Consider the following 72,089-nt stretch of genomic DNA (forward strand, 5'->3'; position numbering starts at 1 on the left):
AATTGTCAATTAAACCACACGTGGGAAAGGGAAAGGGAGCATCTATTCAGTTGTAGACCTGAATGCAGTCAACTGAAATGTGTCTTCCGCACCGAATCAGAGAGGTGCGGGTGGCTGCCTTCATCGACATCCAAGTCATCGGCTCCCGGGGAGCAGTAGTTCTTGGGGGTTAACTGCCTTGCTCAGGGGCAGAACGACAGATTTTTTACATTGTCTGCTCAGGGATTCTCCCTTTCGGTTATTGGCACAACAATCTGTGTCCTGGCCCCATGGAAGATTAGTGGTCACTATGTCAAAGGCATCATTTAATCCATGTTTAATCTAGAGAGTTAGCCCTGAACATCTTAGTACATGTCATTAATTCACATATTCTGAGTCCATCCTCATCTTTGTAAAGCTTTAAAGCAATCCAAAAGATACAGTACAATGATTTTCCTGAATGACAACACTTTGCATTTCAATTGATGCCATTGTCACATCCACCTGCACATTTGTTAGTACAATCCTATCCCTTTATTCAGCTGTGTCCCATGCACCACAATTCAAAGCTATTGAGGCCATGCAAATATCAGAGAGCCAACTATACATTCAGAGCACAAACAGACAACAGAATCAGACAGAATTGCCCAATCACCAGCAGACCAGTGGCAGCATAGGGTGAAGGACTTTGGCCCATGGCCCAATAAACTACCATTTAACAGATGAGGCTGGAGGAGAGAGGAGGGAAGTGATTAATCTAGCCAGTTGTTCCAGCAAAGTTTGGGAAGCAATACTGCCCAGTCATGGCTTGATGTATCATGACCCTGCATTATGAGAGTGGCCAGGCTGCTGTCTATTCCAAGTATGAACAGAGCTGATACAGTATATGACTGTGTACTTGTCTAAGACTTACAGACCATCAGGTGTTATCTGCTACAGCTAGGCTACACCACTCCGCCAAGGACAAACACCTGGCATGTGGCAAAGACAGCAACCTAGAGGCCAATACAACTTCATAGAGTGTCTCTTGCCACTGGCACATCCAAAGGGAGAATGGGCTGTACAGTGCCTTGCAAAAGTATTCATCTCCTTTGGCGTTTTTCCTATTTTGTTGCATTACAATCTGTAATTTAAATAAATATTTATTTGGATTTCATGTAATGGACATACACAAAATAGTCTAAATTGGTGAAGTGAAATAAAATATTGTTTTAAAAAATGATAATAAATAAAATATGGAAAAGTGGTGCGTGCATACAGTGGGGAGAACAAGTATTTGATACACTGCCGATTTTGCAGGTTTTCCTACTTACAAAGCATGTAGAGGTCTGTAATTTTTTATCATAGGTACACTTCAACTGTGAGAGACGGAATCTAAAACAAAAGTCCAGAAAATCACATTGTATGATTTTTAAGTAATTCATTTGCACAGGGGGAGTGTGGCAGAGTGAGGTTGGAGACCTGAGCCCACTCCTCGTGCTTAACGCAAGAAGCGCAGTACTGGTCAGGCACCGTGTTATGCGGTCAAGCGCACGGTGTCGCCAGTACGCGCTCATAGCCCGGTGGGCTATAAGGCCAGCCCTCCGCAAGTGCCATGTGAGAGTGGGCATCCAGCCAAGGCGTGTTGTGCCAGCCCAGCGTGTTTGGTCTCCGGTACGCCGTTTCGGCCCAGGGTACCCTGCGCCGGCGCTGCGTGCTGTGTCTCCAGGGTGCTGGGAGGGTGCAGTGCGTCCTATGCCTGCGGGGGGCTGGCCACCGCGGACAGACGCCCACCCAGACCCTCCCCTACAGGTTCAGGTTTTGCGGCCAGGTTTTGCGACCTTTGGGGGGGGGGGGGGGGGGGGGGGTACTGTCACGTTCTGACCTTAGTTCCTTTGTTATGTCTTTGTTTTAGTATGGTCAGGGCGTGAGTTGGGGTGGGTAGTGTTCTTTTTTCTATGTTGTGTTTATGTGTTTTGCCTGGTATGGTTCTCAATCAGAGGCAGGTCTTGTTCGTTGTCTCTGATTGAGAATCATACTTAGGTAGCCTTTTCCCACCTGTGTTTTGTGGGTGATTATTTTCTGACTAGTGTTTTCTGCACCGATCAGGACTGTTTCGGTTTTCATTTATTTCACGTTGTAATTTTGTATTTTCAGTGTTCAGTCAATAAACATCATGAACACATACCACGCTGCGCATTGGTCTCATTAGTGGAGGACGAAGAATATCGTTACAATATGTATTCACCCCTTTTGCTATGAAGCCCCTAAATAAGATCTGGTGCAACCAATTACCTCCAGAAGTCACATAATTAGTTAAATAAAGTCAACCTGTGTGCAATCTAAGTGTCACATTATATGTCACATGATCTCAATATACCTGTTCTGAAAGGCCCCAGATACTGCAACATCACTAAGCAAGGGGCACCACCAAGCAAGTGAAACCATGAAGACCAAGGAGTTCTCCAAACAGGTCAGGGACAAAATTGTGGAGAAGTACAGTTCAGGGTTGGGTTACAAAAAAATATCTGGAACTTTCAACATCCCTTGGAGCACCATTAAATCCATTATTAAAAAATGGAAAGAATATGGCGCCACAACAAACCTGCCAAGAGAGGGCCGCCCACCAAAACTCACAAACCAGGCAAGGAGGCCATTAATCAGAGAGGCAACAATAACCCTGAAGGAGCTGCAAAGCTTCACAGTGGAGATTGGAGTATCTGTCCATAGGACCACTTTAAGCCGTACACTCCACAGAGCTGGACTTTACAGATTCAGAAAACGTTCATGTCCTCAAAGAGACAATTCATTTTGCAGCGATCACAATAAAGAAAATAACATATTAAAAATAACATGTTAAAAAACAACATCAAAATAGCAAAGGATATTTACAAGCAAGTATGCTGGATGTTTAAAGAATATTTATGGACTTTAACAGTCAAGACACTTTTTATAAAACATCATACTTATTATTGCAGTATAGCTGGGTTGTGGTATTTAGTTATTTGTTATGGCAAGGAGGTGCGGGCATTGTACTGTACATAAATAGAACATAAGCCCAAAGTCTAAAACCTAAGCACTCAACATTAACAAGCTAATGTAAACACTAAACAGCCTCCCACTGTACATGCCCATGTCATGTGATTATATACACTGCTCAAAAAAATAAAGGGAACACTAAAATAACACATCCTAGATCTGAATGAATTAAATATTCTTATTAATTACTTTTTTCTTTACATAGTTGAATGTGCTGACAACAAAATCACACAAAAATGATCAATGGAAATCAAATTTAGGTCTGGATTTGGAGTGACACTCAAAATTAAAGTGGAAAACCATACTACAGGCTGATCCAACTTTGATGTAATGTCCTTAAACCAAGTCAAAATGAGGCTCAGTAGTGTGTGTGGCCTCCACGTGCGTGTATGACCTCCCTACAACGCCTGGGCATGCTCCTGGTGAGGTGGCGGATGGTCTCCTGAGGGATCTCCTCCCAGACCTGGACTAAAGCATCCGCCAACTCCTGGACAGTCTGTGCTGCAACGTGGCGTTGGTGGATGGAGCGAGACATGATGTCCCAGATGTGCTCAATTGGATTCAGGTCTGGGGAACGGGCGGGCCAGTCCATAGCATCAATGCCTTCCTCTTGCAGGAACTGCTGACACATTCCAGCCACATGAGGTCTAGCATCGTCTTGCATTAGGAGGAACCCAGGGCCAACCGCACAAGCATATGGTCTCACAAGGGGTCTGAGGATCTCATCTCGGTACCTAATGGCAGTCAGGCTACCTCTGGCGAGCACATGGAGGCCCCCCAAAGAAATGCCACCCCACACCATGACTGACCCACCGCCAAACCAGGCAGCAGAACGTTCTCCACGGCGTCTCCAGACTCTGTCACGTCTGTCACGTGCTCAGTGTGAACCTGCTTTCATCTGTGAAGAGCACAGGGCGCCAGTGGCAAATTTGCCAATCTTGGTGTTCTCTGGCAAATGCCAAACATCCTGCACGGTGTTGGGCTATAAGCACAACCCCCACCTGTGGACGTCGGGCCCTCATACCACCCTCATGGAGTCTGTTTCTGACCGTTTGAGCAGACACATGCACATTTGTGGCCTGCTGGAAGTCATTTTGCAGGGCTCTGGCAGTGCTCCTCCTGCTCCTCCTTGCACAAAGGCGGAGGTAGCGGTCCTGCTGCTGGGTTGTTGCCCTCCTACGGCCTCCTCCATGTCTCCTGATGTACTGGCCTGTCTCCTGGTAGCGCCTCCATGCTCTGGACACTACGCTGACAGACACAGCAAACCTTCTTGCCACAGCTCGCATTGATGTGCCATCCTGGGATGAGCTGCACTACCTGAGCCACTTGTGTGGGTTGTAGAATCCGTCTCATGCTATCACTAGAGTGAAAGCACCGCCAGCATTCAAAAGTGACCAAAACATCAGCCAGGAAGCATAGGAACTGAGAAGTGGTCTGTGGTTGCCACCTGCAGAACCACTCCTTTATTGGGGGTGTCTGGCTAATTGCCTATAATTTCCACCTGTTGTCTATTCCATTTGCACAACAGCATGTGAAATTTATTGTCAATCAGTGTTGCTTCCTAAGTGGACAGTTTGATTTCACAGAAGTGTGATTGACTTGGAGTTACATTGTGTTGTTTAAGTGTTCCCTTTATTTGAGCAGTGTATGATTAGATTAATCTATTTTACTAATTTCAATTAACTTTATGAGCAATTTCAAGTGTACGGAAGGAAATATGATCAAGCATCAGCCTCTGGGCATCTAAAGGTCAATTCTTGGTGGATTATTAATAAGCAGGTGGCTCAGTGGCGTATGCCTTAGAGATTGTTTTGGAGGGTTGGCACGCAAACCTTAGCTGCATTTGAGATGTTTTGACAACGTCTTTCAGGGGAGGACAAGGCCGGGTGGCTTAGAGCATTACGAGAAAATAAAATTGGAGTATATTCTTTTTCCATTAGAGACAGAAAAGGAGGGAGTATAATAGAGAGAAAGGGATTAGTAGAGAGAAATTAAGGACTAAAAGGTTGGGCATCCGAGAGTGGTTGTAGAGGTTGACAGTTAGACAGGGTCATAAAATATTCAGTAGTTGGCACTGAAGGTTCCTTGAATGGTTTTTCTAATTGGACCAAGGTCTTGCCCTGACATGTATACTATGGATTATGTTGTAACTTCTCATAATGTAGTGCTGTTTTCTCTTATCTGAATATCAATCAGCTTTTTTATCTCTTTCAGAAGGAATACACCTCAAAAGATGAAAGCAAAAACAGGAAGGCAAGGCTGTGTGTGTGTGTGTGTGTGTGTGTGTGTGTGTGTGTGTGTGTGTGTGTGTGTGTGTGTGTGTGTGTGTGTGTGTGTGTGTGTGTGTGTGAACCAGATTGGCAGCTTAAAGAAGACATTCATATTTTGATGAAAAGATAACGAGATAAGAAAACTTGCAGCAATCATTATCTCATGCTGCTCATTTGATTAACCTTTCTAGGCAGGGATCATTTAATATTATTTTCCATCTACGCGCACTCTCTGCATTATAATTAATTTAATGCTATCAATTAAGGCCTCTACCATAGCATGGCTTGCTTTGCATACTAATTTATCTGGTAGCTGTTTTGTGCTATGGTATGGCTTGCCCCTAAATGTCTATGCAACTGAAATATTAGTCCTATCTCTTCGTGACATTTAAACAATGTTACTGTATCTAATTATAACAGTACTACAGCATACAGTTGCAAATCTTGTTTTAGAGAGAGCAATGTTTGCTATTATCGTGATCAAACCACGTCATTGGGATTTAGTATTAGGTCATACAAACAGCTCTTTGGGTTTTGTATGCAGAGCATACTTTTGCAGGAAAGCTGTTTATTATGGAAAACACACAGGTTGGAAGCAGGGATAGGTTTTGTTCATTAGTCAAATTAAATAAGCTTTACTTCAGGCCAAATGTCGTTCATTTTTGGAGACGAAACATGCCAAACATTGAGAAGTCTGTTGGCAAAGAAACCACTGCAAATATGAAATATAAAAAAAGTCATATTTTTGTTGTTGTGAAGTTTAGCTTGAAAGTTAGATTAGAAAAGGAATGTTCTCACAAAATGCTCTGTAATAAATAATTCCGGGAATTAGCATAAAATAGAATTACATCAAAGTCGAAGCTTTAGAATAGATAGATATTCATAAATTCGTGGACTCCTACCTGACAACCCTGCAATAGTCAGATACACATTCACGTGTCAGTTTAAGATTAATGACAATCCATCACAGCCAGTCACCTATGACCCCAACATTTTAATTATACTTCAGATGACTTGCTCAGCAAACACACCCAGGAGATTATTTAGCCTAAAGGAATGCCCCCTCCTGAGAGAATGCAGCAGGTCAGAAATTGAAATATGTTTGGTGATAATAGATGAAACTTGTCCACATGGTGAAAAACAAAGGGAACAATAGCATTTTTTACCTCTTCCTCTATAATAACATCACCATTTTGCAAGAGTGCCATTGAATTGATACCAAAACAGTTTGGGGATTCAATTGACAGTTTGACTATTTTTGAAAATACACTGACTGTACAAAACATTCAAATATTGAGTTGCATCCCTTTTGCCCTCAGAACAGCCTCAATTATTTGGTGCATGTACTACAAGATGTCTAAAGCATTCCACGGGGATGCTGGCCCATGTTGACACCAAGTTGGCTGGATGCCCTTTGGGTAGTGGACCATTCTTGTTACTCGTGGGAAACTGTTGAGCATGAAAAACCCAGCAACATTACAGTTCTTGCTTGGCACAATTAAACCGGTGGGCCTGGCACCTACTACCATGCAACGTTCAAAGGCACTTAACCATTGTGTTGTCTTAAGGGTGAAAAATGACCCGCCACTATGTTGAACAGCAGAGAAAACCCCCTAAATTAATTTTTTTCAACTTGAAATTTGATTACTTTTCCTAGAGTGACCACAACATTAGAAAAAGTAAAACATCGCCTTTGTTCATATTTCCATGAAAGCTGTACACCACCAGGGTACAAAGATTGTCTCAGGGTCATTTTTGACACGGCAGTTATAAAATCATTTACACACCACAAAAACCACAAAGACACACACACATACACACACACAATGAGAAATTGAGATTATGTGTGCTACTGATTGAACTCAGCCAGCAGCTCCCGAAGAGGAAGATCACCATGGTTAGCACAGTTAGAATGAACAAGCCTGAGCTCCCCGTTGCACTCCTTGCAACAAGTGGGATAAATGCCATCTCATCAAAGTTTTCCTTCACCCCCACCACCACTCTAGTTTCTTACCTCCCAAAGAGGAACAAGAATGTGGTCCTCCTGAGCACACTGCACAAAACGGCTGAGATCAGTGATCGTGAAGACTGGAAGCCAGCCATCATCCTGGAATACAACCACAACAAAGGAGGCGTGGACAACCTGGACAAGGGGATTGGAACTCACAGCTGCAGGAGGATGACTGCCCGCTGGCCCCTCATCATCTTCCATAACATCATTGATGTGTCCTCATACAATGCCTTTGTGATATGTAACAAGATCAACCCTACCTGGATGTCTGGGAAGTGGAACAAGAGGAGGGTGTTCCTGGAACAGCTGGGGAAGGCACTTATAACCCCACACATTCAAAGAAGGGATATTCCATATTGTGTTTCATATCTCTTTAGGTATTCCTTGACCAAAACAAAAGCACACAATTTTGGTGGATGCATTTCCCCAAGTCCTTCTATTTGCAATTTGTCCATAAGATGGCAGTGAAAGCCCATTCTAATAACACTTGTGAGTACCTGCAGAATCACACCTATGTGATTATGAGAACACTCCATTGATCAAGTCACATTTGTTTTGTGAGCGGTGTCCATTGCTATTATTTAGGTGGTGTGGTATATTAATATATTAACTATAACTATTCTCTTACTGAATCATGCTTAAATGTCCAATCACAGTGAGGTTTTAGAACGGGATATTTTTATTGGCCATTTGCACATTGATTGTTATTTTTTGCTGTAACCCAACACACCACCCACGGCAGACTGGAAAGAACAAGTACCTTGCTCCAGGGCACAATAGCAGTAACCTGACATATTGACAACAGCAACCATTTGATTGATGTCAACCCAGAGATTTATCACATCAGCCTTGGGATTCGATGCCCCAAATCAACCCTTCAATCTGTATCGATAACTTATTAGACTGAGGTCATCTTGAACTATATTAAATGTATTGTGCTAAGGGTGTCCAGTTATAATTAAGTCTCTTTCCATCTGTACTCCTGTACCTCCTGAACTCTGCCTGTGAGGACGGCTATACTTCTGTCACATTGTGATGATATTCTGCTACATAATATATTTATCACGCTACTGATACGGAATGGGTCGATAGAGTCATGACAATAATAGAGTAATAACACACAGGAGCAGATGGGTCTCAGCGGACAAGACCGTTAACTAATTGATGCATTATCAGCATTCACTTTTTCAGCCATTCAGCCATTGCAATTTGTGTGATATGTTATAAATGCAATTTGTGGAACATGCTACACATTTATTGTGCTTAAAACCCCCTAGAGTCGATTGATGAACCGGTACGTCAATCTCACTAACATAAAATCCCCATCAAAATCTGCCAATTTAGACTAGCAACATCATTTTTTGCATTGGATGCCTTTCAATCCACCGCATCTGCCTACAGTTAAAGTCAGATGTTAACATTCACCTTAGCCAAATACATTTAAACTCAGTTTTTCACAATTCCTGACATTTAATCCTAATAAAAATGCCCTGTTTTAGGTCAGTCAGGATCACCACTTTATTTTAAGAATGTGAAATGTCAGAATAATAGTAGAGAGAAGGATTTGTATCAGCTTTTATTTCTTTCATCACATTCCCAGTGGGTCAGAAGTTTACATTTACTCAATTAGTATTTGGTAGAATTGCCTTGGAATTGTTTAACTTGGGTCAAACGTTTCAGGTAGTCTTCCATGAGCTTCCCACAATACGTTGGGTGAATTTTGGTCCATTCCTCCTGACAGAGCTGGTGGAACTGAGTCAGGTTTGTAGGCCCACTAGCATGCACATGTTTTATCAGTTCTGCCCACAAATTGTCTATAGGATTGAGGTCAGGGCTTTTTGATGGCCACTCCAATACATTGACTTTGTTGTCCTTAAGACATTTTGCCACAACTTTGGAAGTATGCTTGGGGTCATTGTCCATTTGGAAGACCCATTTGCGACCAAGCTTTAACTTCCTGACTGATGTCTTGATGTTGCTTCAATATATCCACATAATTTTCCAAATCATGATGCCATCTATTTTGTGAAGTGGACCAATCCCTCCTGCAGCAAAGCACCCCTACAACATGATGCCTCCACCCCCGTGCTTCACGGTTAGGGTGGCGTTCTTCGGCTTGCAAGCCTCCCCCTTTTTCCTCCAAACATAACAATGGTCATTATGGCCAAATATATATATTTTTCATCAGACCAGAGGACATTTCTCCAAAAAGTCCGGTCTTTGTCCCCATGTGAAGTTGCAAACTGTAGTCTGGCTTTGTTATGGCGGTTTTGGAGCAGTGGCTTCTTCCTTGCTGAGCGGCTTTTCAGGTTATGTCGATATAGGACTGGTTTTACTGTGGATATAGATGCTTTTGTACCTGTTTCCTCCAGCATTTTCACAGGGTCCTTTGCTGTTGTTCTGGGATTGATTATGCACTTTTTTGCACCAAAGTACGTGCATCTCTAGGAGACAGAACGCGTCTCCTTCCTGAGCGGTATGACTGCTGCGTGGTCCCATGGTGTTTATACTTGCGTACTATTGTTTGTACAGATGAACTTGGTACCTTCAGGCATTTGGAATTTGCTCCCAATGATGAACCAGACTTGTGGAGATCTACAATTTTTATTTTGAAGTCTTGGCTGATTTCTTTATGTTCTCCAATGATGTCAAGCAAAGAGGTACTGAGTTTGAAGGTAGGCCTTGAAATACATCCACAGGTACACCTCTAATTGACTTAAATTATGTCAATTAGCCTGTCAAAAGCTTATAAAGCCATGACATAATTTTCTGGAACTTTCCAAGCTGTTTAAAGGCACACTAAACGAAAGACCCACTGGAATTGTGATACAGTGAATTATATGTGAAATAATCTGTCTGTAAACAATTGTTAGAAAAATGACTTACTTGTGTCTTGCACAAAGTAGATGTCCTAACCGACTTGCCATAACTATAGTTTGTTAACAAGAAATTTGTGGAGTGGTTGAAAAACGAGTTTTAATGACTCCAACCTATGTGTATGTAAACTTCCAACTTCAACTGTATGTCGCACTTCCACATCTGTGGTGAAAGGTGGCAGAGCTAGAGCGGTGTTTGTCAGACCATGATACAAAAACATCTGTTGCGTCTGAACAGTTTGACTTACAAACTATTATGACCACTCTATGGAAAGGGGAGACTCACAAACACAATGGTGGTAACCGGTACCGGTTTCAAGAAATTTATGGAAGTATTAAGGAAGTTTTGTACCTACCCAAAAAAGGGGTTCAATCATATGAAATAACCTCCAAAAAGAGTGTGCAAAGTTGTCATCAAGGCAAAGGGTGGCTACTTGAAGAATCTCAAATATAAAATATATTTTGATTTGTTTACCACTTTTTTGGTTACAACATGATGCCATATGTGTTCTTTCATAGTTCTGATGTCTTCGCTATTATTCTACAATGTAGAAAATAGTAAAAAATAAAGAAAAACCCTGGAATGATTAGATGTGTCCAAACTATTGACTGGTATTGTACATTTTAGTCATTTAGACACTCTGATTCAAAACTACACTTTGGTTCGTTCAACCTATTCAATTCAATTTGTCTGAAATCAAATACCGAATTTGACAGATCAATGTGATTTTTTAAATTGAGTTGATGCTTCTCAATTGCTTACAACACTTAATGCGCATCGCATTGCATAGCGATGGGTGCAATGTAGCGGTGGTAAAATATCATAAGAGTTGGAGGCGTGGCCTAATGGGGGCATGGCCTTCGCTTAGTAACTTCTGTTGATGAAATTGCCGCTATTTGGTTACTGTATTCTAATCAGTTATGGTGAAAGTCTGATGTAAAGAAAGTGATTGGAGTCATTTAATCATGCAATGGAACCAACTTAATATCTTGATTAAAAAGGAAATTGATTTAATTGCTTGTAACCCAATTTAAAATGTGGACAGGTTATTCCAAAGTGAAATATCTACTTGATAAAACATGAAACAATGGGTTTTATATACACTACCGTTCAAAGGTTTGGGGTCACTTAGAAATGTACTTGTTTTTTAAAGAAAAGCACATTTTTTTGTCCATTAAAATAACATCAAAGGGCCAGCGTCCTGGAGTCGCCTCTTCACTGTTGACGTTGAGACGGGTGTTTTGCACGTACTATTTAATGAAGCTGCCAGTTGAGGACTTGTGAGGCGTCTGTTTCTCAAGCTAGACACTCTAATGTATGTGTCCTCTTGCTCAGTAGTGCTCCGGGGCCTCCCACTCTTCTTTCTATTCTGGTTAGAAACCGTTTGCGCTGTTCTGTGACGGGAGTAGCACACAGTGTTGTACGAGATCTTCAGTTTCTTGGCAATTTCTCAATTTCTGACGAGTTTCAGAAGAAAGGTCTTTGTTTCTGGCCATTTTGAGCCTGTAATCGAACCCACAAATGCTGATGCTCCAGATACTCAACTAGTCTAAAGAAGACCAGCTTTATTGCTTCTTTAATCAGCACAACAGTTTTCAGCTGTGCTAACATAATTGCAAAAGGGTTTTCTAATGATCAATTAGCCTTTTAAAATGATAAACTTTGATTAGCTAACACAACGTGCCATTGGAACACAGGAGTGATGGTTGCTGATAATGGGCCTCTGCACGCCTATGTAGATATTCCATTAAAAAATCAGCCATTTCCAGCTACAGTACTCTTTTTTCAACGTTAACAATGTCTACACTGTATTTCTGATCAATTTGATGTGATTTTAATTAGTTTGTTCTTTTTTAGGTTTAACCAGAGGGCAAAAGTATGTTCAGTGCTGGCTGGCTTGCCTCTGAACCTAATCAGGGTTGGTCCTGGATGGGAGACCATCTGCTGCTGGAAGTGGTGATGGAGGGCCAGTAGGCGAAACTCTTTCCTCTGGTCTAAAATAAATTCCCAATGCCCCAGGGCAGTGTTTGGGGACATTGCCCTGTGTATGGTGCTGTCTTTCGGATGGGACATTAAACGGGTGTCCTGACTCTATGTGGTCACTAATGATCCCATGGTACTTATTGTAAGACTAGGGGTGTTAACCCCAGTGTCCTGGCTAAATTCACAATCTGGCCTTCATACCATCATAGCTACCTAATCACCCCCAGCTTCCAATTGGCTCATTCATCTCCCCTGTAACTAATCCCCAAGTCTTGGCTGTACACGAGAATGTTTTCTCAGTCAACCTACCTGGTAAAATAAGGGTTAAATAAAAAAAACATTCCTAGAATGTTCTGTTGAACCCAACTTTAAATAGAACCAAGAGGAAACCTGCGGGAAACATTTATGTTGAAGCACTGAAATTCCCACCGAAGAACGTTGTTTCTGAACTATTTGAGAACATTGCCAATATCAAACCAGTTGGACAAATTTCCTAGAACATTTCCAAAATGTTTATTAAATGTAACCATGTTTTACAAGTAATAAAATATCAATATACATGTTTTTGGGTCAAGTTCCTTAAACGTGCTGATAATGTTCCTAAGCCAAGCAACTATCCTGCACCGTTCCTAGAAAGTTGAGGGAAGGTTTTTCGCAAAATAACCATAGGACAACCACTCTCTCCCCAAGCCCTATGAAACATATAGTTCTCAGAATGTTAGGTGCTAGCTGGGAGGTCACTGCAAGTAAGAGAAAGACACTGAACATGTGTGATGCCATGATGTCCAAGCAAGACATTTAGATAGCCAATACACCTGAAAAGTCAAATTTGAGTAGGATTTTACAGATTTGTAACTTGAAATATAGGTTTAGTAATAATCAAATATAACAGTTGGCATTGAATCATATATTTGGTTTATATATTTGGTTTCACACAAACGTAGTTTTCTAAAATTGAGAAACCCTAACTCATTTATTGTTTTAGGCTTTTCCAAAGAGTACCTTTTTTTTTTTACAGTGTACATGTTTTAAGTCCATTGTTACAATTGAACTCCCTGCTCTATCATGCATGCCTACACGGCTTTTCTGTTGGCTACAACCACACTATCAGAACAGCTGGTAGAGAGTAAAGTCACAGTCAAAACGCTCTTTGGAGCTCTGTGCGTAATGACAAGGTTGTCTTCTCAGACTGGAGTTGCGCATGCCATGTCACACCTCTTTACTTTACCTCTTTGCTTTTACTGGCAGTTTGCCTAACTTCGTGCATAAATCCAAACCTGGTCTTCGTATTCATCGAATATGTTTTGCTCGCTCGATTTTATATGATATATATCTCTCTTTCATAACCTCATGGAATTAGTTTGTTTTTATGTTGGATAAGTAATACAAAATACTTTATTGAATAATGACTTGGTTTTTGGAACTAATAGATTTTTAAAGGGAGCTCTCTTGAGGCTATTTTAAATGTAAAGCCTGTGTCTGAAATGAATTACTCCTCCAACTGAACTGGACAGAACTAAACCATGGAGAATGTTACTTCAATTCCAGATAACCAGACGCTTGGTCCATGGACTGATTATAGCATGGAATACAAAGTGGTCAGCATATTTTTTGTGATTCTCATCTGTGGGATAGGAATAGTTGGAAACGTTATGGTGATTCTAGTTGTTCTTACAACCAAACACATGCGGACACCCACCAACTGTTACCTGGTGAGTTTGGCGGTGGCCGACCTGATGGTTCTGACGGCGGCGGGACTGCCGAATATTACACAGAGTTTGTATGGAGGAGGCTGGGTGTACGGATACGTCGGGTGCCTTAGCATAACTTATTTCCAGTACTTGGGCATCAACGCGTCTTCATGCTCTATCACCGCTTTCACTATTGAGCGGTACATAGCCATCTGCCACCCAATAAAAGCGCAGTTTATGTGCACTCTGTCAAGAGCAAAGAAAATCATAGTGGTCGTTTGGGCTTTTACCTCGCTCTACTGCGCCATGTGGTTTTATCTGTCTGACATGAACGAGTTGATTTACGACAATATTACCGTGGTCTCATGCGAATACAAAGTGTCAAGAAATCTTTACCTGCCATTTATCTACTTCACGGACTTTGCCATGTTCTACGTGGTGCCCCTCATGCTAGCCACGGTTCTGTATGGATTTATCGCTAGAATTCTTTTCCTCAACCCATTGCCGGCTGACCCCAAGGAAAACACAAAGTGGAAAAAAGAATCATGCCAAGGAAATAGAATGATGAGCACCAACAATTCATCCTGTAGCACAACCATCCGCTCTCGCAGGCAGGTAAGTTGCAACTCTACTGTTTTAAAGTTTGTTATCTTATAACGGTGTATCTACAGCGTAATAACTACAGTGTGTGTGTGTGTGTGCCTCGTGAATAAAGTGAGGGGAATCAAATTAATGTTCAATCCCAGCATATACTGTACACTCCTAGAAAAATAGCTTCCAAAAGGGTTCTTCTGCTGTCCCCATAGGAGAACCCAGGTTGAACCCTTTTGGGTTCCATGTAGAACCCTGTGTGGAAAGGGTTCTACCTCCAACCAAAAAGGGTCCTTTAAAGGGTTATTTTATGGGGACAGCCGAAAAACCCTTTAAGGTTATAGATAAGACGTTTTTTTCTAAGAGTGTACGGTAACATCCTAGAGAAGGGAACATTTGCCCACTGGGCACAGACGTCAATTCAACGTCTATTCCACGTCTATTCCACGTTAGTTCAACGTAATTTAATTGAAACGATGTGGAAACAATTTTGATTCAACCAGTGGATTGTAAGTAGGTTACAGTGTGCAGCACGAGCGAGTCAACATGCAACGGACCACGTTAATATAGACTCATAAAGCCTCACCTCTATGCTGACAGCACACGCCACTGTATAATGTCGTTTTTAACACATATAGAGCATACACAGCACCTGAGACTGAGCTTGCGAATGGGAGTGGTGTGAGTTTATCTGAAGAAAGGGAGAGCTCCACCATAAGGAGTGGTATTTCAAGTATTGTGGTGCCAGCATCATGTTATAGGAATGCTTGTCACCATTAGGGACTGGAGGTGGAGTACCGGCAAAATAAATACTGGGGTATGTGTACACCATACCGGTTGAACATGAGCCAACACAATATTTAAAACGAAGATGCCAAGAAACCTGTAGGCTGTAGGCTCATTATTTATCATTAACACATGTCACCCTCATTGAAATTAGTGAATGGACTAGAAAACTGGTAGAATACGCTCCAAAATGTGATGTGGTTCGACGAAAACAGTGACATTTTGTGAAGCCAGAGATGAGTGGCAGAGAACGAGATGCTGAGTGGACAATGAACTCATCAATTCAGGTTACAAGTGTAGGCCTAATGAATGACAATCACAGAATGTTTGTAACAGATGTCTCTTTCCATTCATCAAATGGACGCTGCACAGTGCACTGTATGGATGTGGGAATTATTTCAGAGTGGACCAACATGCTGACCACACTGCTCGCGTTGCGTGTACGAGCGTTGCAAAATAAATGTACACATACAGTACATGTTATTCAATCATTGCACCCACACTGCTCGCATGCGATAGCGAGCGTCTGCGTGGCCAGGCACTGAAATAGAAGTTAGTTCTATTTGTGACGCTCAACGCTTTGCAAGTCCCACCTCGCAAATCTCCTCATTGGTTTTTAGGAGCATATACCCACGTGGGTGATTGAAAGATGAACTGACGTCCACACTCCAAGCGGTTGTAGTAATGCACCTTAAAGTTGGTTGCCAACCGCCATATAAAGTCGAAAGAAGAAAAAGACACGTAAGAAGGAGATATGACGAGAAACAAATTGGGTTTACCGTTTTATCTGTGAATTAATTGTCGGAGTAGAGGACCTTGTGCATTTCAGGTAAAATAACGACCCAATGTTTATTTCCCAGGACAAATTAGCTAGCAACAGCAAGCTAGCTAGCTAAATTGCCATAAATGTTTAATGCTTTTCGACCTGTCCCCAAATTAATGTACTTGGTTTAGAGTATGTTTTGATATTTCAACCTGTGTGTCCTGATCACTTCTGGTGTGGGGGGACAAAATCAGCGTGCGCACGATGGCACACACGGACGCACGCACGCGCCCGGGTTTGATCAGCATGTAACACGCATAGGTAGCCAGGTTTACAAGAGCCCTTTGAAGTTATTTAAGTAATAAAATAATCCCCCCCCCAATGTCTTAGACTTGTAGAGGTTAATGTGGCATTAGCATAACCAGTCATGATGTTTTCATCTGACTGTCAAACAATTGTTGGGACGCTACAGACGTTTCGTGAGAAGACCAATTTTTCGTGATGTCTCATGCTCTGACAAACGCCGCTTTATCTCGGGCACCTTCCACGCAGATGTAGAATGCCGACATTGGGGGGTGCGGTGGATTGAGATATCTCTAGTTTAAACTGACAGATTTTGATGGGATAATTTTTTTTTAATGTTACTTAGATTGATGCACACGGGTGCGTCAATAGACTCTTCATTAAAAGGTAATACATTTGAAAAGTTAATACGACACATTTTTACTATTAGGTCCACAGAGATCCTATTAAATTAATAGGGATTCTGTATGTAATTCTACCTGTAAGAAAGTACATCTATAGTACTTTCACCCCTGTTAAAAATGAAAGTAGCAAAGCCCAGGTAAGAAGTTAGAGGAAAACCACCTCAGTCTTCTATTTTTCAGTGGGACAATTACACACATTTGAATGCCAAAGACACACCAGAATGACTTTCCAAGAATTGTTAAGTGTTCCTGAGTGGTCAAGTCTCAGTACTGAATGAAATTTGCTTGAAAATCTGAAACCAGCTTTCAATATTGCTGTCAATCAATGACTCCCAACCAAATATACTGAGCTTAAACAATTTTGACAAAAACATCAGATATACATGTATGTTGCCTGAAGAGTTATGCAAATTTGGTAGAATATTATACAAAATCATTCACAGCTGTAATAGCTGCAAAATGTCCTTCCACCAAGCATTAACTCTGGGATGTGAAGACCTACACAACCAAGACATCTTCGTATTTTAAAATGTGTAATTAATTAGGTTACCTTGGTTGCACGCCCTCAGCTTTGTCTGAAACATTGACCAAGCCAGCCTTGGGCTCTTTTTGTCTCAGTGGAATAGACAAAAAAGACAGATGATGGATCTGTGCTCACTGCTAGGTCATTTAGCAAAACAAGTCAGGATAAGGCTCTGACATAACACACACATCTCTAACTGGCCTAGCGATGAATGGAAACCAATGCAATCCATACCACTTACCAGGGCTTGATTGAATTAACTCAAAAGGTCAAAATTTAATAAGGATAGTGATCAGGAATCTTCCCTTAGCAATGATGATAGTTGCTCCCTGGCCCTATCCAATAAGAGACACATCATTGGCGTGAAACCTCACAACATAAATAAGGATGATAGAGTTTAATATAAACATAATCACATCATAATAATATTTGCAATTAAACTGCTCTCTAGGCTCTGTTGGTTTAGTTTTACAGATGCTGTTTTGTCAGTCTCTTCAGTCTGTGGTTGATATTAATTGTCAGAGGGTGCTCTCTGACCCATTTCAACCACTTTTATTTGCATAGCAGGAACATACATTTTCACACATTTTTTTAACTGGAGTCAAGCTGAATTCTATTCTTTCCCATGTCCTTTGATGAAAATGGATCTTGATTTTCTTCCATGTGTTGTTGTCAGGTGACTAAGATGTTAGCTGTGGTGGTGGTGCTCTTTGCCCTCCTCTGGATGCCCTACCGGACGCTGGTGGTGGTAAACTCCTTCCTGGACAAGCCTTACCTGGACCTCTGGTTCCTACTCTTCTGCCGCATCTGCATCTACCTGAACAGCGCCGTCAACCCTGTCATCTACAACGCCATGTCTCAGAAGTTTCGCACCTCCTTCAAGAAGTTGTGTCACTGCGGTCCGCAGCGATTGGAGAAGCCGGCGTCTTACAGCTTGGCCCTGACCTACAGCGCCATCAAGGACACAACCAATGGAGAGAGCCCTGACCACTTCACTACCGAGATGGATGAGCTGGCCACACCCACACCCAGTGACCAGTTCCTGCCCAGCACCAAGAGGATATCATTCGAGGACACCTCTCTGTCAGGCAGGGTTGCCCTTTGCACTGCCTGACGGAAAAAATAACTCCATTCAGGCAACAATGATTACCTGCAAGGATCTTCTTATCCTTAAGCTCTAGTTTGTGAATTCAAAATGGTCTCCAGCAGCATACTTCCAATTCTATTCTATAACTCATTTTCTGTCGAGGAATTGATTTAATATTTGAGCAGTGCAACGGCAAACATTAAATGCCAAAAAATGTGTTGTTAACAGAGGAAGTACTACTTCATTTCTTTATCTAGCATGGTGAAAATATATTCTCCCCTCTCTCTGTAGCCATCTTAGCACAAAGCACCCAATTATAGGCATTGTTTAAATCCGTCCTAAACATTGTGTGACACACGCATTTCATTTGCAAGGTAATAATCATACTGCTTTCACATACTGAGCAACAGTTGCCATCTCTGTAAAGTGTTTTCCTACAAGGGAAATATAACAAGGGAAAGATGTTATCCCTCTTTTTATCTGGAGAGGTGTAGGCCAGGAACTCAGTGTGTGTGTGTGTGTGTTCGTGTGTGTGTTTTAAAGATAAGCTCACTCTACAGGAAGAATCAAACTGTCTGGGCTGTTGTTAAAACCACCCTGCTACCTTCCATGTTTTAAAACAACACAGAGAGAATGTGATCACTGACCACATTTCAAAGGCAGAATTAAAAGGAGGCAGAGTATCAAAACCATCTCTGCTCAAGGGGTGTAAATATCACACATTGCTTTAAATTGAAACCTGCCTGTCAGAGAAATAGAGATGAGGTGGGATGAAGTTTATTTAAAGGTTACAGATGATGAAAAGGACTGATAACAAAGCAATGACACGCCGGATCTGTCATCCGTATGATTCCTCAATACCATTTGACTTTATAGTAACCTTATTGGCTAAAAGGTTCACCCGATATGAAACGTTCCGCAGGGGCTAGTGTCAAAAATGCAGCATGGTTAAACATCCTGCTGTACCTGTAATGGACTACTGTGGTGTGGATTCAATCAACAAGTGTTGGAGGGTCCAGAGTCCATAGTGAGAAAGATCTTTGATGACTCAGACACCTGGGTGGTTGATGGTTGTCTCTAGGTCAGGGGCCTGACATGACCAGACCAAACATTATGTTGACATCCTCAACAGCAGAGACTGATGGTAGCATTTCCCCATAATGGATCCCCCCCAAGCACAACCCGGCGAGATTAGAGGATTCATCAATGCCAAAGTGTTCTACTTTGTAGATTTAAGGGAGGCTGGTGAGTCATGGTACAGCCATAAAGCACGGGCACAGTGTCAAAAAAACAGAAAGAAAAAGCATAAAAGGAATGAGCATTGATTTAATTTAGAATTCAAATAAGGAAAAAATAGAACGTTTGTTGTTGTTTATTTTATACTGATGAAACGCCCTCTCTGTCCCTTTTAGGATACTGTAAAAATGCTTGCAAATGATTGTGCGTTGCCGTGTGAAATTGATGTACGATGTACATTTTCGATGTACGTTTCAGACCTGTTTTCAATTCATACCTTTGTACCATTTACATTGTGTCTGCCAGTAGAGCTATTTTGTAATAACGTAGTTTGTTTTGTTCAGTTTTATTGTTTGTTCCCATCAATATACAGTATTTTACTATGGAGCGATCAATGTGGAGCTACGCTCTTCTTCTTTGGCAACACTACAACTACAGTAGGTTTCAAAGAAGGTATGTGAAATAATGATCTGTCCCTCTTGCACTTTCATCTACTATCTCCGTTGCACAGTTTCCACCATTAGAGGGAGTGGTGCCTGGTAGCGAGTTTGCAGCATGGACACTGTAAAACAAATGATGTTGTGGTGTGATTTCAAAAAGAAAGACATCTATGTGCTGTATACAGTTATTCTTCAGTCAGCAATGTTGTGTATCCTGGTCTTTCTTTGCTGGCAGTTCTCTGCATTGTAAAAACTACCCTTGTTGTTGTTTGGATGTTTTGTGTTTTGTATTTTGTATTGTCATTTGTCTATAATAAAATGGTCATTGATCATGTACTCTGTCAAATATTGATAATTACTCTCAGAATCCCGAACTTCACGTGTCATGATTTGTTATTAATCTCAGTATATTTGGACACATCTTCACTGTATTTTCATCTAGTCCATTAGGATGCAATCAAAACACATGGTTACTTTTTTTCATCAAAACACTATTAACATCCTCACATAGTGATTTTATAAAGATGACTGCACAAATAAATATCATGAATTTGAACACATACTGTATGGCAGCCAAAATATATGGCAGTTTCCATCTGTTCTTATCACAGCACATTCATTTGTAATAATACATGGGATAATAGTGTGGAAAGCAGCATTGAAAGCATCAGTTTATTTGAAAAGTGCACCCATGTTTTATGCAGTGCTCAAATGTGTTCTCCACACACATGATATTAAATCATGGAGAACTGTGACGACAACTACATAGCAAATCATCAAAATTTTCTTCATAAATCGTACATTGAGATATTATTGAGACATTAAATGGGATGATTATATTGACCACATCAATCTTTTAACGTTGAGCACTATTCGGAGGACCTGGAATAATCTGGCCCCTTGTGAGCAAAGCACTCCATTTTTAGATAGTCCCACTAGACCTGTCAATGTAGTTGTGTTTTAAAGTAAATAGCCTAGCTCAAGTAGATATGAGGTTTACCAGACACACATTTATTTTTTTATTACCGTAAAAAGGATTGTTATGGTAGCAAATTTGCATAAAAATTCTGGCAAATGCTTTGTCTACTAACTTAAAACTGCTTTGTTCTTTATATAAGTTATAAAAGCAGCCTGCTCAGTAGTAACTAGATGAGAAAGACAAGAATGAATGGTTTTGGTTTTGATCCTTGAACGGAAGGCAAAACAGAATACAGATAAATATAATAGCCACCGCAATATCGTTCAATCACTCTATTTCTTTTCGTCTCTCTCACTCTTTATTTTTCTCTCTCTCAAACGCACGCACTCATACACTCGCGCGCACACGCACACACACACACACACACACACACACACACACACACACACACACACACACACACACACTTCTCTAAAATTGGGGTAGGTTGTAAGGGTAGGTTGTAAGGTTGTAAGGATTAACACAGTCAGACGTGTCTCAAAGTTGTTAGGGAATGAATGTGTGCATGGTCCGTTAACAACATAAACTGGTCCGTAGGACATTCCCATTGGTAAGGAGTTTGGGCATCCAGAGGTTTCCCCATTATATTCTCCTCTGACTCCAAGGTCACTCACATACACACCTGTCACCCTCTGATCAACAGCTCTGTAAATAAACAGCAAAATACCTGAATTACAATTTTCTCAAATAAATGATATTATTTCTACAGATTTGCACAACAATGCCTTTTGTAAACAGGTGGTATAAGGGCACAAGGCAAGACTCAAATGCAGACACAGGAGGCAGATGGTTGATATGTATTATACCAAAAGGGGTAGGCAAAAGGCAGGTTGGGGACAGGCGAGAGTTCATAAACCAGGTCAGAGTCCAAACAGTACAAGGGGATAGGCAGGCTTGAGGTCAGAACAGGCAGGGGTTCAGTGAACAAGTCCAAGTCCAAACAGTACAAGGGGATAGGCAGGCTTGAGGTCAGAACCGGCAGAGTGGTCAGGCAGGTGGATTCGGCGTCAGGACAGACAAGGATCAAAACCAGGAGGGCTAGGGGAAAACAGAGACTGGGAATAATAGGAGTTAGGAGAAACGCTGGTTGACTTGGCAAAACAAGACGAACTGGAAAAGAGAGAAAGGAAACACAGGGATAAATACACCGGGGACTAATGGGGAAAACAGGAGACACCTGGAGGTGGGTGGAGACAATCACAAAGACAGGTGAAACATATCAGGGTGTGACAGTTGGCTATTGTAGGATTTATGATGAGAAGGCCTAAGATAAAATTAATACAACTTTTTGACTAAATAAACAAATTAACACAATCTTCCAAATTGTATTTTATTTTCCAAATTGCTTGTTAATCAACAATATAATGTTGCTCATACTAATTTAAACTGCATTGTTCTTTATCGAAGCTATAAAAGCAGCCTGCTCAGTAGTAACTAGATGAGAAAGACAAGAATGAATGGTTTTGGTTTTGATCCTTGAACGGAAGGCAAACAGAATACAGATAAATATAATAGCCACCGCAATATCGTTCAATCACTCTATTTATTTTTGTCTCTCTCACTCTTTATTTTTATCTCTCTCAAACGCACGCACTCATACACACGCACGCGAGCACACACACACATACTTACACGCACGCACACACACACACAGAGACTTCTCCAAAACTGGGGTAGGTTGTAAGGATTAACACAGTCAGACGTGCCTCAAAGCTGTTTGGGAATGAATGTGTGTATAGCCTGTTAACAACATTTATTTTTTATTTTTTAGTTTACCTTTATTTAACTAGGCAAGTCAGTTAAGAACAAATTCTTATTTTCAATGACGGCCTAGGAACAGTGGGTTAACTGCCTGTTCAGGGGCAGAACGACAGATTTGTACCTTGTCAGCTCGGGGATTTCAACTTCCGGTTACTAGTCCAATGCTCTAACCACTAGGCTACCCTGCCGCACCATAAACTGGTCCCAAGGACATTCCCATTGGTAAGGAGTTTGGGTATCCAAATAAAGCAATATACAGTACTACAGGACACACCTACTCCTTCAAGGGTTTTTCTTTATTTGTACTATTTTCTACATTGTAGAATAATAGTAAAGACATCAAAATGATGAAATAACACATATGGAATCATTTACATGTAGTAACCAAAAAACGAATCAAAATTAATTTAGCTTTTCCTTTCCTTCACTCCGCGGTCCAACTCATCCCAAACCATCTGAATTGGGTTGAGGTCGGGTGATTGTGGAGGTCAGGTCATCTGATGCAACACTCCATCACTCTCCTTCTTGGTCAAATAGCCCTTATACAGCCTGGAGAGATGTTGGGTCATTGTTTTGTTGAAAAACAAATTATAGTCCCACTAAGCGCAAACCAGATGGGATGGCGTATCGCTGCAGGATGCTGTGGTAGCCATGCTGGTTAAGTGTGCCTTGAATTACAATTAAATCACAGACAGTGTCACCAGCAAAGCACCCTCACACATCACACCTCCTCCTCCATGCTTCACGGTGGGAACCACACATGCGGAGATCATCCGTTCACCTACTCTGCATCTCACAAAGACACGGCGGTTGGAACAAAAAATTAGACCAAAGGACAGATTTCCAATGTCCATTGCTCGTGTCTATTGGCCCAAGCAAGTCTCTTCTTATTATTGGTGTTCTTTAGTAGTGGTTTCTTTTCAGAAATTCCACCATGAAGGCCTGATTCACGCAGTCTCCTCTGAACAATTTATGTTGAGATGTGTCTGTTACTTGAACTCTGAAGCATTTATTGGGCTGCAATTTCTGAGGCTGGTAACGCTAATGAACTTATGCAGCAGAGGTAACTCTGGGTCTTCCTTTCCTGTGGCTGTCCTCATGAGAGCCAGTTTCATCATAGCGCTTGACGGTTTTTGCGACTGCACCTTAAGAATCTTTCAAAGTTCTTGAGTGTGCAAAGGTGCCATCAAGGCAAAGGGTGGCTACTTTGAAGAATCTCAAATATAAAACATATATTTGTTAAACACTTTTTTGGTTACTACATGATTCCATATGTGTTTTAAAAAAAATTATTTCTGATGTTGCCTCCCGGGTGGCGCAGTGGTTAAGGGCGCTGTACTGCAGCGCCAGCTGTGCCATCAGAGCCCTGGGTTCGCGCCCAGGCTCTGTCGTAACCGGCCGCGACCGGGAGGTCCGTGGGGCGACGCACAATTGGCCTAGCGTCGCCCGGGTTAGGGAGGGCTTGGTCGGTAGGGGTGGATGTGCGCTGTGTTAAAGAAGCAGCGGCTTGGTTGGTTGTGTATCGGAGGACGCATGACTTTCAACCTTCGTCTCTCCCGAGCCCGTACGGGAGTTGTAACGATGAGACAAGATAGTAGCTACTACAACAATTGGATACTACGAAATTGGGGGGTAAAATAAAAAAATAAAAAATAAAAAAAAATAAAATAAATAGTTCTGATGTCTTCACTATTATTCTACAACGTAGGAAGGAAGGTGTGTCCAAACTTTTGACTGGTACTGTATATGAAAAAAAAGAAAAACAAACAAGCATATAGCCAACCAACAGTCTGTGTCCCTTCACCCCTATCTCACCCTCTCTCTCCCTTTTGCACAGGGAGGGTTGGACAAATGGAGCCAGTGAAGCTGTGGTGCGTAACACATTGACACTAGCCTCAGCTAACATTTTATGTCCGGGAAGAGACACATTGATCTGGGCTAAAGCTCCGGGCCTCTGTGGGTTGAAAATGAGATGTTGAGCTGGACCGAAGTAGCTCAGAAGAGGAGGAAGAGAGGAGAGAGGCTGAAGGAAGGAAGGAATAGTTGCAGCACTAGGCTGATAGGCAGTCTGGTTAATGGAATTGCCATGACCCTTTTTAGCCTCACTTATAATTGGATCTGTCTTCTGGCTGTGGGGATGGAAATGCTGTGCACTTAAGATTATTTTAGGATGAGTAACTTCAGAGAGGGACGGGTCTCTGTCTAGTCACAATTTGATCAGCATTCACACACACACACACACACACACACACAAACACAATAAGACAAGCACAGGTCGCTGCTTAAATGGACACATTCAAATACTGTATTAATATTTGGAAAATATTCAGACACCTTTCCTTTTTCCACATTTTGTTACATATCAGCCTTATTCTAAAATGTATAAAATATTTTTTCCCTCATCAAATGACAGACAATACCCCATAATGATGAAAACAGTTTTAGAAATTTTTGCAAATGTATTCAAAATAAAAAATAAACAGAAGAATCACATTCAGACCCATTGAAAAGAAATTGAGCTCAGGTGCATCCTATTTCCATCGATCATCCATGAGATGTTTCTACAACTTGATTGGAGTCCACCTGTGGTATATTCAATTGATTGGACATGATTTGGAAAGACACACACCTGTCTATATAAGGTCCCACTGATGACAGTGCATGTAAGAGCAAAAATCAAGCCATGTGGTCGAAGGAATTGTCTGTAGAGCTCCGAGACAGGACTGTGTCGAGGCACAGATATGGGGAAGGATACCAAAACATTTCTGCTGCATTGAAGGTCCCCAAGAACAGTGGCCTCCATCATTCTTAAATGGAAGAAGTTTGAAACCACCAAAACTCTTTCTAAAGCTGACCGCCCTGCCAAACGGAGGAATCGGGGGAGAAGGGCTTTGGTTAGGGAGTTGACCAAGAACCCGATGGTCACTCTGACAGAGCTCCAGAGTTCCTCGGTGGAGATGTGTGGAAACTTCCAAAAGGACAACCATTTCTGCAGCACTCCACCAGTCAGGCCGTTATGTTAGAGAAGGAAGCCACTCCTCAATAAAAAGCACATGACATCCTGCTTAGAGTTTGGCACCAAAAGGACTCTCAGACCATGTGAAAGAAGATTCTCTTGTCTGATGAAACCAAGACTCCGGGATGCTGGGATGCTGGCCTTCTAGGCAGAGTTCCTCTGTCCAGTGTCTGTGTTCTTTTTCCCATCTTAATCGTTTCTTTTTATTGGCCAGTCTGAGATATGGCTTTTTCTTTACAATCTGCCTTGAAAGCCAGCATCACGGAGTCGCCTCTTCACTGTTGGTGTTGAGACTGGTGTTTTGCTTGTACTATTTAATGAAGCTGCCAGTTGAAGACTTGCGAGGTGTCTGTTTCTCAAACTAGACACTCTAATGTACGTGTCCTCTTGCTCAGTTGTGCACCGGGGCCTCCCACTCTTCTTTCTATTCTGGTTAGAACCAGTTTGCACTGTTCTGTGAAGTGAGTAGTAAACAGCATTGTACAAGATCTTCAGTTTCTTGGCAATTTCTCGCATGGAATAGCCTTCATTTTTCAGAACAAGAATAGACTGACAAGATTCAGAAGAAAGTACTTTGTTTCTGGCCATTTTGAGCCTGTAATCGAACCCACAAATGCTGATGCTCCAGATACTCAACTAGTCTAAATAAAGCCAGTTTTATTGCTTCTTTCATTAGCACAACAGTTTTCAGCTGTGCTAACATAATTGCAAAAGGGGTTTCTGATGATCAATTAGCCTTTTAAAATTATAAACTTGGATTAGCTAACACAACGTGCCATTGGAACACAGGAGTGATGGTTGCTGATAATGGGCCTCTGTACGCCTATGTAGAAATTCCATAAAAAAATCTGCCATTTCCAGCTACAATAGTAATTTACAACATTAACAATGTCGACACTGACACTGTATTTCTGATCAATTTTATGTTATTTTAAAGGACAACAAATGTGCTTTTCTTTCAAAAACAAGGACATTTATAAGTGACCCCAAACTTTTGAACGGTAGTTGAAGTCAGAAGTTTTCATTCACTTAAGTTGGAGTCATTAAAACTCGTTTTCCAACCACTCCACAAATTTCTTCTTAACAAACTATAGTTTTGGCAAGTCGGTTACCATCTATTTTGTGCATGACACAAGTCATTTTTCCAACAATTGTTTATAGACAGATTATTCCACAATTCCAGTGGGTCAGAAGTTTACATACACTATGTTGACTGTGCCTTTAAACAGCTTGGAACAATCCAGAAAATGATGTCATGGATTTAGAAGCTTCTGTTAGGCTAATTGACATAATTTGAGTCAGTTGGAGGTGTACCTGTGGATGCATTTCAAGGCCTACCGTCACACTCAGTGCCTCCTTGCTTGACATCATAGGAAAATCAAAAGAAATCAGCCAAGACCTCAGAAAGATAATTGTAGACCTCCACAAGTCTGGTTCATCCTTGGGAGCAATTTCCAAACGCCTGAAGGTACCACGTTCATCTGTACAAACAATAGTATGCAAGTATAAACACCATGGGACCCCGCAGCCTCCTAGAGATTAATGTACTTTGGTGCGAAAAGTGCAAATCAATCCCAGAACAACAGCAAAGGACCTTGTGAAGATGCTGGAGAAGACATGTACAAAGGTATCTATATCCACAGTAAAAACAAGTCCTATATTGACATAACCTGAAGGGCCGCTCAGCAATGAAGAAGCCACTGCTCCATAACCGCCATAAGAAATCCAGACTAAGGTTTGCAACTGCACATGGGAACAAAGATCATACTTTTTTGGAAAAACGTCCTCTGGTCTGATGAAACAAAAATACAACTGTTTGGCCATAATGACCATTGTTATGTTTGGAGGAAAAAGGGGGAGGCTTGCAAGCCAAAGACACCATCCCAACCGTTAAGCACGGGGGTGGCAGCTTCATGTTGTGGGGGTGTTTTGCTGCAGGAGGGACTGGTGCACTTCCCAAAATAGATGTCTGAAAATTCTGTGGATGTATTGAAGCAACATCTCAAGACAGTAGTCAGGAAGTTAAAGCTTGGTCACAAATGGGTCTTCCAAATGGACACTGACGCCAAGCATACTTCCAAAGTTGTGGCAAAATGGCTTAAGAACAAAAAAGTCAAGTTATTGGAGTGGCCATCACAAAGCCCTGACCTCAATCCTATAGAGAATTTGTGGGCAGAACTGAAAAAGCATGTGCGAGCATGGAGGCCTACAAACCTGACTCAGTTACACCAGCTCTGTCAGGAGGAATGGGCCAAAATTCCCCCATCTTATTGTGGGATGCTTGTGGAAGGCTACCTGAAACGTTTGACCCAAGTTAAACAATTTTAAGGCAATGCTACCAAATATGAATTGAGTGTATGTAAACTTCTGTGTCACATCCTGACCATAGAGAGCCCTTGTTTCTCTATGGTGGAGTAGGTCAGGGTGTGACTAGGGGGTAGTCTAGTTTTATATTTCTATGTGGGGTTCTAGTAAAAAAATATATATGTTGGGGATTTGTATGATTCCCAATTCGAGGCAGCTGGTATCGTTGTCTCTAATTGGGGATCATATTTAGGTAGCATTTTTCCCACCTTGTCACGCCCTGATCTTAGATATCTCTGTTTTCTATATATTTTGGTTAGGTCAGGGTGGGTTCTCTAGTTTTTGTATGTCTATGGTTTTTGTATGTCTAGAGTTTTGCAGGTCTAGGGGTTTTTGTATATCTATGTTGGCCTGATATGGTTCCCAATCAGAGACTGATTTATCGTTGTCTCTGATTGAGGTTCATATTTAGGCAGGCCTTTTTTTCCCCCACTTTCTGGTGTGGGATCTTGACTATGTGTAGTTGCCTGTCAGCACTATATTGTATAGCTTCACGTTTCGTTTGTTATTTTGTTAGTTTGTTCGGTATTCATTCTTTTAATAAAGAGAATGTAGGCATACCACGCTGCGCCTTGATCCGAACCTTACGACGATCATGAAACAACAGTGTTTGTGGGATATTATTTTTTGTTTTGTACATGTGCACCACGTAGTCACGTTTCATTGTTTCTTTATTGTTTTGTTGTGCGGTTCACTTACTTCAATTCCAACAACGTTTGTGACATTCTGACCCACTGGGAATGTTATGAAAGAAATAAAAGATGAAATAAATCATTCTCTCTACTATTCTTCTGACATTTGACATTCTTAAAATAAAGTGGTGATCAGGGAATTTTTACTAGGATTAAATGTCAGGAATTGTGAAAAACTGAGTTTAAATGTATTTGGCTAAGGTGTATGTAAACTTCCAACTTCAACTGTATATATATATATATTTCTATATTGCTTTGTCTTTATGGCGTATTGTGTGTAGATTGATGAGGAAAATAAACCATTTAAAAATAAGGCTGTAACAAAATGTGAAACGAGTCAAGGGGTCTGAATACTTTCCAAATGCACTCTCTCTCTCTATATATAAGCTGGAAGTAGAAGCCTAAATTTGGTTGTCCATTAGTTTACTCCAATTAGGGGAGGGGTGGTAAGGTTAGGGGAAAATAAGTAGGAAAATAGATTTTAAAGAAATATACATGGGGGATTGGAAAGGATGCCGATGATTACATTGATAGAAGCCACAATCTATCTGCGATATTAATGCTGAACTATCTAAAATAATAAAATAAAAATCATAGATTTGTCTGCCCTCTTGGTACTTCGGCTGTAGCTGAACTTCTAATGTTAGCTAAATCCAACGCATTTTTGGGAATCCTCTTCGCAATATTCTGGTTGAAACATGTATGCTTGAACATCACCATGTAGCTAGTCTCCCAGAGACTGGATAACATTTGTGTGCTTGTATATTTAGCAATGACTCCACCGTTAGGAACATCGCTGAAAGACATCCAACCGCTGTATCGAAAAAGGACAACCATATCTACACCCACAAAAACGTATAGTGCAATCAGTATGACAGAGCCTTTGCGAAATGCCGCAAAGCAGAACTACATTCATTTTTAGATTCCCCCACACATCAATAAAACGGAAGCTGCCATAGGGTGTATCATTCAGCGCGCGAATCCCTGACCTGCCTTCCTCCTGGGCAATTATGTGTGAAACACGTCTCAGTGTACTTGAAATGCCTCAGACATGATGAAAACAAACACAGATTATCCTGGGTGAAATTCCCCTTTAACCTGTTTAAACGTTTTGCTCACATCCGCCACACAGAGCGAGATCAGACAGTCATCCGGAAAAACATGGGCTTCCATGCAAGGCACAGTGTTATATTCCTAGAAGCAAGCCTAAAAGGCATTTTACCTGTTTTGGAGTTCTGCATCACTGGGCAACTCATGGCTGTTATTGAAAACTCAACTGTAATACTCAAAAACGCAATAGTAATAGCTTCTTATAAAAAAATCTACCTTAATTGAATATAAAAAATGTTGTCCTTTAGCAGAACTTAAAGGAGGATTAAGTGCCTTGCTCAAGGGTACATGGACAGATGTTTCACGTAGTTGGCTCAGGGATTCAAACCAGAAACCTCTTGGTTACTGGACCAAACACTCCTAACCACCAGGCTACCTGCCGCTCTGGCATAAACAATAAGAGCTCTAGACAGCTCCATTTGACAGCATTAAATCAAGCTTGAGTGCTGCCACTATAAGCACTTTATGAACAGGAGAGATCTTTTATTTATTGAATTTAGTACATTTAGACTGAGCCTGCTGTACTGGGCTGTGATGTGCTGTAAAATAGATATGGGGAGATAATAGCTACTGTGTGTTACTATAAAACATGCAGGGAGTAGAAATAAAAAAGGTATTGTGGTTTGGGAAGAAATGATAAAGGGGCCATTAAGGGGGCCATTAACACTCAGCGTTGTCTCTGCATGATAACAAGCTTGTTGTTCTGGGATCTGCTGGCACTTAGGTGACATATCAATCCTGTAATTGTCAAAGAAGCCAAGTGGAGAATCAGTCTTGCAAAGCAGCCAAATCAACACTAAGACCGTGATGGAGTACATGAAAAGAGCCACCTGCTGATAATGTACATGATGCAGACTGTGACTAAAGCTATAGAGAATCAGCGGAGGCTAATGTTACCGTCACTGGGCAAATCAAATGGTGAAAAGAAAGAAAGAAAACATGGTGTGAAAGAGGGCATGTAATCCCTTGTTGCTCTTGGGCCCACATGGCAATATAAAGAGCAGTAGTGTGTACGCAATTGATGCCTGCCCAAGGAGAGTGAAAAGCCACAGGAATAGAAAGCAATCCATATCAACATGACAATATTCTTCACGGAGGATGCTGTATAATTGCAGGAAGTAAAGTGCAGCTACTTCAGAGTGACATGTGCCTGCAGGAAATGCTCTGTGTAAGACCTAACTTGAAGACAAAGTGTTCTCAATGTACAGAAGCCGTCTCTCAGCTGCTTGATGTGTCATATAAGTTTTGTGTGTATTTTTGCAGCCACTGTTCAAGATTCTGTCCCCGTCATGTGAAAATTGCCATGTAGATCTTTGGGGCTTTGGGGTCATTTAGCACCCTCCTGTTGGGGCACTCCCAGGTCACATACTTAGACCACAGGAAACGTTAATCACTTCATGAGGCATGTACACGCAGCACACCACAACCAAGCCTTAATTCTAAACCATCTACTTGGTGTTTAGTGGTAGGAAGCTTTGTCACACTTGCTGTTTTTCAACAAAGATAATTAACGAAAATATGCACAGTTGTGGCCAAAAGTTTTGAGAACGACACAAATATTAATTTTCACAAAGTCTGCTTCCTCAGTTTGTATGACTGCAATTTGCACATACTCCAGAATGTCATGAAGAGTGATCAGATGAATTGCAGTTAATTGCAAAGTCCCTCTTTGCCATGCAAATTAACTGAATCCCCCCCAAAACATTTCCACTGCATTTCAGCCCTGCCACAAAAGGACCAGCTGACATCATGTCAGTGATTCTCTCGTTAACACAGGTGTGAGTGTTGACGAGGACAAGGATGGAGATCACTCTGTCATGCTGATTGAGTTCGAATAACTGACTGGAAGCTTCATAAGGAGGGTGGTGCTTGGAATCATTGTTCTTCCTCTGTCATCCATGGTTACCTGCAAGGAAAAACATGCCATTATCATTGCTTTGCTCAAAAAGGGCTTCACAGACTAGGATATTGCTGAAAGTAAGATTGCACCTAAATCAACCATTTATTGGATCATCAAGAACTTCAAGGAGTGTGGTTCAATTGTTGTGAAGAAGGCTTCAGGGCGCCCAAGAAAGTCCAACAAGTTCCAGGACTGTCTCCTAAAGTTGATTCAGCTGTGGGATCGGGGCACCACCTGTACAGAGCATTCTCTGGAATGGCAGCAGGCAGGTGTGAGTGCATCTGCACGCACAGTGAGGCGAAGACTTTTGGAGGATGGCCTGGTGTCAAGAAGGGCAGCAAAGAAGCCACTTCTCTCCAGGAAAAACATCAGGGACAGACTGATATTCTGCAAAAGGTACAGGGATTGGACTACTGAGGACTGGGATAAAGTCATTTTCTCTGATGAATCCCCTTTCCGATTGTTTGGGGCATCCGGAAAAAGCTTGTCCGGAGAAAACAAGGTGAGCGCTACCATCAGTCCTGTGTCATGCCAACAGTAAAGCATCCTGAGACCATTCATGTGTGGGGTTGCTTCTCAGCCAAGGGAGTGGGCTCACTCACAATTTTGCCTAAGAACACAGCCATGAATAAAGAATGGTACCAACACATCCTCCGAGAGCATCTTCTCCCAACCATCCACGAACAGTTTGGTGACGAACAATGCCTTTTCCAGCATGAAAAAGTGATAACTAAGCGGCTCGGGGAACAAAAACATCGATATTTGGGGTCCAAGGCCAGGAAACTCCCCAGACCTTAATCCCATTGAGAACTTGTGGTCAATCCTCAAGAGGCGGGTGGACAAACAAAACCCCACAAATTCTGACAAACTCCAAGCATTGATTATGCATGAATGGGCTGCCATCAGTCAGGATGTGGCCCAGAAGTTAATTGACAGCATGCCAGGGACAGAGTTCTTGAAAAAGAAGGGTCAACACAACAAATATTGACTCTTTGCATCAACTTAATGTAATTGTCAATAAAAGCCTTTGACACTTATGATTGGAGTATCTGTCCATAGGACCACTTTAAGCAAACCCAACACCTCTCATCACCACGATAACAACATTCCCACAGTGAAGCATGGTGGTGGCAGCATCATGCGGTGGGGATGTTTTTCATCGGTAGAGACTGGGAATCTGGTCAGAATTGAAGAAATTATGAATGGTGCTAAATACAGGGAAATCCTTGAGGGAAACGTGTTTCAGTCTTCCAGAGATTTAAGACTGGGATGGAGGTTCACCTTCCAGCAGGACGATGACACTAAGCATACTGCTAAAGCAACACTCGAGTGGTTTAAGGGGAAACATTCAAATGTCTTGGAATGGCCTAGTCAAAGCACAGACCTCAATCCAATTGAAAATCTGTGGTATGACTTAAAGATTGCTGTACACCAGCGGAACACATCCAATTTGAAGGAGCTGGAGCAGTTTTGCCTTGAAGAATGGTAGAAATCCCAGTGGCTAGACATGCCAAGCTTATAGAGACATACCCCAAGAGACTTGCAGCTGTAATTTCTGCAAAAGGTGGCTCTACAAGGTATTGACTTTGGAGGGGTGAATAGTTCTGCACACTCAGGTTTTCTGTTTTTTTTGTCTCATTTCTTGTTTTTTTCACAATAAAAAAGTATTTTGGGTCTTCAAAATCATGGGCATGTTGTGTAAATCAAATGACACAACCCCCCCCCCCCAAAAAAAAAAAAATCAATTTTAATTACAGGTTGTAAGGCAACAAAATAGGAGAAATGCCAAGGGAGGTGAATACTTTCATAATCCACTGTACAGGGTTGAAGCTTATGTCAGGCAGGCAGACAGGCAGGCAGACAGACACATAGGCAGACAGTCAGGCAGGCAGGCAGACACACAGGACAGACAGGAAGACACACAGGACAGACAGACGGGTAGGCAGACAGACAGGCACACAGACAGACAGACAGACACAAACAGTTTCAAGTTCTGAAACATTTTTGGAACCAATATCCTCTACAGAATTCATATGCCGGGTCATGACTGTCCCCCATTCACAAATATATAGCATTTGGAAAGATTCAAGATTTGTAACCGCCCCTATGTCCCCCAATGAAGTCACTTCCTCTCATCGCAGGAAGCTGAAATTTAACTTTCGGCCTCCTGAGGACACTAACAATTTTAAGTATTTGCGTTAAGAATGGACTGTTCTACAGAGATTGGAAGACAGTATTTTTGTGTAATTGCAGGGAGAGAATGAAGAACCATGTTGAGGATGAATTATGCCACTTCCTGTTGCCACAGTAAGCTAAACTTCAACACAGGCCATCCCTATAAAGGTCATGATGGGTTGTGTGGAAGAACGGTTAACTAGCTCAATCGCAGTCCTTGGAAACATCATGGTTATGTGAGGGCTGTAGGTAATCCTTTTCTATGGAAGAAAGGCCTTATTCTGCGTGGGACCAAGTTTTCACTGTGAAGAGTTCATTTCACAAGATCAGGTGTAGGCTGTTGAACGAAATCATACATTAATATTGTTTGCAACCTCAACCATTCTGCCGATGTCACTCAAAAGCATATGAACTCTAGGTCAGGCTTCAAGTGAGGCCTACCTTTCTGCCATTTAGTGGGGGTAGGGGCAAATTATTTTTGTTGTATAGCGTATCTATTCAGGTCCCCAGGCAGCAGCTACTCTTCCTGGGGTATAAACAGGAATAAAACTATTAAATAACAACAAAACAACAGCCTACATCATACAAAAATCAATACATCATACCAGACAATACTACGTCATTACTCTATTATTACAAATGTACAATATTAATACAATATTACAATATTGCAATATGTGTCTGTGTAGTGCGTATATTAGTGTGTGTGCTTACGCTTGTGTGTGTGTGTGTCTCTTCACAACTCGCATTGTGCCGTGATGTGTTGTTTTATAAATTTTTTATCATCTGATTTCGGATTGATTTGTCCCCAGTACTTGAAAATGAAAATGTGAATAAAACAGTAAATACATTATGCTCCATACATACATACGATATGCTAGAGTAGGAATGACAACATGATATGCAGAAAATAATGCACCTACTTAGATAGGAACGCACACATGTCCAAAGTTATTGTTTGTAAGGAAAACAACAATGAAGGCAAGGAGCCAAAAAAGGCAAGGAGCACCAGCCAAAAAAGGGGAAAAATGTGTGCAAGACTGCAAATGTCTGCATCCTTGATCTGGGGAAACACTGGGAAGTGCTTGGCCTCTCGTCAAAGAGAGAAGTTTGTCCGGCTCAGTAAAGCCTAAAACATAAATTGTTCGCAACAGTGAAATGGGCACCTTCTATGTGAATTAATGAGGAGGTGGAACACACCTCAATTCAAACTGTTGTTAGAAAACAAAACTTCTTAGAAAAAAAAATGAAATTGACAAGTTGAAACATAGGCTATAGATAATTAGCAGGCAGCGTGTCTTAGCTTGAGGGCAGTGCGGGTTAACTGTCGTGATGAGTAACAATAACAAAATAAAAAAACTCACGCTGGGGCAACCGTTAGAGATTTTTGGAATTCATGCGTGAAAAGGTTAACCAGCATGTGCCCAGTAGCTCATCTTTTCCCATTGACTTGTATGTACTGACATAAGGGTCAACCCTATGACACTCATGTTGACGCTCATCTTTTTCTATTGACTGCAATGTTTTGACGTATCTTGTGATCCTTGTCTTTTTTCAAAAACTTCACAGGATTACGTTTTCCTATGATATCATGTTGCTTTTAATGGCATCAATAAAATATGTATTATGTAGAAATGAAAGCAAATGTTGCAAGGGGAGATGAGGGGAAATGCAAGCTGGCCGATGCCTCATTTTGCATGCAACCCACGCAACATGGGTTGTTCGAACAACCAGCACAGTGCAGATTTGTATACTATAAACATTACATGGTGTGAGGTGTGTATATACAGCACAAAGTCAGGATTAATCATTAACTCAGATCATCCACAGTTTCCTGGTATAGAGACATATAGAGACAACTCAGACGCCACCCAGACGATGCCTCCTATATTTGGCAAGAGAAACTATATGTTGCAGAGCAAACACGGACAGTTGTTCTATTTTATCCAGCCTAGCTGTCCTCGTTAGAACTGCACGTCAGGAGAATAATTTTCCCATTTTTGTGCGAGGAATGGATAGAAAATCTTTTCATTATATATTGTTTGCTCCAAATGGATTATATTGTGAAATACTTTATTTGCCCTAATCACTTAGGATAAGACATGGCTCAGTTAATGGTTTATGCAAACAAAGGGAAGTACATTCGTGATGATCTAATTCCTTTACTAAATGTCTAATTATGGGCTCTGGGTCCTGATGGCTCATTGATCCATCTTGGACATAATTTCCCATTTTGTGGTATTAACACAAGATGATTGATCACCCTCACCCTGTTAAATGAGGATTCAACTCACACAGTCAGTTTTTTGCCTCCAAGAACCTCACTCACATTCAGGTCTGATTGAGGGTGATGGCATGTCAGACAGATGAACTGAGCCTGACGTGCATACAACTTCCTGTGCTTAACAGGAGAGAGAGAGGGACCGGGCAGGCACCGTGTTATGCGGTCCGGTCTATCCAGTGCCACCTCCACTGCTAGAGCCGCCAGTCTGTCCTGAGCCGTCAGTCAGCCAGGAGCTGCCAGAGCCGTCAGTCAGCCAGGACCTGCCAGAGCCGTCAGTCAGCCAGGAGCTGCCAGAGCCGGCAGTCAGCCAGGCGATGCCAGAGCCGTCAGTCGCACGTCAGTCGCACAGTGCGAATGGCACAGTACGTTACTGGTGCCAAGCTTCCTGCCATCCAGGACCTATATCATAGGCAGTGTCAGAGTGAAGAATTGTCAGAGACTCCAGTCACCGAAGTTATAGACTGTTTTCTCTGCTACCGCATTGCAAGTGGTACCAAGTCTAGGACCAAAAGACTCCTCAACAGCTTCTACCCCCAAGCCATAAGTATGCTGCACAATTCATAAAATTGCCACCGGACAATTTACATTGACCCCCCCTCCCTTTTGTACACTGCTGCTACTCGCTGTTTGTTTGTTATCTATACATTGTCACTTCTCCCCCACCTACATGTACAGATTACCTCAACTAGCCTGTAACCCTGCACACTGACTTGGTACCAGTGCCCCCTGTATATAGCCTCGTTATTGTTTTTCTCATTGTGTTACTTTCATTATTACTTTTTATTTTAGTCTACTTGGTAAATATTTTTCTTCTTCTTGAACTGCACTGTTGGTTAAGGGCTTGTAAGTAAGCATTTCACGGGAAAGTCTACACTTGTTGTATTCTGGGCATGTAACAAATAACGTTTGATTTGATATGATACATTTCATGTTAAACCCATTGTGATGCTTTAAACCTTCCCCCTTTCAAAACCTTATAATCTTCCATATCCACCTCATGCTCTTCCCTGACTGAGGTGATATCAGCGTTTTGCCACCACCGGATACCAACTATGGGACCTCAACAGAGAATAACATCCAAAATAGAAATGAAAGCATGCTCTGAAATAGAGATGTTGACAAACCAGATATTTATTGAGAGAGGAGGGGATGTGAGTTCAGGTAGGCCGCTGCACTACAGTAAACAAAGAAAAACAGGGATTATCAAGAAAAGCTTCCAAAAGGACTGATTTGAGGCAGACAGGAGCTGTAGCACTCAACAAAAAAGGCATAGATTAATTTAGTATTTGTTCAGCTTTAATCGATGGTTAGGATGAGTCAACAGGCACAAACTCGGACTCATATCATATGTATAGTAAACCGATTCAGCCTTAGGAAATGTACTTCTTTCATAATTGTGCCTTTCCTGCGCACTTCTCAGCAGTTACACACCTTATTCAGGTGCTGGCTTTGCAGGCATGGTTCCCTTGCTCACACTGTATAAAGGTCATTCAAATACTGAAAACCCTCCCACTTGCTGGCCAACTGATTATCTTGTGGAGTTTTCATTCAATATGGTTTTCAGTACAGTTATATAAAGCCATCCCTTTAAATTTGGAGTACCTTTAATTAGAATTTAGTCGACAGACTCGGAACATTAGGGATCAATTAAAGAAAGCCATGTAAGTACACACGTATTTGTCCATTTTTAGCACCTATTGGTCGATTTAAAAATACTTTGATCTTGTATGTTATTGTATTAGAGTTAGAAAAGTATTTATGAATAATGTTAAAAAAAAAAAAGTTTGGAGAGCCTTTACGCACAAAATATATTGGTCAATAAAAAATACAGTGGTTTGATTCATCCTGAAAGGTACCATATTCAATTGTTAAATCCATGAATTATTGGAATGTGAGAAAAGTGTACAGTTTATTTATTTATCTGTTATTTTACCAGGTTAGTTGACTGAGAACACATTCTCATTTGCAGCAACAACCTGGGGAATAGTTACAGGGGAGAGGAGGGGGATGAATGAGCCAATTGTAAACTGGGGATTATTAGGCGACTGTGATGGTTTAATGGTCAGATTGGGAATTTAGCCAGGACAACGGGGTTAACACCCCTACTCTTACGATAAGTGCCATGGGATCTTTAATGGCCGCAGAGAGTCAGAACACCCGTTTAACGTCCCATCCGAAAGACGGCACCCTACACAGGGCAGTGTCCCCAATCACTGCCCTGGGGCATTGATATAGTTTTTAGACCAGAGGAAAGAGTGCCTCCTACTGGCCCTCCAACACCACTTCCAGCAGCATCTGGTCTCCCATCCAGGGACTGACCAGGACCAAGCCGGCTTAGCTTCAGAAGCAAACCAGCAGTGGTATGCAGGGTGGTATGCTGCTGGCAGTTGGATAATAATTCTCACTAATCAAGGAACTGTGATGACAACAGTCCAGTCGTCGGAAACAGTGCATCAGGCTCCAGGTTTAAACTGCTCCGTATGGTCTGCGTTCCATAATAATTAAAATCATTGCACAACTTTTAATACGTTAGCCTAATATAATTCACTATTGCTAGAGATCCTCAGAAACAACCACACAAATGTGACAGAGGAATGAAAGGTTAACTAATCCATTGCGCGTAAAGGTGTTGTAATTATTAAGGAATTAAGACAAGGTCAGAATACGAAATATTTGTTGACACACCTCTGCCACACCTCCATATATGTGATCTCCACCCTGAAAGAATAGCTGGCTGAAACATGCTTTACCTTATGCCTAAGTTTAAGGTCAGAATACGAGAAAGAGAGAAAAGTGCAGAAAAAGGGAATTAAGTTAAATTTACATGCGCATGACTCTGGTCTGAATCGTCCCGTTAGTACTACGTTATTTCTTAATGGGAGTTTAGATTTCCCTTCCATCACACTCAGGTCCAAAATTATTGACACCCTTACATTTACATTTTAGTCATTTAGCAGATGCTCTTATCCAGAGCGACTTACAGTTAGTGCATTCATCTTAAGATAGATAGGTGGAAGAACTACAGTACCAGTCAAAAGTTTGGACACACCTACTCATTCAAGGCTTTTATCTTTATTTTTCTACATTTTCTACATTTTAGAAAAATAGTGAAGACATCAACACTATGAAATAACACATATGTAGTAACCAAAAAATTGTTCAACAAATCAAATTATATTTTATGTTTTAGATTCAAAGCCACCCTTTGCCTTGATGACAGCTTTGTGCACTCTTGGCATTCTCTCAACCAGCTTCACGAGGAATGCTTTTCCAACAGTTTTTAAGGAGTTCCCACATATGCTGGGCACTTTTTGGCTGCTTTTCCTTCACTCTGCGGTCCAACTACAAATGTACAATATAAAATGTACAATACTACAATATTATAATATTGCAATGTGTGTGTGTGTGTGTACAGTGTGTGTGTTAGTGTGTGTCTCTTCACAACCTGCGTTGTGCTGTGAGGTGTTGTTTTATCAGTATTTTTTATCTGATTACACTGCTCGCTTGAGCTACTTGATGTGGATGAGAGTTCCAAGTAGACATGACTCTATATAGTGCTGTACATTTCCCAGTGTCTATTCTGGACTTGGGGACTGTGAAAAGATCCCTGGTGGCATGTCTTGTGGGGTATGTCTGGGTGTCTGAGCTGTGTGTTAGTTATTTGAGCATACAGTTTGGTGCTTTCAACACGTCAATACCTCTCACAAAGACAAAGCATTGATGCAGTCAATCTCTCCTCTACTTTATGCCAAGGAGATTGACATGCACGTTATTGATATTAGCCATCTGTGTACGTTTAAGTGCCAGCTGTGGTGATCTTTTCTGAGCCAACTATAATTTGCTTATGTCCTTTTTTGTGGAAATTGATCATATACAGCAAACTGAGCAGTAGTCAATGTGTGATAAAATTAGGGTCTGTAGGACTTGTTTTGTTGAACACAATAAGATTAAGGTTAGGTTTTATTTCTATGGTTGAGGCCCTAACCCTAACGCTGGCTTCATGTCCAAATCCCGACACAACCCTAACCCTAACCCTAACCCTAGCTTAATCTCTACATTAACCGAAACCCTACCCATAACCCTAACTAACTTCTTGTTCACATACCTACTCAACCCCAACTCCAACCTCAACCCTAACCTGGTTAGAATGTAATGTATTCACACTCCCAACTGGGTACAGACATCAATTCCACTTTGGAATAGATGTTGATCATTCTACAGTGGTCCCTACAGCATACACTCAAACCGGTGTGATTAGAATGCTTATTTAGAATGTCCAGTTTCGATTGATGCAACAGTCAGCATTTGAGATGGCCACCGTTGTTTCACAGAAACATTTTGCACGAACACAGTCCTTACAATGTTCTTTCCTGAATGTTCAGACATTTACAGAAGTAGCGACAGCATAACACAATCATCCATACTGGCAAATGTAGGCTACACTGGTTCTAGCGCTAACTGAGGAAAGATTGACATGTCATGACCTCCGCCGAAGTTGGCTCCCCTGCCTGTTCGGGCGGTGCTTCAAGCACACACAAATAGACACAGGTGCAACTAATAATACAAAACAAACAGACAACGAAAAAGGGATCGGTGGCGGCTAGTAGGCCGGTGACGACGACCGCCGAGCACCGCGCGAACAGGCAGGGGAGCCAACTTCGACGGAAGTCGTGACAGTACCCCCCCTGACGCGCGGCTCCAGCAGCCTACCGCCACCGGCCTCGAGGGCGGCCCGGAGGGCGAGGCGCCGGACGATCCGGGTGGAGGCGGTGGAAGTCTCTCAGAAGAGAATGATCCAAAATGTCCCCCACCGGTACCCAGCACCTCTCCTCCGGACCGTACCCCACCCCGTCCACAAGGTACTGCAGGACCCTCACCCAGCGTCTCGAGTCCAGAATGCCACGTACTGTGTATGCCGGGGACCCCTCGATGTCCAGAGGGGGCGGAGGGACCTCAGGCACCTCACCTTCCTGAAGGAGATCAGCCACCACCGGCCTGAGGAGAGACACATGAAACGAGGGGTTAATACGATAATACCTAGGAAGTTGTAACCTGTAACACACCTTGTTTATTCACCTCAGGACTTTAAATGGCCCCACACACTGCGGCCCCAGCTTCCGGCAGGGCAGGCGGAGGGGCAGCCAGACCCGTTCCCCCGGTGCGAACACGGGGGCCTCACTGCGGTGCTGGTCAGCGCTCCTCTTCTGCCGTTCCCCCGCCAGTCTCAGCCCTTGTTTTTTGCGGGATTGATGTTGTATAATGTCAATAAACATGGCACCACACATAAACTCAGTAAAAAAATAAATGTCCCCGTGCTTGTTCAATGAACCATAAACAATTAATGAACACGCACCTGTGGAACGGTCGTTAAGACACTAACAGCTTACAGACGGTAGGCAATTAAGATCACAGTTATGAAAACTTAGGACACTAAAGAGGCCTTTTTGCTGACTCTGAAAAACACCAAAAGAAAGATGCCCAAGGTCCCTGCTCATCTGCGTGAACATGCCTTAGGCATGCTGCAAGGAGGCATGAGGACTGCAGATGTGGCCAGTAAATTACAATGTCCATACTGTGAGATGCCTAAGACAGCGCCACAGGGAGACAGGACAGCTGATCATCCTTGCAGTGGCAGACCACGTGTAACAACACCCGCACAGGATCGGTACATCCGAACATCACACCTGTGGGACAGGTATCCCCCTTTGTTCAGGGACACAATATTACATTTCTGTTAGTCACATGTCTGTGGAACTTGTTCAGTTTATGTCTCAGTTGTTGAATCTTGTTATGTTCATACAAATATTTACACATGTTTAGTTTGCTGAAAATGAACACAGTTGACAGTGAGAGGACGTTTCTTTTTTCCCGCTGTGTTTAGCTGGCAAATAGCTTAGCTTTAGCTCTTCATAGGCAGGGTAGCCTAGTGGACTAGTAACCGAAAGCGTTGGACTAGTAACCGAAAGGTTGCAAGTTCAAACCCCTGAGCCGACAAGGTACAAATCCCACTGTTCCTTGGCCGTCATTGAAAATAAGAATTTGTTCTTAACTGACTTGCCTAGTTAAATAATGGTCAAATAAATAAAAAATCAGTACAACATTCAAAAATGTATTTTACACACATTATACAATCTTTGCAAGAATCGTAGTACATGAATTGCCTCCTGTACTTGAAAGCGTGAATAACACAGTAAATAAATTGTGCTCCATACATACTGTATGATATGCTAGAGTTGTTACGACAACATGACATACAGGAAATAAGGGCCTTATTTTGATAGGAACGCACACATATCCAAAGTTAATATTAGTAAGGGAAACAACAATAAAGGCAATGCAAGCACCAGCCAGAAAATGTTCCAGAGGGAAAACAATGTGTGCAAGACTGTGCAAATGCCCGCATCCTTGTTCTGGGGAAACACTTGCAAAGTGCTTGGGCTCTGGTCAAATAGAGAAGTTTGCCAGGCACTGTAAAAGCGAAGGCAGGGTGGGTTAACTGTCCTGTTGCGTATCATTCACATGCATAGAAAAGCTCACGCTGGGGGCGACCGTTAGAGATATTTGGAATTCACTTGTAAAAAAGTTAACCAGAGTGTGCTCAGTGGGTCATCTTTTCCCATTGATTGCTATGTACTGACATAAGAGTCAACCCTATGACACTCTTCTTTTACCATTGAATGCAAAGTATTGACATAAGCATCAATTGGTTGACGGTCCTCTTTCGCCATTGACTGCAATGTATTCACACAAGTGTCAATTGGTTGGCACTTATCTTTTCCCATTGGCCACAATATGTTGACTTAACTATCAATTGGTTGACGATAATCTTTTCCCATTGACTGTTATGTATTGATGAAAGCTTCAGTTGGTTGATGTTCACTTTTCCCATTGAATGCTGTGTATTGACGTAAGAACCATTTTGGTTTACGCTCATCTTTTTCTCTGGACTGCAATGTTTTGACATAGGCATCGTATCTTGTGATCTTTTCTTTTTTCAAAAACGTCACAGGGTTACATTTTCCTATGATATCATGTTGCTTTTAATGGCATCAATAAAATACGTATTATTTAGAAATGAAAGCAAATGTAGCAAGGGCAGATGAGGGAAAATGCAAGCTGACCGATGCCTCATTTTGCAGGCAAACCATGCAAACCACTCAATATGGGTTGTTCGAACAACCAGCACAGCTCAGATCGGTAGACTACAAACATTACAGTGCCTTGCGAAAGTATTCGGCCCCCTTGAACTTTGCGACCTTTTGCCACATTTCAGGCTTCAAACATAAAGATATAAAACTGTATTTTTTTGTGAAGAATCAACAACAAGTGGGACACAATCATGAAGTGGAATGACATTTATTGGATATTTCAAACTTTTTTAACAAATCAAAAACTGAAAAATTGGGCGTGCAAAATTATTCAGCCCCCTTAAGTTAATACTTTGTAGCGCCACCTTTTGCTGCGATTACAGCTGTAAGTCGCTTGGGGTATGTCTCTATCAGTTTTGCACATCGAGAGACTGACATTTTTTCCCATTCCTCCTTGCAAAACAGCTCGAGCTCAGTGAGGTTGGATGGAGAGCATTTGTGAACAGCAGTTTTCAGTTCTTTCCACAGATTCTCGATTGGATTCAGGTATGGACTTTGACTTGGCCATTCTAACACCTGGACATGTTTATTTTTGAACCATTCCATTGTAGATTTTGCTTTATGTTTTGGATCATTGTCTTGTTGGAAGACAAATCTCCGTCCCAGTCTCAGGTCTTTTGCAGACTCCATCAGGTTTTCTTCAAGAATGGTCCTGTATTTGGCTCCATCCATCTTCCCATCAATTTTAACCATCTTCCCTGTCACTGCTGAAGAAAAGCAGGCCCAAACCATGATGCTGCCACCACCATGTTTGACAGTGGGGATGGTGTGTTCAGCTGTGTTGCTTTTACGCCAAACATAACGTTTTGCATTGCCAAAAAGTTCAATTTTGGTTTCATCTGACCAGAGCACCTTCTTCCACATGTTTGGTGTGTCTCCCAGGTGGCTTGTGGCAAACTTTAAACGACACTTTTTATGGAGATCTTTAGGAAATGGCTTTCTTCTTGCCACTCTTCCATAAAGGCCAGATTTGTGCAATATACGACTGATTGTTGTCCTATGGACAGAGTCTCCCACCTCAGCTGTAGATCTCTGCAGTTCATCCAGAGTGATCATGGGCCTCTTGGCTGCATCTCTGATCAGTATTCTCCTTGTATGAGCTGAAAGTTTAGAGGGACGGCCAGGTCTTGGTAGATTTGCAGTGGTCTGATACTCCTTCCATTTCAATATTATCGCTTGCACAGTGCTCCTTGGGATGTTTAAAGCTTGGGAAATCTTTTTGTATCCAAATCCGGCTTTAAACTTCTTCACAACAGTATCTCGGACCTGCCTGGTGTGTTCCTTGTTCTTCATGATGCTCTCTGCGCTTTTAACGGACCTCTGAGACTATCACAGTGCAGGTGCATTTATACGGAGACTTGATTACACACAGGTGGATTGTATTTATCATCATTAGTCATTTAGGTCAACATTGGATCATTCAGAGATCCTCACTGAACTTCTGGAGAGAGTTTGCTGCACTGAAAGTAAAGGGGCTGAATAATTTTGCACGCCCAATTTTTCAGTTTTTGATTTGTTAAAAAAGTTTGAAATATCCAATAAATGTCGTTCCACTTCATGATTGTGTCCCACTTGTTGTTGATTCTTCACAAAAAAATACAGTTTTATATCTTTATGTTTGAAGCCTGAAATGTGGCAAAAGGTCGCACAGTTCAAGGGGGCCGAATATTTTCGCAAGGCACTGTACATGTATCAGGTGTGTGTATATACAGATGTAGCAGGTGTGTGCATATACAGCACAAAGTCAGGATTAATCATTAACTCAGATCATCCACAGTTTCTTGGTATAGAGACATATAGAGACAACGCAGGCGCCACCGCTATCTTTGACAAGAGAAACCATGTGTCACATTTTATTCAGCCTAGCTGTTCAGCTTAGAACTGCACATTTTAGTGTGAGGAATGGATAAAGCCATTGTGGCGCTTTTTCTTTCTCAGCAGGACCTAAACTCCATTATTTGACAATGGATGTTACAGGAGAATCTTCATTAAACCTTTCCCCTTTCAAAACATTATAATCTTCCATATCCACCTCATGCTCTTCCCTGACTGAGGTGATATCAGCTTTTTGCCACAGCTGGATACGTACTATGAGACCTCAACAAAGAATAACATCCCAAATCGAAATGAAGGCATGCTCTGAAAAAGAGATGTTGACGAACCAGACATTTATTGAGAGAGGGGAGGGATGTGAGTTCAGGTAGGCCTCTGCACTACAGTAAACAAATAAAAGTAGGAGGGGTCCTCGTCAACAATGACAAGTCCCAGAAAAGAGATTACCAAGAAAAGCTTCCAAAAGGACTAATCCGAGGTAGACAGGAATTGTAGCACTCAACAAAAAAGGCAGAGATTAATTTAGTATTTGTTCAGCTTTAATCCATTGTTAGGAAGAGTCAACAGACAAAAACTCGGACTCCTATCATATGTATAGTAAACCTGATTCAGCCTTAGGAAATGTACTTCTTTCATAATCACGTCTTTCCTGCGCACTTCTCAGTATTTGGTATTCAGATTTACCTTATTCAGGTGCATAACTGGCTTTGCAGGCATGGTTCTCTTGCTCACACTATATAAATGTAATTCAAACGTTGAAAACCCTCCCACTTGCTGGCCAACATACTATTCTTGGTTTTCATTCAATATGGTTTACAGTACATTTATATGAAGCCATCCCCTTAAATTTAGTCGAAAGACTCAGTAAAATATATGGAGAGAGCATTTCAGAATATTAGGGATCAATTAAAGAAAGCCATGTAAGCACATACAGTTGATGAGTTTACATACACCTTAGCCAAATACATTTAAACTCAGTTTTTCACAATTCTTGACATTTAATCAGAGTAAAAATTCCCTGTCTTATGTCAGTTAGGAACAGCACTTTATTTTAAGAATGTGGAATGTCAGAATAATAGTAGAGAGAATGATTTATTTTAGCTTTTGTTTCTTTCATCATATTCCCAGTGGGTCAGAAGTTTACATACACTCAATTTAGTATTTGGTAGACATGCCTTTAAATTGTTTAACTTGGGTCAAACGTTTCGGGTAGCCTTCCACAAGCTTCCCACAATAAGTTGGGTGAATCTTGGACCATTCTTCCTGAAAGAGCTGGTATAACTGAGTCAGGTTTGTAGGCCTTCTTGCTCGCACACGCTTTTCAGTTTTGCCCACAAATTTTCTATGGGATTGAGGTCAGGGGTTTGTGATGGCCACTTCAATGCCTTGACTTTGTTGTCCTTAAGCCATTTTGCCACAACTTTGGAAGTATGCTTGGGGTCATTGTCAATTTGGAAGACCCATTTGCAACCAAGCTTTAACTTCCTGACTGATGTGTTGAGGTGTTGCTTCAATATATCCACATAATTTTCCTACCTCATGATGCCATCTATTTTGTGAAGTGCACCAGTCTCTCCTGCAGCAAAGCACCCCTACAACATGATGCTGCCACCCCGTGCTTCACGTTTGGGATGGTGTCCTTCGGCTTGCAAGACTCCCCCTTTTTTCTCCAAACATAACGATGGTCATTATGGCCAAACAGTTCTATTTTTGATTCATCAGACCAGGGGACATTTCTCCAAAAAGTATGGTCTTTGTCCCCACGTGCAAACCATGGTCTGGCTTTTTGTGGTGGTTTTGGTGTCACGTTCTGACCTTTATTTCCTTTGTTTTGTATTTATGTAGTATGGTCAGGGCGTGAGTTGGGGTGGGCAGTCTATGTTTGTTTTTCTATGATTTGGGGATTTGTATGTTTCGGCCTAGTATGGTTCTCAATCAGAGGCAGGTGTCATTAGTTGTCTCTGATTGAGAATCATACTTAGGTAGTCTGGGTTTCACTGTTTGTTTGTGGGTGTTTATTTTCCGTGTCAGTGTTTGTTTCCACACGGGACTGTTTCGGTTTTCCCATCTATTCACTTGGTTATTTTTGTATTGTTGTCGTGTTCAGTATTTATTAAATATAATGGACACTTACCACGCCGCATATTGGTCCTCCGATCCTTCTCGCCTCTCCTCTTCGGAAGAAGAGGAGGAAATCCCTTACATTTGGAGCAGTGGCATCTTCCTTGCTGAGCGGCCTTTCAGGTTATGTCGATATAGGACTCATTTTACTGTGGATATAGATACCTTTGTACCTGTTTCCTCCAGCATCTTCACAGGGTCCTTTTCTGTTGTTCTGGAATTGATTTGCACTTTTCCCACAAAAATACGTTATTTTCTAGGAGACAGAACGTGTCTTCTTCCTGAGCGGTATGACGGCAGCGTGGTTGCATGGTGTTATTAGTTGCGTACTGTTGTTTGTACAGATGAATGTGGTACCTTCAGGCATTTGGAAATTTCTCCCAAGGATGAACCAGACAATTTCTTTCTGAGGTCTTGGCTGATTTCTTTTGATTTTCCCATTATGTCAAGCAAGTAGGCACTGAGCTTCTCAGTAGACCTTGAAATACATCCATAGGTACACCTCCAATTGACTCAAAATGGTGTCAATTAGCCAATCAGAAACTTCTGACATCATGACATCATTTTCTGGAATTTTCAAGCTGTTTAAAGGCACAGTCAACTTAGTGTATGTGAACTTCTGACTCACTGGAATTGTGATACAGTGAATTGTAAGTGAAATAATCTGTCTGTAAACAATTGTTGGAAAAATTACTTGTGTCATGCACAAAGTAGATGTCCTAACCGACTTTCCAAAACTTTAGTTTGTTAACAAAAAAATTGTGGAGTGGTTGAAAAACGAGTTTTAATGACTCCAACCTAAGTGTATGTAAACTAACTCAACACGCGTAAAGGTGTTGTAATTATTAGGTAATTAAGCCAAGGTCAGAACACGGAATATTTGTTGACTCACCTCTGCCACACCTCCATTTATGTATCTCCGCCCTGAAAGAAAAGCTGGCTGAAACATGGGTTACCTCATGCCTAAGTTTAAGGTCAGAAAATGAGTAGAGAGAAAAGTGCATAAAAATGTAAGTTTAAATGCGCATAAGTCTGGTCAGAAGCGTCCCGTTATTAAGTTATCTTAATAGGAGTTTAGTTTTCCCTCTCATCATATACAGTCAAGTCCAAAATTATTATTACAGTTAGTGCATTCATCTTAAGATAGCTAGGTGGGACAACTACATATCACAGTCATAGTAAGTACATTCTCCCCCAATAAAGTAGCTATCAGCAAAGTCAGAGCTAGTAAAGGGGAAAAGAGTCAAGTGAAAAGGTAGGGTTTCAGATGTTTTTGGAAGATAGGCAGGGACTCTGCTGTCCTAGCTGGTTCCACCATTGGGGTGCCAGGACAGAGAAGAGCTTGAACTGGGCTGTGTGGGAGCTGCCTTCCCGTAGGGGTGAGAGGGGCCAAGAGACCAGAGGTGGCAGAACAGTACTCAGGTTGGGGTGTAGGGTTTGAGCAGAGCCTGAAGGTAGGGAGGGGAAGTTATTCTTGCTGTACCGTAGGCAAGTACCATGGTCTTGTACTGGATGCGAGCTTTGACTGGAAGCCAGTGGAGTATGCAGAGGAGTGGGATGACGTGGGTGAATTTGGGAAGGTTGAACCCCAGGCAGACTGCGGCGTTCTGGATAAGTTGCAGGTGTTTGATGGCAGAAGTGGTGAGCCCAGCCAACAGTGAGTTGCAGGAGTCCAGACGGGAGATGACAAGTGCCTGTATTAGGATCTGTGCTGCTTCCTGTGTGAGATAGGGCCGTACTCTACGGATGTTGTCCAGCATGAACCTGTAGGAGGGAGTCACTGATTTGATGTTTGCAGAGAATGACAGAGTGTTGTCCAGGGTCACGCCAAGGTTCTTTGCACTCTTTGCACTCTGGTTCTTTGCACAATTCATGCATAATAAACCATTGAACATAACCTGTTGCTGTAAAACTTAGGTGTTATGGATTTGCATCCTCTGCCTTATTATGGATTGAGAGTTACCTATCTAATAGAATACAGCGTTATTCGTTAATGGAAGCCTCTCTCATGCAAATTCAGTTGAATGTGGTGTACTGCAGGGCAGCTGCCTAGGGCCATTATTGTTTTCTGTTTTTACAAATGACCTTCGACTGACCGTGAATAAAGCCTGTGTTTGTATGTACGCTGACGACTCAACAATATACACTGGCTGCAACTAAGACATTTCAGGTAAGACCCAGATGCAGACAGTGTCGAAGTAAAAAAAAAGTGTATTACGAAAACAGGGGCAGGGAAAACGATAGGTCATGGGGAAGGCAGAGGTCAGTAATCCAGATAGGGTTCAAAAGAGCCAGAACGGCAGGCTGTCTCAGGGTCAGAGCAGACAGGGGTCAATAACTAAATGTCGTGTGGCAAGGTACAGAACAGCAGGCAGGCTCAGGGTTAGGCCAGTCAGAAAGGTCAAAATCTGGAAAAAATAGAAAACAGGAACTAGAACAGACTAATAGGAGCAAGGGGGAAAACACTGGTAGGTTTCACGAAACAAAATGAACTGGCAACAGAACTGGCAACAGACAAACAGAGAACACAGGTAGAAATACACTGGGGATGATGGGGAAGATTGGCGACACCTGGGAGGGGGCTGGAGACAAGCACAAAGACAGGTGAAACAGATCAGGGTGGGACAGAGACAGTAAAATAAATAACTGAGACACTTAACATAGAGCTCCAGTCTGTTTTAGAATGGGTAACTAGTAATGGGTTGGTGCTAAATATCTCAAAAACTAAAATAATAATTTGGTGTACAAATCACTCATTCAACGCTAAACCTCATTTAGATCTACGATTGAATAATGAGGCTACTGAGCATGTTGAGGAGACTAAACTACCGGGTATAACCCTAGACAGCAAGCTGTCATGGTCAAAACATTTAGACTCAATGGTTGCTAAAATGGGAAGTCTGTCTATGATAGGGCGTTGCTCTGCCACCCCAGGTAACCCAAGCTAGCAATAAAACCTGTTTAAAAAATCTGATAAAAGAACACCTTACTACACAAAGTGGACTGTGAAAAGACACAGTCATTTTATATTGTATTGTAATAACAACTACACTAAGTATTAGACTTGGATATTGTGTGTATGTACTGATATGTAGGCTATGTATGACATTTTAAATGTATGTATTTAAGTCCTTGACTGATAATGTTCAGTTCTATGGATGATGTCATGTTTCATGTGGACCCCAGGAAGAATAGCTTATGCTTTTTCAGCGGCTAACGGAGATCCTAATAAATACCAAAAATAGACTAAAAGTAATTTTAACCCATCTAAACTGTAAGCTACCGTTCCCTTGACGTACCATAGGCCTATTTAAAGTCCCGTCTTGTGACTGTCAAATGTTTATAGCGCCTCACAATCACACATAACATAGCTGGCACTGCTATCATTCTCTTTTACCATTTCACCAAATCTTTTCCAAATATTACTTATCTGGTCCTCGTTCTCTTTAATTTTCAACGCTCCTTTCGCAGCTTTTGTCTTATTGAATTAGACTTCGACAATGTCCTATTTGCCTCCGTTGATTGACGTTAACTTTTTCTGCCGGTTCCCAAAAGCATTATTTGACACATCACTAGCGCATGACTATCTGCGTATGTGCTGAGTGGCTAGGGTTGGAGGAGAGGGAGACAGAAAATGAAAAAAAATAGTGATCAGAGACCTAAAGGGGGGTTGCCGTGAGATTAGTAGGCGAACAGCCTCTAGTAAAGATGAGGTCAAGCGTATTGCCTGCCTTGTGAGTGGGAGGGGACTGGGAAAGGGTGAGATCAAAAGAGTCAAGGAGGGAAAAGAAAGAGTTAGAAAGAAATTGATCAAAGGCAGACATCGAGAGTTTGAAGTCGCCCAATATGAAGAGCGGTGAGCCATCGTCAGGAAATTAGCTTATCAAGTTGTCAAGCTCACTGAGGAACTCTCTAAGGGCACCTGGTGGGCAATAGATGACAACAATGTTAAGTTTGAGTGGACAAGTGACAATGACAGCATGGAATTAAAATGAGGAGGTGGACAGGTGAGTGAGGGAGAAAAGAGGAAATCATTTGCACCCCTATTTCTCTAATAGCTTTCATTACCTCAACCTGCGAGTATAACGCTACTGAGCCTTTTTCTAAAATGTTTAATGAGTTTGGGAACACATTGTGAGGGATCTTAGACCATTCCTCCATACAGAATCTTTCAAACCACAGGTTTTCAATGGGGTTCAAGTCCAGAGACTGAGATGGCCATTGGAAAACGTTGATATTCAAATCAAATCAAATTGTATGTCACATGCACCGAGTACAAGAAGTGTAAACCTCCTCCCTATAGGCTGTCTCATATTTGTTAATGTTCAGGCCTACCACCGTTGTGTCGTCAGCAATCTTAATGATGGTGTTGGGGTTGCGCTTGGCCACGCAGTCTTGGGTGAACAGGGAGTATAGGAGGGGACTGAGCACACACACACACCCCTGAGGAGCCCCCGTGTTGAGGATCAGCGTGGCAGATGTGTTGTTGCCTACCTTTACCACCCGGGGGCAGCCTGTCAAGAAGTCCAGGATCCAGTTGCAGAGGGAGGTGTCCTTAGCTTAGTGATGAGCTTTGTGGGAACTAGAGTGTTGAACACTGAGCTGTAGTCAATGAACGCTATTCAATGAACAGCATGTTCCTTTTGTCCAGGTGGGAAAGGGCAGTGTGGTCAATTAACAAGTCTTTGTGGGATTTTGATGTGTGCTTGGGGTTATTGTCTTGCTGGAAGATCCACTTGTGGCCAGTTGTCTGCCTTCTGGCAGAGGCAACCATGTGATTGGCTAAAATGTCCTGGTACTTGGTAATGTTCATGATACTGTATCCTTAGCATAACAAGGGCCACCGGACCAGTGGAAGCAAAATTGCCAAATAACATCAAAGATACACAACCATATTTTAACATTCTTTTCTGCATATGCTTCCATTTCTTGATGCCAAAACCACCACTAGTGTGCATGGCCAAAGAGCTCTATTTTCATGTCATCTGACCATAGCACCACCTGGAGTTTGATAAACAGCATTGACGCTTTGAACCGGTACTATGGTCAGATTTGACATTTTAGCAATTTACCAGACACTGTTATCCAGAGCAATTTGGGTTAAGTACCTTGCTCAAGGGCACAGACTGATTTTTAGGATAGTCGGCTTGGGGATTCAAACCAGCAACCTTTCGGTTACTGGCCCAACATTCTTAACCACTATTCTATTGCCCGCTCAGATGACATGAAAATAGAGCTCTTTGGCAATGCACACCAGTGGTTGGTTTGGCATTGAAAAACAGAAGCATATGGAGAATAGTACCACATATCTACAGTAAAATATGTGGGTGGATATGGGAATGATTTTCCCATGTGTGTGTGAGTAATGGATAGGAAAACTCTTCATTACATTCTTTTGCTCCAAATGGATGATGATATTTTGAAAGACTGAAATTCTTTATTTGCCCTAATCATATAGGATAAGACATGGCTCAGTGAATGTTTTATGCAAATAAATGGCAGTAGATCCGTAATGATCTAATTCCTTCACAAAATGTTCAATTATGGGCTCTGGCCCATTTTGGGGTGTTAACCTTTTACTACACTGGGCTAAATCAGGGTCACAAAGAGTGTTTCTTGGTAGTCTTAAACAAATATACTTTGACGCAAAAGTATACATCTCACACACGGTTATGGTCTTAGAAAAGACAACAACAGCATATCAGATATAGTGCTGAAATGTGACTTGTTTCAGGAAGCTAGGCGTATATGTTGCGCCACACAACTTCACAGGAGAGCCATTTCTTTTAAATCAAAATGTGGTTTTTGGCAGAAATGACTTCTGGAACATGTAAACTTTCATGTGTCTTAACCTGTTAGAGCTCTAGGGGCGCTATTTCATTTTTGGATAAAAAACGTTCCCGTTTTAAGCGCGATATTTTGTCACGAAAAGATGCTCGACTATGCATATTCTTGACAGTTTTGGAAAGAAAACACTCTGAAGTTTCAGAATCTGCAAAGATTGTGTCTGTAAGTGCCCCAGAACTCATTCTACAGGCGAAACCAAGATGATGCATCAACCAGGAATTAGCAGAATTTCTGAAGCTCTGTTTTCCATTGTCTCCTTATATGGCTGTGATTGCGCAAGGAATGAGCCTACACTTTCTGTCGTTCGCCCAAGGTCTTAGCAGCATTGTGACGTATTTGTAGGCATATCATTGGAAGATTGACCATAAGAGACTACATTTTCCAAGTGTCCGCCTGGTGTCCTGCGTCGAATTCGGTGCGCAATTGCCAGCTGCTTCTACTTTACCATTTGATTCAGGGGAGAAAGCATGTGTCCAAGAACGATGTATCAATGAAGAGATATGTGAAAAACACCTTGATGATTGATTCTAAACAACGTTTGCCATGTTTTCAGTCGATATTATGGAGTTAATTTGGAAAAAAGTTCGCGTTTTGAGGACTGAATTTTCGGATTTTTTTTGGTAGCCAAATGTGATGTATAAAACGGAGCTATTTCTAATACACAAGGAATCTTTTTGGAAAAACTGAGCATCTGCTATCTAACTGAGAGTATCCTCATTGAAAACATCAGAAGTTCTTCAAAGGTAAATTATTTTATTTGAAGGCTTTTATGTTTTTGTTAATGTTGCGTGCTGGATGCTAACGCTAATGCTAACGCTAAATGCTAACGCTAGCTAGCTACTTTTACACAAATGATTGTTTTCCTATGGTTGAGAAGCATATTTTGAAAATCTGAGATGACAGTGTTGTTTACAAAAGGCTAAGCTTGAGAGATGGCATATTTATTTCATTTCATTTGCGATTTTCATAAATAGTTAACGTTGTGTTATGCTAATGAGCTTGCTGATAGATTTACACAATCCTGGATACAGGGGTTTTTTCATAGCTAAACGTGACGCAGAAAACGGAGCGATTTGTCCTAAACAAATAATCTTTCAGGAAAAACTGAACATTTGCTATCTGAGAGTCTCCTCATTGAAAACATCTGAAGTTCTTCAAAGGTAAATGATTTTATTTGAATGTTTTTCTGTTTGTGTAAATGTTGCCAGCTGAATGCTAATGCTAAATGCTACGTTAGCCATCAATACTGTTACACAAATGCTTGTTTTGCAATGGTTGAGAAGCATATTTTGAAAATCTGAGATGACAGTGTTGTTAACAAAAGGCTAAGCTTGAGAGCTAGCATATTTATTTCATTTCATTTGCGATTTTCATGAATAGTTAACGTTGCATTATGGTAATGAGCTTGAGTCTGTATTCACGATCCCGGATCCGGGATGGGGAGATCAGAAAGGTTAATAATAAATATGCCATCTGTAAATATGAATACAATTGTTAAATACAATTGTTAAATTAAGAGCTTAGTAGGTTTAGCTGCGGAAAAAGCCATCAACCTTCACACTAGTCACTATTGGCTGAGATAATGAGTGGGCTGGACATGCCGAGAGGTGAGTTCGGATTGGTCTGCCATGTAGCATGCTTCTGTCTATAATATGGTTTGGTCAGTATGTGTAGCAGTGGAGGCTTCTCAGAGGAGGAAGGGGAGGACCATCCTCCTCAGTGAAATGTTTTTTTTTTTTTTTAAGTTATCCTTTTTCGATAAAACTATACTAAATATATTCATATGTCACCAAATAATTGTTTTGCAATGTAGGTAACTTCAACAGCACTATCTGGGCTAGCGCCAAGGTGTATATGGAGGACAGCTAGCTTCCGTTCTCCTCTGGCTACATTGACTTCAATACAAAACCTAGGAGGCTGGTAGGCCTCACCCCTTCCTTAGACATACATGGTAATTATTACCACTTCTGGAGGACGTTCTCCAACCAATCAAAGCTTTCGCTTTTGTGTCTAGTTAGTGTACTTTATTTAAATGTGCCTTGCTAGCTTTAGTAGCTAGCTAGTGATCAGCATGAGTATGCAGTTTTCTCCGCCAGAATGGTAGAATGGCCAACGTTGGCGAAAATGTTGTGTACTTTTTGTTGAAGAACCCCTTCCATTCTCTGGGGTACATGGTGTGAATTACACGTGAGGGTCGACCTCTGCCTGAGATCAGTTTCATGAAGAAGGATGAAAAGTGAGGGCGTTCAATACCAACTGGTATCAAAAGTATAGCTGGGTAACAAGGAGCCTTTCATCAAGCCACCTGTATTGCTGGCCTTGACTGCTTTTTGGAAAGTCTGAGGCTCAAAAGGTGGGTAATGTGACCCAAAGAACATCGATTGTTCAGCAGGCAGCATATAAATGCCTACATCAGATTCAAGCTTCTGGGAAAAAGCTGCATCGATCATGACAAAGGTCTGCGTATTCAAACTGCGCGACACAACAAGAAAGTTAGAAGAAACAGGGATGTTCTCAAGCGGCTTATCAACATCACTGTGTTTTTGGGCATGCAAGAATTTGCTTTTATTAGGACACTACGAGAGGGAAACGACAATGAGCTTGCAGAGGTAATTGACGTAACAATGCTTTACTTGCTGAACATATCGAACTTTCGACTGTCTTTTCTGGGATGTCGAAATCAATTCCGAATGATTTGATAGCTTCCAACGCATCATCCATTAAAGGATTAAAGAAAGAGGTTGACACAGCGCATTTTTTTCGCGTGCGCTCAAGTAGGCTTGTTGCAGCGGCTAGGCTACACCTAAACATTTCAGATCTGACATGCTGTATGGGATGAAAACTAGACAACTTTTCAGTCTGATCAACTGTAGGCTACTAATAAGAGCAGATGCATACAGCCTATTTGCGCTGTCCATTTGGTCAGGGTAAACTAATGTATTTATAATCCATTTGTGGGTCAAGAGAAAATGTGAATGTGATCAAATTTGGTTTATATTCAAAATTGGGCTGGCTAGGCTGCCAATAGGTATTCAATCCAAAATGATTAGCTGGAATTAATCAATCAACATAATAGTGATGACAGATGTGAGTTTATTTTATAAGGCCTACAGTTGCATAGAACTGCATGATGCAAACACTCATAAAGCAAGCTCAGCCCTGTGAGTTCTAATCTAGTCTAAATCTCACGTCTGTTGTAAGGAGGAGACAAAGGCGCAGCGTGGTATGCGTACATTCTCTTTTTTTAATAAAGAAAGAACACTGAACAAACTAACAAAACAACAAAACTAACCGTGAAGCTAATATGGATAGTGCAGACAGGCAACTAAACATAGATCAAGAACCCACAAATACCTAAGGGAAAATGGCTACCTAAATATGGTCCCCAATCAGAGACAACGATAAACAGCTGCCTCTGATTGGGAACCATATCAGGCCACCATAGACATACATACTACCTAGACCTACACAACCCCTAGACATAAAACCCTAGACAATACAAAACAAGTATACCCACCCTCGTCACACCCTGACCTAACCAAATTAATAAAGAAAACAGAGATAACTAAGGTCAGGGCGTCACACTAAATATAATTAATATGAACAAGTAGCTGCAGTTTGACAGGGTTTTCATCCCCCCCCCAGGGCCAGGATTTTTTTTCAGTTTTTTAAAACATGTGACCTGATTAGGAAAAACTGGTCCCATCATAGCCCTTATAAAAACCTTTTTACAAGTAATTAATCACTGTCATACCTTAAAGGGCCCAGAGTTTTCCTGATTAGATAAACTAAACTAAAAGTCCCCTCCTGTTCTTTGATTTTAAGAGTTGATGGCCTACCGGGGAACAGTGGGTAACTGCCTTGTTCAGTGACAGGGTTTTGATACTCTTATGTAGGTGTCATGACCAGCCATAAAATAAGGCAATATATATATCACAACAGGTGTAAATATATGGGTCATGACAGTGTTATGACCATATTGACAGATTATGTCAACTGTTATGACATATTATGACCATGGTGTCAAGTAAATTGTTACCCAATACATCACAGAACAATGAAATATGACAAAACCTTTTGAAATAGAAACACACAATAATTAATTATAAAAATTATGAATAACATTCCACCAATGAGGCCAATAATGGGCAATTTGGTCATTTGACTTCAGGCAAAGGGTACCACAACATGATTGATCACCATCACCTTTTTCAATGAGGATTCAACCCAAATATTCCGTCTGTTGCCTCCAGGAATGGCACTCACACTCAAGGATTATTGAGGATGATGGAATGTCAGCACTGGTGGAACTAGAGTTTTATACATGGGGTGGCCAGGGGGTGACCAAAGCTACTTCAGGGGGTCCATAGACCATGACAGAAAGTTAGTGTGTAACCCTAACCTGGCATCTAAGGAGCATGAATGAATCCTATGATTGCCGATTAGAGGTAGAAGTGATAATTCACTTAGCCCGGAGTTTTTCAATGTGGCAGATAGTGTGGTCCAAAAGGGTTACTTCACTAGAATTCTTTAACAAACTATGAATAGTCAGTGTCTCTACCTAAACTGGCAAAATGTTTTACAAACTCATCAATGTTGAGGGAGTGTGCCCTTCTTGACTCAACACTGAGAATTCCGAGGTGACTTACCTGTCATCAACCATTGTTGTCCTAAGGTGCGTTTTAATCCGTTTTAAAGCTGAGAAGCTTCTCTCACAAGAGGCACTGCTAACCGGTGTAACAACAGAAATCTTACAAAGTCGAAATAGCTCATGGAAGACCTCTAGGTTCTAGAAACACAACAAAGTCAAGGGGAGTAGCCAGTCTGTCCCTTCCACCTTTCTCTCTCCTATCAACAAGCCGCTTGGTTTGATGAACCTCATGTTTGAGGTCCTCTAAATCTGACTCAAAGGTCTGAGCAAAGGCAAACAGAGGCTCCTCATTCAAGAATGTTGTAGTCTTTGGGTTGAGAGACTGGACCCCTTGCATTATCTCGCAATTCTTCTTTGAAAAACACATTTGAGATCCACATCCCTTGCTAGGTCCAGAGAGCTTGATTGGAGCATGTCAGAAAGACAATTGGCATCACCAAACACTTTACAAAAAGGTAAAGCCCTATGAAATGTATATGTATCTGAGAAAGAAGGCCCCTTGCCTCCACTGATCTATCACCACTATTTTCAAGTGTGGTATCCTGTAGCACTCTCAGAACTGCTGGAAGCCTGTCCCTCAGATTACGACATGCCATGTATCTGCATGCCCACCTTACATCCGTAAGTCTCTGTAGTTCCCTGGGCTGCTGCTGTGGATACAGCGCCTTCTGAACTGCAAGCCACTTCAGATGAACGTACAAGCCAGATACAAAGTTATAAAGCTTCTGCAGGAGAGCAAAAAAGTGTACTGTCTTAGGCACTGATTTTACAGCATCGACAAGAACCAAATAAAAAACAATGTGCATTACAGTGCACATAAAATGCAAATCTTGCACTGTTTTTAATCCGTTCAGACACACCAGAATGCTTTCCGCTCATGACGAATGCACCATTATAGCCTTGCCCCACAAGATTATTTCTGTAGTCCAGACCATGTTTTTCTGTAGTCCAGACCATGTTTTTCTGTAGTCCAGACCATATAACTTTTGTGAGACCTGCTGCATCTAAGCTTTCAGCTGACTGAATTTTAAAAAGTTTTTGTGGATGGCCCCATTGTAATAGTACCTTACAACTAAAGACATTTGTTATTTTTTCTTTAAATCTTTGGTTTAATCTGCAATTACACTAAAAACTTCACTTTCTTTTACTTCTCTTGCTATTTCACTTTGTACCATCTCAGCTAAGCCCTCTGGAACTTTGTACTTAGCATTGCCACATGCATTCATCCTTTTCTCTATGAGAGGGTCATGCTTTGCTATTTCTTCTTAAATTGTCAAAAAATTACCCTTGTTGTGAGAGCCAGACTCTCAATGACCTCTCTGCCCTATATTTTGAGTGGCAGTCAATAGGAGCACATCTGCAATTGTTTTAATGTAAGTACAGTTTTCCTCCACTTTCTTTTTCTGGTCCTCAATTATTACATCTAACATTGATGAGTTGCTGTCAATAGCCCTTTTATGCTGACTCCAAGCATACGCAGCCTTGATATGATGCTCTGCCTTCGAATGGAGCTTAAACCCAGAATCTTTAAACAGCACATTTTTCCAGTTACAAAAACCTGACTGTGATGTGAAGGCAGATTCAGGTCTTTTGGGCAGTGAAAAATGCCTACAGGTGAAACAATAAGTTGAATCTTGACTTACAGAATATTCAAGCCATGAATTGTCCTTATACCAGGAGCTGTTGAAAGCCCTTTTCCTAGTACCATGCTGAGTTCTGGGAAATGATTTCAAACACGGCTGTACAGGATCCTCTTCTCTGGATCTTGAAATGTCTGAAATACATGTTAAATAATGTGGCTATATGGAAATGTATAATTAAGGGATCCACAAGATTAGATGCTAACAGCTGCTAACTAAAATGTGTAGTTTAAAATATAGGCCTGGCCTACCATTGGGTGTAGTTTAAAGTATAGGCCTGGCCTACCATTGGGTCCTTTTGGAACAGCACATCTGGTGTTTGATGCAGTTGGGAGGGGCTCGATGACATCTCCTGGCAGCTCTGGCTCACTGTCTTGCTCAGAGCCAGAGGTCTCTGTGTCATCCCTTGATACCCCTATTACATTAAAATAACACAATAACCATTAGTGTATAATCGCAATAAAAATGCCACAGCCATCAAAACAAGAACACACATGAATCAACAACCAACATTTTAAAGTGAGGCTTAATCTGACAAAATAATCTATTGCAAGCTGAAGCTTAACTTGAATTCTGAACTGGGCATGTGACTGACTGCCTGGTATATGCTCTGACCTGGTGTTGGTAGACTGGGTCCTTGTGAAGTCTGACCACACTGACTCTGACTAGCCTCAGGTAGGGAGTTGCTCTGGGGTCCGGTGGTGATGCAAAGGCTGGGGTCTGTTTGCATCTGATCTGCCTGTTTGTGCTTCTTTAAAAATAAGTCTGATATCTCCCTTTCTTTTCATGTTTAATTGACCCTATGCAAAAACAAAACTATGGCTACATCTAAAGCATCTAATTACCCACATGTTAGTCCAATCTCAATCTTAATTACAAATCCCCATTGTCATAACTGTACCTTAAAATCAACTATCAGCCTAAGTTAGTTAGATCATGGCTAGCCCTACTCTGCAGTAAGTAATTTAGCTAGCTATAATTTCTTACATCTTTACGATAGCAAACAGGCTATCTGCAAATTGTGGTGATCTTTTCAGTAACGTTAACAGATTGATAATAGCAATTGTTTGTTTTGAGTTCAAGTACGAAAATCTAACTGAGTTAATGGATTTCAAATTGCTGAATGTTAACTTGTTGAACGCTGACAGCTGTAGCCTACAATTTACCCCACATTCGCTAAACATTTGTATACTGTAACTTAAGACACTGCACTGTATATGCATGCATTACTAGCACAGATGTAAACATAATGTTAGGCTAAATAGGGAACCGATCTCTCTTATCTGATTAACTGTCTGTTAGTGGAGCCAAAGATCTAACGTTAACTTACACAGCAACTCAACTTTCCTAAAAATTGTTCAGGAAACCCAAACCCGATGCCAAACCTTAACACTTACTTCAAATATGATGCTTTCGCCAATCGCGGAAAGAGCTCGTGGAGCTGTGGAAATATTCTCTCTTCTTCTCTATGTTCTTCTTATTCTTCTGTATCTCGCAACCAACGTTAATATTCTCTCTTCCTCGATTTGAAAAATGCTTCGCTGAACATCAAAATAAATGCTTCTTTCAACAAGAGGTGAAATGAGATCCGGTGACTCCGGGGATGCAGGCTTTCTAGGCAGAGTTCCTTAGTCCAGTGTCTGTGTGAAGGTTTTCCTCCTCTTCCTCTGAAGAGGTGTAGTAAGGATCGGACCAAGATGCGGCGTGGTAAGTGTCCATGGTTTTTAATATGAAAAACTCAACATGATCACAAATACAAAACAATAAACGTGAACAAAACCGAAACAGTACCGTGTGGCGAACAAACACAGACACGGAAACAATCACCCACAAAACAACAGTGAAACCCAGGCTACCTAAGTATGATTCTCAATCAGAGACAACTAACGACACCTGCCTCTGATTGAGAACCATACTAGGCTGAACACAAAAAAACAACCTAGAAACACAAAACATAGAATGCCCATGTCCTGACCAACTAAAACAAACAAATAACACAAAAACTAGGGTCAGAACGTAACAGTCTGTGTTCTTTTGCCCATCTTTATCTTTTCTTTTTTGGCCAGTCTGAGATATGGCTTTTTCTTTGCAACTTTGCCTAAAAGGCCAACATCCTGGAGTCACCTCTTCACTATTAACGTTAGGAATTGTGTTTTGCGGGTACCATTTAATGAAGCTGCCAGTTGAGGACGTGTGAGGCGTCTGTTTCTCAAACTAGACACTCTAATGTACTTCTCCTCTTGTTCAGTTGTGCACCGGGGCCTCCCACTCCTCTTTCTATTATGGTTAGAGACAGTTTGCATTGTTCTGTGAAGTGAGTAGTACACTGCGTTGTATGAGATCTTCAGTTTCTCAGTAATTTCTCGCATGGAATAGCCTTCATTTCTCAGAACAAGAATAGACTGACTAGTTTCAGAAGAAAGTTCTTTGCTTATGCTGACTCTCCAGATACTCAACTAGTCTAACGAAGGCCAGTTCTATTCTTTAATCAAGACAACAGTTTTCAGCTGTGCTAACATAATTGATCAATTAGCTTTTTAAAATGATAAACTTGGATTAGCTAACACAACGTGCCATTGGAACACAGGAGTGATGGTTGCTGATAATGGGCCTCTGTACGCCTATGTAGATATTCCATAAAAAATCAGCCGTTTCCAGCTACAATAGTCATTTACAACATTAACAATGTCTACACTGTATTTTTGATCAAGTTGATGTTATTTTAATGGACAAAAAAAATGTGCTTTTCTTTCAAGAACAAGGACATTTCTAAGTGACCCCAAACTTTTGAACAGTAGTGTATATTTTCATATATATATATATATATATATATATATATATATATATATATATATATATATATATATATATATATATAATGTCACTCACATACACACACACACTCCAGACTCCTACATTGCTCGGCCTAATATTTATATATTTCCACACTTTTGCTTTTAGAACTCTATGTATTGTTATGAATTGTTAGATATTACTGCACTGCTGGAGCTAGGAACACAAGCATTTTGCTACACCTGCAATAACCCCTGCTAAATATGTGTATGCGACAAATAACATTTTATTGAATTTATTTTCAAAACACTTGCGCCAGGACTGGTAATTTACCTGTCTTATATGAGTTTGATTGCACTGAGGTGGGAGGAGTGGCACTATCTCAGGTGTGTCCTTAAAACATGCATGAAATTGCCAATGCTTGGATTTCGACCGCAGAAACGCAGCTGATCCATCCGAGTCCATGCCCATGGTATAAGAGAGACGTAATTTCTCATGTTTTTACCCATTTTGTTTCATTTGATTATAAACCAAGCATATAGCCTCCCCTCTCAATTATGCTATTTTTTTATTGTCCTACACAATGTAATATCCGAGGAGTCAAGACTATCGATGAAGGGTTTGGCTCGTGAGACCAATTTGAAATAAATCTAAGCGGCACCATGAAGACCAAGGAGCTCTCCACACAGGTCAGGGTCAAGTTGTGGAGAAGTACAGATCAGTGTCGGGTTCAAAAAAAATATCAGAAACTTTGAACATCCCACGGAGCACCGTTAAATCCATTATTAAAAAATGGAAAGGATATGGCACCACAACAAACCTGCCAAGAGAAGGCCGCCCACCACAACTCACGGACCAGGTAAGGAGGACATTAATCAGAGTCGAAGAAGAGACAAAAGATAACCATGAAGGAGCTGCAAAGCTCCACAGCAGAGAATGGAGTATCTGTCCATAGTACAGGGAAAATCTTGAGGGAAACCTGTTTCAGTCTTCCAGAGATTTGAGACTGGGACGGAGGTTCCCCTTCCAGCAGGAAATTGATCCTAAGAGTACTGCTAAAGCAACGGTGGCAACAGTAGCAAAGTGGTTTAAGGGGAAACATTTAAATGTATTGGAATGGCCTAGTCAAAGCCCAGACCTCAATCCAGTTGAGAATCTGTGGTATGACTTAAAGATTGTTGTACACCAGCAGGAACCCATTCAATTTGAAGGAGCTGAAGCAGTTTTGCCTTGAAGAATGGGCAGAAGTCCCAGTGGTTAGACATGCCATGCTTATAGAGTCATACCCCAAGAGACTTGCAGATGTAATTGCTGCAGAAGGGGGGGGGGGGTGAATAGTTATGCACGCTCAAGTGTATTTATCTTGTCTTATTTCTTGTTTGTTTCACAATAAAAAATATTTTGCATCTTCATAGTGGTAGGGTTGTTGTGTAATTCAGATGATACAATCCCCCCCCAAATCTATTTTAATTCCAGGTAAGGCAACCAAATAGGAAAAAGGCCAAGGTGGGTAAATACTTTCGCAAGCCACTGTACTTTTTGCCTGCCTCACTAATGACGCCTTTTGCCTATTCCCCGCCTGTACTTTGCCTGTACTTTGCCTATCGGATCTACCTATTGCCTGATCCCCCGGACTACGTTACTAGCCTTTTCCCTAACTGAACTGTTGCCCTTTTGGACCTCCAGTTTATGACATTCTGCCCCTGGACCCAGCTACCTGCCTCCTCCTGTGCTCCTTTGCAATTAACACCTGCTGTGCCCTGTGCTTGAAACCAGCCCTCTGTCTCCCCTCGTGTTCATTACAGATCCATCTACCTTGAGGATCTGTTTGAGCAATTTGTACATTACTGTTAATTAATATCACCCATTTTTTATTTTTACCCATGGGAGAAATATATTTTGCCCCCACAGTCCTTTTCCACAAAACATCATCTAAAATTGTTGAATGAGTTTCCTGTAAATAATAAATATTATATTCCTTCTCTTTTAGCCAGGTAAAAACTGACTGTGTTTTCTTACTATCTGCTAAGCCATTAACTGCCTATACCTATTTCACCATTTACCATAATGAAATACAAGTTTCAAATCTATTTATCATCATGTATGTTTGTAAACTCACCATTAAAAAGTACCATAGTATTTGAGTGTCCATATACCATGATATTTGCATTGCTACTAAGTAAACCTACAATTGGTCCCCACTATTCCACCCTCTAAAACCCCTCCTTGTTCTGAGTTGGGTTGTCATCCCAGTGACTGGCAGGCAACCCCCGACCCCCCAGATCCCATGGCCCCCGAGAGACCGGGACCCATCCTTCAAAAAGAGCACGCAGTGCCACCCAAGGGTCAGAAAAAAGATCAGCCGCCAAAAGCATTTCCATCGCCCTCACCTCGATTTGTATTATACATAGCCATTAAAAAATATTAATATTTAAAAAATCCTGCTTATCTTAATTTCCATAATTAACCATTCATATGTGTAATAATGTAGGTAGTTTATGCAAATGATTGTTACCTCTTATCAGTTTTGCCATTACAAAAATTCAATTTTGGCAAGTAATTATTATTTTAGCAAACAATCATTGCGATTCATCCAATATTGTCCCTAATATCTTTACTCCCTAGCAACAGTTGTGGGATACACACACACACACCCAACCCCTTTCCCCCACAAAGATGCTCAACAGTTGTTCCATCACAGAGCCCAACTCAAGAAAGGACTTGATTTATGAATGCATATACAGTTGCAGCTATATGAGAAGCAGTGGTGTAAAGTACTTAAGTAAAAATACTTTAAAGTACTATTTAGGTAGTTTTTTGGGGTAAATAACTTTCACATTTGATAGTTAAGTACATTTGAGTAATTCCATTTACTTTTGATACTTAAGTATATATAAAAACAAATATTTTTAGACTTTTACTCAAGTAGTATTTTACTGAGAGACTTTCACTTTTACTTGAATACTTTTCTATTAAGGTATCTTTACTTGTACTCAAGTATGACAATTGAGTACTTTTTCTCATCACTGATGAGAAGGCATGCAAAAATGGGGAGATTTGATTAACTATTGTCACATCCGAGGTGATGGAGATCAGAAATACCCCCTTCCCCTGAAACACCCACACGCGGTCCCCCGTTGTGACCATATTCTCAAGCATCTCTGTGCAGTCAGACTGATTTTGTGCCACCAGGGCCACAATAATGTGCCCCCTCTCTGAATGGTCGAGTGTGACCCCCTCCCCGTGGGTTACCGCAGCCAGTGTTGCCAGCACTGCCACTGCCTGGGTGCGGGCACCCCACCGGAATCCCCACCGGCTAGGTACAAGGTCGTTCAGGTTCTCATTAGCAGCTTTGAGAATTTCCTTGTATATTATGCTCTCCCATTAGGGGGCTTTAGCTTTGTAGGACCAATCCGCTATGCAGACTCAGAATCTTGAGAGGGTGGTGCTGCTTTAGTAGGTCTCTGACCACATTCATCTTTCTGATTTGGCAGCGTATCAGCTACTTACAGTAGGCCCATAAAACAGATAAGGAGTTCTCCTTAGTGAATCGGTCTCTCCGTCATGTTTGGATGTTGCTTGCTCTTGTAATATTTGTTGCTAAATTTATCTGGCCTTATGATTTGCTTTGTGTTGTAATCCAGATTGAAGGTTATAACCCACCAGTGTGTGAAGTGCTAATATTTAATCTAACTCACCGATATTAAATATTATGTTTTTATCCTGAGGGGGGATCTACTGTACACTGCTGTGTTCAGTCCGCCATCTTTTCTGTCTGTTGAAGCACCTTTGGCAGCGATTACAACCTCAATTCTTCTTGAGTCTTTTTCTATCACATCTCAATAGAACAATTTACATGAGGTGAAAGTTGAGAAATAATGATTAAAAAAACACACTTGGGCTTCATTAACAGAGTAGTGTAACCTTTAGCAGAGCAGGTTATGGTAGAGCAGTACACTTTCAACTTTTATAATAAGCGTGTGGGTTATATAGTTGATCTTGACATTAAAATAGTAAGGAGGTCTCTGTGATAAGTACCTTGCCCATTCAGAACAGTGCATGTAGGCTATTGACAATGTTTCATTCTGTTTTAATGACCTCACATCAATTATGGAGAGATGATCATATGATTGGAGCAAAGAAAGGTCACCAATACATGAAAGAAAATGCAGCTTCAATTTTCTCAACAGAATGGGCCTTTGCTAAGAGTGTCTATGTACAAATTTGACAAAAGCATTAATAACCATGCCATTTTGTGTACTTTCATCATTACTCCGATGGAGACCTATGGAAGATAAGGCTTGTCTAATGATCCTGATTCCCAAGGCAAAGCTAGTGGGCCTGGATGACTCATCTGCCTCTCCATGCAAATACAGGATGAGGAAAATAAGAGACTGGGCATACAAATATGCATCTATTGGTCACAGATACCTTGGGGAAAAGGTAGGGGCATGGATCAGGAAACCAGTCAGTATCTGGTGTGACCACCATTTGCCCCATGCAGGGCAACACATCTCCTTCTCATAGAATTGATCCTCTTCAGTGCCTGTGCGAGGTTGCTGGATATTGACGTGAACTGGAACACACTGTCGTATATGTCAATCCAGAGCATCCTAAACATGGTGAGTATGCAGATTATGGAAAAACTGGGACATTTTCAGCTTGCGACATGGTGCTGTGCATTATCATGCTGAAACGTGGTGATGGCGGCAGATGATGGTGACGTGGTGATGGTGGTGGATGAATGGCATGACAACTGGCCTCAGGATTTCGTCACGGTATTTCCATCAATAACATGCAATTCTGTTCGTGGTCTGTAGCTCATGCTCGCCCATACCATAACCCCACCGCCACAATGGGGCTCTCTGTTCACAATGTTGACATCAGCAAACTTCTCACTCCCACAAGACGCCATACACATCTGCCCAGTACAGTTGAAACCTGGATTCATCTGTGATGGGCACACTTCTCCAACCTGCCAGTGGCCATTGAAGGTGAGCATTGCCCCAATGAAGTCGTTTACGACGCCGAACTGCGGTCAGGTCAAGACCCTGGTGAGGATGATGAGCACACAGATGAGTTTCCCTGAGATGGTTTCTGACAGTTTGTGCAGAAATTATTCACTTGTGCAAACCCACAGTTTTATCAGCTGTTCGGGTGGCTGGTGTCGTGTCTTTACTATCATTAAACTGAAGACATAGTTTTCATCAAAGATTCTCTGTAATTAGTATTAAGCGATGAACTGATTAATCATGTAAATGTAATTAACTAGGAAGTCCGGGTCTCTCTCCCGCTCTCTCTCTGTTGTGGTTATAGTGGATATTTCAGAGTGACATTCATTCGTTTCGTTATAGAATGGATGTTTTGGCGGCTGTCGTTCAATGATACCGAATTCCTAGCTGCAGACTAGTAATTAATATCAAAGACTTGTTCTTTTTCTGTCGGTATCGATAGTCTAAGAGTTTAACCATGTGGTATGGTTAAAAGATTCAGCAATGGTCTACAACCTTTAGCCATCTCGTAATTGAGGTGAGCTCGGTCCGCTGATCGAAAACCCGAGTGGGGGTTTTATTCGGAAGGGCCGAAAAAGGGCTGTCCCAGGAGGCCTGACCCTAACTGGGCTCAGTGGCGGTCCTCTGATTTAGTTCAAATCAAAAGGGAATTGTATTTTTCTTCATTAAACAGTTAAAAATCATATTACACAATTACACAAACAGTATCATACTCACTCATTTATCTTATACAACAATTAGATGTAAACCTCATATCTGAGGCTATTATATAAACAGAGTTATGGTAATGTTGCCACACCGTCTCCCATGAGCTTCCCCAAGTTGTGACAAACGGACCAGTTCGTAGCTGGATTCTTCACCGATCTTTTATACTTTCTCCGGAACATGAAATGTGTTCGTACCTCAAGTTCTGTGAGGTGGAAGGATTTCCGTTGTCCTCTATGAAAATGTACTCTCTCTATACTGTGTGTCCATGAGGAGATCCTCAGGAATTTACGACGTCCCTTTGACCACAGCAACCTAGTTGAAGGAGGAAAGGGGGAGGCAGGGGGAGGGGGATGGGGTTTGCTATACCCAAAGAGGCCAACGTCATGACACTGGTCTAAGACGATCCAGCTGGTGAAGAAGCCTGATATGGAGGTCTTGGGCTGACGTGGATAAACGTGGTCTGTGGTTGTGAGGCCGGTTGGACGTACTGCCAAATTCTCTAAAATGAAATTGGAGGTGGTTTATGGTCAAGAAATGAACATTCAATTCTCTTTACCAAGACAGTTTTCATCTATATTCTTCGTCGCTGTCTATATACCACCGCAAGCACTAAGACTGCACTCAATGAGCTCTATAGGGCCATAAGCAAACAGGAAAACGCTCATTCGGAGGCGGTGCTCCTAGTTGTTGGGAACTTTGATGCATGGAAAAACAAATCCATTTTACTTCATTTCTATCAGCACGTTAAATGTGCAACCAGAGGGGAAAAAATCATGTCATAGGAAGGCCCTAAAAATTGTCAAAGACTCCAGCCACCCTCGTCATGGACTGTTCTCTCTGCTACCGCACAGCAAGCGGTAGCGGAGTGCCAAATCTAGGTCCAAAAGGCTTCTTAACAGCTTCTACCCCCTAGACATAAGACTCCTGAACAGTTCATCAAATGGCTACCCAGGCCCCTCTTTTACGCTGCTGCTATTCTCTGTTTATTATCTATGCATAGTCACTTTAATAATTCTACCTACATGTACATATTACCTCAATTACCTCGACTTACCGGTGCCCCCGCACATTAACTCTGTACCGGTACCCCCTGTATATATCCTTGCTATTGTTTTTTTTTACTGCTGCTGTTTAACTATTTGTTACTTTTATATTCTATTTTTTACCTAACCTTTTTTTCTTAAAACATTGTTGGTTAATGGCTTGTAAGTAAGCATTTCACTGTTGTATTCGGCGTATGTGACAAATACATGAAAAACATTTGGTTTGTCCTGCAATCAGCATTCCAATTGTACGCTGTTGCGCTGTGTTGTGTGACAGAACTGCATTCTAGAGTGGCCTTTATTGTCCCCAGCAGAAGGTGCACCTGTGTAATGATCCTGCCGTTTAATCAGTTTCGTGATATACCACACTAGTCAGGTAGATGGATTATCTTGGCTAAAGAGAAATGCTTACTAACAGGGTTATAAACAAATTTCTGCACAACATTTTTGAGAAATAAGCTTTTTGTGATTATGGAACATTTCTGGGATCTTTTATTTCAGCTCATGAAACATTGGATGAACACTTTACATGTTGCGTTTATATTTTTGTTCAGTGCATTTGTGATATCCTCAATTTTAAGAGTGCAGACTTTCTCATTTTCAAAGACCTTTGAGATAAACAGCACCTATTTGTCTTCCAGAAACTACCTGACTAAACGCTGCTGGCATTCTGGTTGCAACATCTGCCATGCTTGAACCAATTGATTTCACTGATACGTTGTGGTTGTTCTTTTGACTCAATGCAATTACCTGTGGCAGTTATTCAATTCAACAGGACATTATCATTGAAAAATGAAACCATGAAACATGGTGACATTTAATTATGGGGCGCTTAATCATAGTGACAAACAAAGCCGTATTGTTCTGCTTTCTAATCCCTATAAACATTGAAACGGAATGATGGATAATTGACCGATTTGTCAGGGGAGGAAATATATTTCCCATATGGCTTCTTCTGTCTGTCTTCTACACCAGTCACTTAAAGATGACACAGTTGTCCTCTGGAACAAAGTTGAGCAAAGGTCAGCAAACGTTTTGCAGCCATAGTATTGGTGGCTTGTCTCCCTTCTGATCACAAAGTGACGAGAGAAGCAGAGGAGTTAAGTGGAAAGTGAGTGTCGTTCATCCAAAAGAGTCCCCAAGCGCAACAGCCTCACCTCTCCTCATCAACCTCTGGGAACCTTGAACACACACCAACCAATGTGGTTACTTTGAAATAGCCATACAACAGAGAAAGGGCTTGTGTCTATTCATTTCAACCAGAACTGCTCTTTTCTAACACGGTGGGAGGCTGATGCTGGCAATGAGACTTTGTTGTTTGCTTGTGACCTTCAACGTGGGCTGATTTCATCCTCAGCCACAGACAATCTCATACCAGGATGTCATCTGTCACGAGCGTGTACATCATTTAAGGCTTGTCTATGTCACTGTGTTGGGGTGAAAGATCAAACCATAGCCGATACCTAAGTGAAGGACATCCATACAGCTCTCGCTGTGCGTCACACGTGCAAACACAAATAGACCTTCCACGTTTTGCTCTTTACGATTTAGGCAATACCTGTGAGAACGTAGATGCAACTGTATAGTGCTGTTGCAGCCTCTCAGGTAAGATATCACATGCAGCTCATAGAGAAGCGGGATGAATCAATGTTCTTGTTTCCTCTCACTGAAAGCTAAAAGGGGCATGTGTTGTGCTAATGCATGATGAGAGTGTGCTTGAGTGTGTTGTTGAGATTGGACATGAAAAGAACAGTCATTCTCTCGGCTCACACATTATACTGTATGAAACCACAAAAGCCTCACTAGGCATCCATTGATAAAAACAGACTCTAAAAAGTTATATTTGGACTGTGTACACTGTTTTTCCCAATGGTCCCTTTGTACCTGGAATCAGGATGCATATATTTCTGTAGGGACTTTTCTAACCAGAAATGCTTCCTAGCGTGTATCTTGGTTGTTTGCCAATGTGCTGCCCCCTCCGCCAAAAAAATAAACACTATTGATTAACCCAATGTTTTATTCATGCCTCAGGAATGCTTAACTACCATATTTCACAAATGCGCTTAAACAACAGAAGAAACTCCAGAAAAGGAAAACGCTCAAACAACTGTACAACGGCAGTACAGCATGGAGACGGGGCTCATCCGTTAACATTGGCTCTGAAAAGGAGAGGAGAAAGAGTAAGTGGTATGGGGGGGAAATACATCTATAAAGAAGACAAACACCACTGCTCAGGACATGATTGAGCACGGCGATCAGCAGGAAAGGTTCCACAACCTGGCACTGGGAGCCGCACTCATTCATTCCCCCATAAAGATGCAAGAGGCACAATGTCAAGCCTGCATCTAGAGCTGTGCCAAAGTTGTGACAGCTAAAATGTCAGGCCAATGTGAACCCCCGCAAGCTGCTTATCATTTAATAAACTGGTAGTAACTTGGATGCCTACCAGTTGCTATGAGAGCAACAGGTTCACTGTCAGCAGCCCACCCAAGGGGAATCACCATCTCATGTCAATGAGGCTTACTGTAGCTACCCTCAAGAGCTGAGAGAGAAAAATGAAATAGATACATAGGGGAAAAGCGCCCGTTGCACAAAGAATGATTTTGCTGCTTTGGCTACTGTGGAAATTGTGACTATGCTTGCGCATGGAAGTGTGCTTCCACATTGGCTATTCATTCAGGTTAGGTGAGCTGTCACTCAATCAGGAAATGCCCACATTTGTCAGAGAAAGTCTTAATTAAAATAAAATAGCATTTCATATTGTAGTCAGAGAGGAACTGTATTAAAGCTCTCTCTTATATGTGTGTCCATTTTGCGTTCCTTTCAATAATGCATTCATATCAGAGAGCATTTACTGTTTGCCACCAGATGAGTATATGGCCTCCTTCATCCCTGCCTGAAGTAGAGGTGGGCTTATCATAGGAGTGGATGAAATAGTTAAATGTTGGGGAGCTGGCGTCGTGATCAGCCTCTCAATGAACCACCCATCAGCTGCGGCTCTCAAGCTTGAGTTGGCAGGGACGATAGTGCAGCCGACCAAAACCTAGCCT

General features: G+C 41.5%; 1 protein-coding gene across 1 annotated transcript; it reads left to right on the forward strand.

The window, feature by feature from the left end:
• The first annotated feature begins 13,241 nt into the window (after positions 1-13,241).
• On the forward strand, positions 13,242-20,298 carry LOC110489825 (thyrotropin-releasing hormone receptor). The gene is made up of 2 exons (XM_021562771.3): positions 13,242-14,444; positions 17,876-20,298. The coding sequence occupies exons 1-2, from the start codon at positions 13,662-13,664 to the stop codon at positions 18,311-18,313; spliced, it is 1,221 nt and encodes a 406-aa protein (XP_021418446.1). The 5' UTR covers positions 13,242-13,661; the 3' UTR covers positions 18,314-20,298.
• Positions 20,299-72,089: the final 51,791 nt, after the last annotated feature.

Source organism: Oncorhynchus mykiss, chromosome 2 (assembly GCF_057628025.1).
Source record: "Oncorhynchus mykiss isolate SJ-2025 chromosome 2, ASM5762802v1, whole genome shotgun sequence".
Lineage (NCBI taxonomy): Eukaryota > Metazoa > Chordata > Actinopteri > Salmoniformes > Salmonidae > Oncorhynchus > Oncorhynchus mykiss.

Coding starts and splice junctions, on each gene's coding strand:
- LOC110489825 (XM_021562771.3), top strand. CDS start 13,662: ATGGAGAATGTTACTTCAATTCCAGATAACCAGACGCTTGGTCCATGG. Junction 14,445..17,875: donor CCATCCGCTCTCGCAGGCAG/GTAAGTTGCAAC, acceptor TGTTGTTGTCAG/GTGACTAAGATGTTAGCTGT.